The sequence below is a fragment of the Mesocricetus auratus genome, unplaced genomic scaffold, assembly GCF_017639785.1.
Source record: "Mesocricetus auratus isolate SY011 unplaced genomic scaffold, BCM_Maur_2.0 Super-Scaffold_100031, whole genome shotgun sequence".
NCBI classification, from domain to species: domain Eukaryota; kingdom Metazoa; phylum Chordata; class Mammalia; order Rodentia; family Cricetidae; genus Mesocricetus; species Mesocricetus auratus.
In genome coordinates, this window is record NW_024429212.1 from 15612292 (window position 1) to 15675196 (window position 62905).

The 62905-nt window shown below is 47.3% G+C and overlaps 1 protein-coding gene across 1 annotated transcript; it reads right to left on the bottom strand.

Moving 5' to 3' along the window:
• Nucleotides 1-48537: 48537 nt before the first annotated feature.
• Nucleotides 48538-54551, bottom strand: Barhl2 (BarH like homeobox 2). Its single transcript, XM_005077381.4, has 3 exons — nt 53276-54551; nt 51448-51673; nt 48538-49549 (listed from the first exon to the last, which is right to left on the bottom strand). Exons 1-3 carry the CDS (start codon nt 53901-53903, stop codon nt 49237-49239), a joined length of 1167 nt encoding a protein of 388 aa, XP_005077438.1. The 5' UTR covers nt 53904-54551; the 3' UTR covers nt 48538-49236.
• Nucleotides 54552-62905: the final 8354 nt, after the last annotated feature.

Below are 62905 nucleotides of genomic sequence, written 5' to 3' on the forward strand. Positions count from 1 at the left end.
TGAAGTCAGGGTGCCCTGAAGTTAAAAGATTATTGAAGAAGTTTTATTCCAAGAATTTGCCCAAGTTAACACATTGCTAATCTCCACGGTTGTAAAATTCAGTTCCTAGCACTTTTGTTTATTACCATTTTCCAAACAGATTTTTTTTAATTTAAAGGAAATTTCAGCATACCCTGAGACTTACATACAATTGTTTGCAAAGTGTTCCCTCTGGCTTTAGAAAAATCTTCACCCACCCCCCCCACAAATCTCAAGCCTGTGCGCTTAGTAAGATAGCCCATATCTCTGAATGACCCATCTCTCCAGCATGCCTGACTGATGTCAACCTAACCTGGTGCCTCCCTGGAGGTCATGCCCCAGTTGCCAGCGTGAAGATGTCTCATTTGCTCTTTGATTAAGAGGTGAGAAGGTGGGTGGGGTCTTGAAGGGCACATGGTCAAATGACTGGGACAACCCTCAAGGAACAGAGTGGAAAGCTGGTGAGAGCCTAGGAAACCGCAGTCCTCCATGCTGAGCTGCAGACAGCCGTCTCTGTAGGCAGATTACAGAAGGTAATGAATGTCTACCCTTCCCGTCCCACAGAGTTTGAACTAAAAATGAGTTGAGTATTCAAATACATACACGCAAGCATCAAAAATGATTTGCAGATCTGTGGGTGAAAGTCTAGGAAAATACACAATAGTGGGCATGGGCAAAGACGTGATGGAAAGCATCAAAGGCAACTTTGAAGCTTCTTGCTTCGGTGGCGGCGCAATGGCAATGGCATCACCGGAGATAAAAATCAAGAAGAGTGCAGGTCCATACAAGGAGATGATGGCTTCTGCTTGGTCTGTGGGGCTCCAAAGGTCTGCAAGACATCTCAGTGTAGACACCCAACAAGCAGTTGCACAGGACTACTTAGCATCCACAGATTTAACAGGAAACACAAAGCTATTTTTATCAATATAAATTACAGGGCTGGGAAGATATAGTTCAGCAGATATGGGAACTTGCTGCTCCTTCTGGAGGCCCTGAGCTTGGTTCTCAGCACCCACAGAGGGTGACTTAAAGCTGCCTGTAACTGCAGCCCCAGGGATCTGACGCCCTCCTCTGTCCTCCTCAAATACCCACACAACTCTCTCTCTCATCTCTCTCTCTCTCTCTCTCTCTCTCTCTCTCTCTCTCTCTCTCTCTCTCTCTGTCACACACACACACTACACACACACACACACACACACACACACACACGGGGAGATTAATAAAAAAAGGTGTTTTCCTCTTTACACCTGTTGGATGTCAGCGTTACGCTGGGTTTAAGGTGATCTAGTAGCCCAGGCACTGTGAGACTAGGACATACGACCAAGCTGCATGATGAGGTCAATTCTGGGAGCGCTGATCTACATTCACAATGTATTTAGGACACCTAGAATTTAAATGTAAATAACAGGAGAATGATATCGAGGAAAAACACCCACAATTTCTGCCGTGACTGGCAGTTTTTGAGTAATTGGGCTCTGATTCTGAGGGGAAAGGCAATTCCTTATTCTCTCTAGAGGCCCAGAAACCCACGGTCTACTTTCTTCATGCAGCAGAAGGAATTACAAATTATTTGCTCTTGAATATACACTCTCTCTCCTCTGTTTTTATTACATTTTAAATAAGACTTTAAAAATGCTAACTTATCAGAAATACACTAGAGAAAAAAAGCAGCAGTATGGCTGTAACCCCCACTAATGAGGCACTAATGCATAATTACCGTAATACACACACTTCTCTCCACAGACGAGTATTTATAAACACCGAAACAGTCAAGTCTGCAGTGAAGCCTTGTACATGGATTGTTTTTCTCTTGTGGTTTGTCCTTTTTTTTCTTATTGTGGTAATATTTAATGAATTTTACAGGCTCTGCTCTTTCTCTGGAAATACTGAATGAACAAGAAGTGTGTGTCTCGTTCCACGGATGTGCACAGTGGAGATTCAACACTACCACCACCAGTGAGAGAAGTCAGTCATCCCATAGTGAACCCTAAGACAGGCTGGAGATGAGGCTCAGGTTAAAGATAAATATTGATCTTGCAAATAACAGAATTTGGTCCTCAGCACCCACCCTGGGTGGCACAGGGCAGCCCTGTAACTCCAGCTCCAGAGACTCCAACCCCATCTTCTGCCCCCAAGTGTACAAAACCCACTGATAGCAAGCACACAACTACATCACTCAGATCTGACACTGGTACAATCGGAGGAAGTCCGATAAACAGCCCCCCTCCCTTTTTTTTCCATTATGAGCTCTGAACCACTCAAGAGCCAAACAAAAGATGAAGATTAAGCTATATCCTGGCCTGGGTTGGAGGCCGTGGGTTAGGTGTGTATATCAGCAATGCTTAGGACTAAGGTCCGCTTCATCCATGCAGGACAAAAACACCCAACCCTTGGGTGTATCACATGTTAAAGGAAGGTGTTCTCCCAAGATAACATTTCATATGACATAAATATGACATTATTCATTAGGTTCCTGATGAGAAATTTTATCTGAAGACATTGATGATTCGAATTGTGTGCTGCCTGTGAGCAGTGGTACATACATATGCATGCATGTACACACACACACACACAGATGCATGCACACACACATACAGATGCTCACACACACACACATGCATATGCACACACACAGATGCACACACACATACAGATATACACACACATACAGATGCACATACACATACAGATGCACATACACACAAATGCACATACACATACAGATGTGCACACAGATACAGATGTGCACACACACAGATGTACACACACACACAGATGCACATACACATACAGACACATGCGCACATACAGATACACACACAGATGCGCATGCACACAGAGATACACAAACACACACAGATGCATGCACACACACACAGATGCACACACACAAGTTGTGTGCTCACCTTGAGAACTGACTAGAATGAGATCCATTTCCAAACCCCTTCACATGTCAACAAAATATATTGCAGTTTGCTTATTCAACACCAGCGACAGCTCTCCTCCACCCATTACCTCATCTCTAGCCTTAGACCCCTCCCATAGTGCCCACCTGATTAATGCAAGGGAGCCCAGGATCACCTGTTTTTGTTCTAACTAAAACTATTTCTATAAAATCTTGTCAGTTTTGTAAAATCTCTTGGCTAGAAACAAATCATAGGTTCTGCCTTCATTCATGAATGGACCATAGTGTATAGTGTTCCAAGAAAACTAGAAGAAAGTCAGCAAGAACAAAAAAACAGGAGACAAAAAATGGTTGGAACCAGACCAAGCAAACAAGTAGCCCCTGAACATAGCATACACAAAGACGTTCAGTCTCCTTTATACTAAAAGAAAAAAATCCATAAAAAATACAACTATGTTAGCTGTAATCTAGAATTCCAGGATCATCTTGGGAGCTAACCGTATTCCTCACTCACTGTTGATAAAAGTGCAAATTTGTTTAGTTCTTATGAAAAACAATTAGTGTTATCTACAAAAATCACGTGTCCTTCCACCTGGAAATGCCACTTTGGGAAGCTGATCAGAGTGTATGTGAGATGAAAGGGAGCTCAGCCGCACATGTCAGAGCAGAAGACTGGCAACGACTCAGGTGCCAGTGTCCGGTAGAGGTGTGCACAGCAACTACTCTGCGTTCACAAACTGTCGTGTGAGTTGCTGAAAACAAGAATGAGAAAGCATTACAAATATCAACTTGGGCATAAATGAAATGTGTATAGCAATAAGTATAATAATTGGTTTGTAGAAAGAATAGAAAACTGAGGATACAATTTGTATGTTTGTAAACACTTAAAAATCTGGGGTGTGTGAACCTTAAACATCTCATAAACACAAATATACAACTGATACATGGCTGATTAGATAGGTGATAGACAGCTATAAAATATAATATTTTAAGGTACTGGAGTAGCCCAACCATATCTCTTATAGACACTAGGTATACTAGTGTATTATACTATATCTACAGAAGACAGATAGAAAGATAGGCAGGTGGATAGGCAGATAAGTGTAGTTGCTGTATATTGATTTTATCATGAGGTTAGAGTAGAAAGAGGATTCTCACCATTAACTCCTTGAACAGTCAACAATCAGTTGATTTTATTCTGTAGGGTTTTGCAGTTGTGAGTGTTTTTCAGGTGATCTGCAATCATCTAAGTTGACTTAAGAAAATAATGGCAAACTTGAACTGTGTAGTTACCTCTCTGCCTCTTATATATCAATACAGTGACAAAGGAGGAATCAAAAACTATAAGCTCGCCGGGCGGTGGTGGCGCCCACCTTTAATCCCAGCACTCAGGAGGCAGAGGCAGGCAGATCTCTGTGAGTTCGAGGCCGGGTTGGACCGACAGCCTCCAAAACAATACAGAGAAACCCTGTCTCGTAAAAAAAAAAAAAAAAAAAAAAAAAAAAACAACTATAAGCTCACAAGGGCAAAGGGGACAGACAAGCAGCCAAAACAATCGATGAGAAGAGCTTGCCATGTCAGTTGAACATGAACAAGTGTCCTTGATTTCACAACACGAAAAAGCCAGACGCCTGAGATTGAAGAGGAAAAAAGAAATTAACAAAAGACAACTTTGTTCATGACACAAGAAACTCAGGAGAGCAAGGGTGTTCATCAGAAACCTAGGAGAACAGGGTGTTCACCAGAAACCCAGGAGAACAAGGGTGTTCACCAGAAACCCAAGAGAACAGGGAGTTCACCAGACACCCAGGAGAGCAAGGAGTTCACCAGAAACCCAGGAGAACAAGGACATTCACCACACCAGGAGGTCAGGCTGACGGAGCTCTGCTGCTGAACCACAGCTGAAGAGATGGGAGAGGCTTAGTCCCAACAAGAGTGAACTGGAGGACTTGAGGTCAGTCTCCAACATTCCTCGCCTGTAATTCCGGTGCTGGGGAGGTGGAAACAGGAGGATTCCTGGGGCTTACTGGCCAGAGAGTGTAGCCAAGTCAGTGAGCTCCAGCTTAACTGAGAGAGGTAGAGAATGGTTGAGGAAGATGACTAACCTTGATTCCATGCCTTCACAAGAACATGCATGTGCGCGCGCGCGCACACACACACACACACACACACACACACACACACACACACAATAGCTGAGTAAGTGAACCCAAAGGATGAAAGGTTATTTGCGCTCATGGTTTCAGTCCCTGGTGTTGTGGGGAGCGTGACAGCACAGTACTCTTGTGGGAGCATGTGGGAGTGGAGGACTGTTCATTTGAAGGCATCTGGGAAACACAAGGAGAGGAAAAGGTCGGTATTCTGATTCCTTTGTAGACCAACCCTTAACGATGCAACCTCTTGGCATTAGATTCCATCTTCTAACTTGTTTCACAACTCCTGATAGTGCCACGAGCTGCCACAAGCTGGCAATCATGTGTTTAGTGCAGGGTCCTTTGAAGGCCACTGCAGATCAAAACTATAGGATCGGTTTGAGTTCTAATTTGAGTCACTCTTTCAAACCCAAAGTAAGTTTGTCCTTAAAAATAATAGACCTTGCTGGGCAGTAGCGGGACACATCTTTGATCCCAGCACAAGGGAGGCAGAGGCAGGTGGATCTCTGTGAGTTTTAGGCCACGCTGGTATACAGAGAGAGTTCCAGGACAGCCATGGCTGCACAAAGAAACCCTGTCTCAAATAATAACAATAATAAAAACAAAATAGAAATAATAATATAATAATAATTAGATCTTGTCCATATATCCTCTAATTTTAATCCTCATCAATACAGCTTGTGATCCTAGCTCTCATAGACACCTTTGACAATGATGTTTTTATATTGTGTTTTAAAAATTGTATCATTCTTATTACCTGGTGAGCCCCTCTCAGAAACAAGCGAAATGTGACAAATTTGACAGAGTGGAGATGGCTTAACTGAGAAAGTAACAGTTTCTGATCAGCTACAGTTTATAACAATAAATTACAAAGCAACACAGGCCAGCTGAGAGTCTGATACTTTCCCGGTCCTTAGAACTTGCAACAATGTGTCCCAATAAAACTGGCAACAATGTGTACCACTAAAGCTCTCAACAATTTGAGCTACTAAAACTAGCAACAATGTATACCATAGGAGAAAGTTCCAGTAACTCTGGAAAGGCTAGAGGCCAAGGTAAATATTTACTACAACAATGAACTCCAAAGAGGAAATTCAAGATAAGGAAGACGGCTCAGCAGGCTTGGTACACACTACTAAGGAATTTGAATCCCCAGCACTTACATGAATGCCCAGCAAGCATGGCAGAACACTTGTATCCCCAGAATGCAGGAACTAGACATGGAAAAGGCAAGCTGGCTAACTGGACTATCAGAATCAACAAGGTCTGGGTCACGTGAAAGACCCTGTCTCACTGAATAAGATGGAGGGTGACCAAAAAAGACACCTAATGCCAGCCTTTAGCCTCCATGTGCACACGCATGTGCGTGCATGCCTGCAAACACACATGCATATATGCACACATGGCATTCATACACGTGTGCCAAAAGGAGGCCTAGAAAGAGACAATTGAAGCTACATAGAGCCTTTGCTGAGTATAAAATGTTCAGCTCGTTTTCCCACTACCTACGAGTCCTGTCCTGCAGAAGCATTCTCGGTCACCTTGACAGTTTCTTTTATATATACTTTGTACTTACCTGAATTACTAATTCTTCTTTGTGCTGTATCTTAATTTTTTTCCTTTCTTTCACCTGTCATAAGTGTCTCCAATAAAATTTTAGGAGCTTGGTGGACAATGTATTTCTTTAGGAAACTGGATGGTGTCATCAGTGTGGGGGGGATTTTGTTGTTTTGGTTTGGTTTTTTGGTTTTTTGTTGTTGTTGTTTGTTTCTTGTGCTGCTAAGAGATTTCTCTGTTTTCCCAGATTTGAAAAAGTGAGCATGTCTTGTTTTCATAAACTGCCAGTCAACAAAACTTTAAACTGTATTGAATAGATAAAAGATGGGCTTTAAAGTATGGATTGCTTGTCAGATTTAAAAATAAACAAAAAAAAACATAATACATAGAGACTCCAGGGGCAAGCAATTCTCGATAAGAAATAAGTGCCTGCAGGACAAATTCCTTGGGCTGACAATAGTAAACAGCAATTAGAAATACTCATGAGACTATTATTTTGGTCATACAGACTAGATTTTGTTTTGTTTTGTTTTACTATCACCCTGTATAGAACACAATGGCTATGCCCCAAACCTTGTCTATTTATCTGGGTTCTGTTGAAGCAAACATTGTGAATAGAAATACTCAAATACTGGAAGTCAAGAATGATGACACCCAACTATAATCGAAACACTCTGGAGACCAACATGGGAAAGCTGTGAGGCCAAGACCAGCTGAGCTGCTTAGTGGGGAGAGGGCAAATCAGCCCTGGGTGACTTCCAAGACATCCAAAGCCCTATGTCTGATCCCAAATGCCATCAATGGTAGGGATTATAGGAAGACAAATTCCTCATTTTTAATCGAAAAAGGAAAGGTTAATCAACATTCTCAGACTTTTTTTAAAAATGCACTTTCAGGGAGCTGGAGAGACAGTTCAGCCATTCAGAGCACCGGCGACTCTTCTAGAGGACCTGGTTCAACGCCCAGCATCCACAAGGTAGTTAGTTCACAACCATCTGCAACTCCAATCCTCGGGGATCTGACACCCTCTTCTGGCCTCTGTAGGCACCAGGCACTCAAGTAGTGCAAAAACATACATGCAGATAAAACACCCATACACATAAAATAAAATCTTCAATACACTCAAGGGCTTTTTCTTTTGCGTTATTTTACATTAAACTAAACTGTAATTACTGAAGAGAGGAGCATCGCGGTCCGGGTTCCGGGAGAACAATGTCTCAGCAGCTCCCACTGAACTGACTGGGATGTTAAGAAAACCAAATGTGCAAACACCGTACAAGTTCATTGGGAAGAAAAAAAAACTTTTCCCGTCTTTGATTTCCTTCAGAAAGATAAAATGAAAGGGACAGTAATACATATTTTAAGCCCTGTGAATTCACAATGGGGCTTTAGAATAAAGAGGTAAAAAAACCTTTGAACTAACAAAGGTCCATCACCGTACACGTCTTCTCTCACAAGTATCTTGTAAAGGAAATGATGTGGGAGAGAGGGGCCAGCTGGCTCTGCCACACCTTCAGGAATAAACAGCCCGTTTCAGGCTGCATCAATCCGGCCAGAATGGACGCCACTGACTCCTCGTGGACTCCCCTCTCCCATATAGCTGTTTTCTGTCTGGTGCTCTGGGAGAAGATTGGTTCACTGCTCACATCTGAGTGTCTCTTTGTACTGTCCCAAAGCCTGAAGTCGACAAATCCCATTAAATTGATTAAAGTGGTCCAAGGAACTACCTAGGCTTTCACACGGGCCTTAGATGAAAGACTGGAAAGCCTCCTTCTGAGGGTGCTTCAGTCTGGGATGGGCAAGCCATTTTGGATGAGGTGTTGAGTTTTGTGGATTTTTTTGATGGATTGATTTTTATACTTTTCTGTAATTTTCAACAAAGGTCAACAAAGACACAAAAGCTCTTCTGTCAGAAAAAGGAGAAGTGGCTTTTATTACAAATGATCTCTAATTATTCCTTTGTTCTAAAAAGATAGCGGTGTCAGCTACCGGAGCCTAAGAAGCCAGCAATACGTCCTGATGAGGCCTTGGCCGGTGCTCTGGAAAAAGGAGTCTATGTAAGTATGCACCAGTAATGTCCCTCAATTGAACAGGATGGAAGTGACCCTCAGTCTGGCTGAAAAATCTAAAGGAAGAAGTGGAAGGACTGAAATAAAATCAAACATTGGACTTGCAAACTGATGATAGCCCAAAACAGAATCAAAGGAGATCAATGGAACGGCATGATCTGAGTGTTTATCTCCTCTCAGTGTGAGCATATAGGTGCAGTCTGTGTGGGTCCACACGGGTGCACATCTGTGGGGAGGTCTAAAGTCGACTTCCAGGGTCATCGTCAGTACCCACGCACTCCATGTTTTTAAGATTTTATTTCTTTTGCTTTTTATTATGTTTATGTGAGAGTGTGGGGTGCACGTGAGCTCAGGTGCCTGCAGACTGCAGAGGCCAGAGACATGAGATCTCTCCATTTGGGATTAGAAGTGAGCCTCCCAAAGTGGCTTCTGGGAAGTGAACTTAGATTCTCTGGAAGAGCATCTCTCCGGCCCCATCCCGCTGTATCTTTTGAGACAGGGTCTCTGAGCCTAGAGTTCGCTGATTTGGCTAGACTGACTGGTCTGTCTCTCTGTCTGCCTGTCTGCCTGCCTGTCTGTCTACCTCCCCAGTGCTGAGATTAAAAGCTTCCATGTGGCTTCTACTTAGGTGTTCTGTACTGAGCACAAGTCCTCATGAATTCACCAGCAAACATTTTATAGACTGAGTCATCTCCCCATCCTGCTGTCTGTTTCCTACAGTGGGTTGAGCTCCCTGGTTTTCTAAAATGGCTTCACAAATCATGGTGCCTAGAGAAAAGGACACAACTTAAAAAGTTCAGTTTTCTTATCCGTAAAAATGAGGAAGCGTGGTTAAGGCTGTAACTCACCTGTACTTGCCTAGCATGCAGTAGGACCTAAGGTTCAACCCTCAATACTAAGAGAAACAATAACAATTAGCTAATTACGTATCTACATCTTTGGACCACTAAAAAGGAAAAATGAAGTTAAGAGAAACTTAAGTATTTAGCATACACAACACTGGAATGCACCATAAACGTAGCTCACTTTAATAATAAGCATAATTCTATGTGAAATCTCCTCAGGTCCACAAAACAAGTTTAAAAATAGCATATGGTATTGGCAAAGTTTTACTCCAAAACACCCAGACTTCCATTCTGGTCCAATTATTTTCTTTCTGTGGAACTGTAAGTAACTTTCAGAATGTTAACATCTTCATCCATAGAAGGAGAGACGTCAGAGGGACTAGGGAGTTTGTGTCTTTCAGTAGCACCAATAGGAGTTACTGCAGTCCCAGCCCGCTCGACTCTGCCACAAAAATGACTTTCTTTTTCTCTCCTAGACTCATCGCTGAATTAAAAAACAAAAACAGCTCAGTTCTTCACCAGTTGTCAAAGACCAAGACTTCAGAACCATACTTAGTTCCTCCTTGTCATTTCAGTTTCCATAAGAATCCAAGGCCAAGACCTATTGTCACCTGTCCATAAATGGGTTCAAAATTTGACTGCTTTATGTGGTCACTTTTTTACCTGTAGTGGTTTTTTTTTGTAGGTAAGACTGTGCATAGCTGAGCTAGCATGTTCTAGTAGAAATGGCCACTTTATCATTTTACACAGCTAGAGCTTAGACCATGGCTGTGTTTAATCCTAATTTTTCCACTTCTGTTCGATTTAGTTACAAAGTCACTGAAAATTTGTAAAGACATTACTGTTTATGCTCTAGATGGTGACTATCCATTTATATGCACTCGTGATTTTCTTTCCCTTTACTTATTTTTATGTTTATCTGTTGTGTGCATTTAGGGTAGGGACATGACACAGTGTGTGTGTGTGTGTGTGTGTGTGTGTGTGTGTGTGTGTGTGTGTGTAGCTTGGAAGACAGACAGCCTGCTGGAGTGAATCCTCTCTTTCCATCATGTGGGTCCTAGGACTTAAACTCACGGTGCCAGGCTTGGAAACCCAATGAGCCATTTGGCCAGCCCAAGTCACTGAAGATTCAAGGGAAGTGTAGCATTAACTATATGCACAGTTCACAGCCTCCACTAACTTTCTTTTTTTTTTTTGTAATGTTTTTATTTAAATTAGAAACATGCTTGCTTCACATGTCAATCCCAGATCCCTCTCCCACCCCTCCTCCCTTGTCCCTTTACCAGTCCCCCCACCCCCCCCACCCAATCCCCACCTCATTCCCCAGGGAGGGTGAGGCCCTCATTAGGGGGATCTCTAAAGTCTGTTATTTCATCCAGGGCAGCACCTAGGCCCTTCCCCATGTGTCCAGGCTGAGAGAGCATCCCTCCATGTGGAATGGGCTCCCAAAGATCATTCATAAACCATGGTAAACACTGATCTACCCAAGGCCCCAGTGATTTCTGTGGCCTCCTCACTGAGACTACATTCATGGAGTCTGGATCAGTCCCCTGTTAGCCTCTCAGGCATCAGTCTGGGGTTCAAGAGTTCCCCCTTATCTGGTCAAGTGTCTTTGTGGGTTTCACCAGCACGGTCTTGACGCCTTTGCTCGTCACTCCTCCATCTCTGTCACTGGGTTCCAGGAGTTCAGTTCAGTGTTTAGCTGCCCCACTCACTTTCTATGAACCCCCTTCAGCCCAATGCCAGTCCCTGAGAAGCCAACCAAAACCAGTTCTAGGATTCTCTCTAAGCAAGATCAACAGGGAAAGACCTCTGCCCTAGAGTGATCTAGTTAGGAAAAAAAAAAGCCTGCTTGCAACAGTGTCTTAAGTGTGACTTAAGTTTGTGCAGTTTTACAGTTTGAGTTCATTAAGATCTCAGGCATAAAGATACATGAAGTTTCATCCTTAGGGGGGAAAATAGTGTTCCCACTGACCCCTGGCCTCTTTTCTCTGAAGATGAAAAAGAACTTCACAAAAGTAATGACCACATGGGGTCCCAGCAGCTCCCAGTCCCTGGAAAGAACAGTACTTCATCAACACAGGCTATTAGCAATCACTCACATAGGCCTGGAATTTTCTTCCCACCTCTATAGAAAGTATCAATTTGTTCTCCCTCTCTCTTCCTCTCTCTGCAAGCTCCTATCATTCCTCAAAACCAGTGCTCCCGTAAGTGGTGGCTGAGGAAGCCCCAGCATTGTGAGGTGTGTCTTTGGTGCCCAGACCTGGTCACTGCCATACATAGTTTTCATGGATCCCTTCACCCAAGTAGCACATAGTTTAATTTCATTTGGTTTGCCCAGATAAAACAGCATAGAAAAGAATTAGTCATCTCAAACACTGCACTAAATTGAAAGTTAATAATTAACTAGGGCCCTGGCAAAAATTATTTGAAGTAACCTCACTCTAAAACCAGAAGGCAAATTAAAAAAAAAAGTGCTGGGAACTGAAACTCTAGCTTTACGAAGCACACTCTTCCACTGCGCTAAACCTCCATCCATTAAGGTAATTTTCATAGAGGCATGGGGAAGTTTTTCTCCCAGATTTGTTTATTCTTGGCTCACTGTGATGACATCATCAAATAGTACTTCAGCAACAGTCCAAGCCATAACATTCAAGATAATTTAAGATTTATACGAACCCCACTTAATAATTGTATAATCTAAGATTTACACAAATCTCACTTAATGTTTGTTCATTAACCTGGTGGGTTGGTAACTCTTGCATGTCAGATGACTTCCGACGAGATACTCCGCCACACCCGGAAGTCTGTAATGACTGGTATAATAGTTAGGGTTCCTATTGCTGTGAAGAGACACCATGACCACAGCAACTCTTAGAAAGGAAAAACAGTTAATGGGGTGGCTTACATTTTCAGAGGTTTAGTCCATTGTCATGATGGTGTGCAGGCCAATACGGTGCTGGAGCTGAGAGTCCTTACTTCTTGACTCACAGGTAACAGGAAGTGGTCTGTGTCACTGGATGTGGCTTGAGCATACATGAGACCTGAAAGCCCGCCTACACACTTCCTCCAATAAGGTCACGCCTCCTAATAGAGCCACACCCTTTGAGGGCCATTTTCTTTAAATCCACCACAGCTGCTTACTTCTTACCTCTATAAGCAAAGTTGAGAGCATCTTTTTCCCCAGATTTTTGAGGGCATAGTGTCCAAATGAACGAGCACTGTTTCTTCTCACCTCTGGGACATGGCCTATAGTCCAGAAGTTTCTACTGGCGTCCGTCAAGCCAAATCCAATGCATAGATGAGTTTTATTTGACCTGTTGTAGGAGAGAATGGAATTTATTTCTAGGTGGAGATGTGTCTGCGTCTCCTCCCTTAATAGTTAATCTTGCTGGGCCCTGGTGGGGCACAGGCCTCTAATCCCAGCACTCAGGGGGCAGAGGCAGATGGATCTCTGAGTTCCAGGACAGTGAGGGCTACACAGAAAAACACTGCCTCAGGGAAAAAACAAAAAACAAAACAAAACAAACAAAAATCATCAATCCAGTGGGGCAGGTCAGGAACCTGGCCGGGGGTGGTGGGGCACCCAGGGGATAAGTTCACTTTGTGACTTTTCCATCCCAGAATTCCAGGTTCCGAGTTTAGGCCCTGCCAGCCCTCACCAGGTGCAGCTGTGTCTGCCCGACTTAGTCTTCACTAGTCCTGCGGTTTTCAGTTGCTGGCTAGGGCCTGAGAAGCTTCTAAAGTCCCTAGCGTTCTGGCTCTGGCCCACTCTACTCGTTGGTTGGTTCTCCAAGATTCCCCTCCTGCAGCCTCGAAGCTCACCTCCACGCTTGCTACCTCAAAAGGCATGGAGTCTTTTTTTCCTTCCCTTCCTCCTCCTCCTCCCAGCAGCTTGAGGTTTACAGTTTGCCTGCCCTGGGGGCTTTCCTTTGAACTCTGAATAAATTGTCCTTGTGTTTCCATCTGCTTCCATTCTTGAATTCTTTTACTAATGTAACCAAGAACCCCAAGGGGGGGGCTCCATTTTCCTAGGGTCATACAGTATCTCCACTGGCACGCCCCAAATTTTCCAGGAACACTTCTTTAAAACAAACCGGGTCTTGAACCCTAGGTGGCATCGTGCCCTCAAAGAGGTATTTTAGTCTGTTACCACCTAGCCTGGTGGTAAGAGAAGCACACGTTGGCCTCAAATTCTTGTTCCACCTGACTGAGCTTTACAAGTAACAAAGCCTAAAGGTGTGCACACACAGATCTCACACTGAGGATTCAGTTTTTGCCTCAGTTTGATCTTCTTTCTAAATGGCTTAAAAAGAAGCTGTTGTTACAAAGGGGGAAAAATACTAAGGCTTAAAACTAATGATAATTTGGATTCTGACAAATTTTTGAAACAATGTAACTCATTGGCAACATGGGAGGCGGGGGGGGGGGGATCAAGAAATCTCACTTTTATAATCCACATGCTCAGCTTCTCTACAAACAGATTATACAGCGGGAAGTACCACTCGCATCCAACCCACTCCCCTTAACCACGCGAGTCGGCTAGTTTGCCAAGCCAGATCTCTATCAGCTAAAGGGAAAGCGTGTCTTGTTCTGACCTGGACCCAATGCCTTGTGCGGTGTAGTGGTGTATACTGATGCCGCCCAGGCCTTGGGCACACAGACCGAAGTCACCTGTGCAATTCAGGCCAACCCGGTGAGTGTGTGTTTTTATGCACTCCCTACAACGCCGCCTTTGCCCTTTTTTCACTGTCTTATGAGACCTGCATATCTTCTCTGTGGACAGCTGAACTTAGGGAGGGTTTTGCGGGGCCGCGGGGCTCAACATCAAAAGGAAATCATGTGGTCGGGGAAGTGGTGCCTCACGCCTTTAATCCCAGCACTTAGCACTCCGGGAGGCAGAGGCAAGCAGATCTCTGTGAGTTCTAGGCCAGCCTGATCTACAGAGTGAGTTTCAGGAAAGGCTCCAAAGCTATAATAATAATAATAATAATAATAATAATAATAATAATAATAATAATAATAATAAAATAATCCTCGATAAAGTGTGTGAATTTTAACTCCCTCACTTCACAATCAGATGGGCCTGAGTAGCTGTCTCATTGAGAAAGCCGGCGTATCAGTTTGTCTCTACAGTTAGTGGTATAGACTAAATTAATGGCAGTAGCACAATGCTTGCTGAAAAACAGTAATGTCTAAATGTGTTCCCGAACCGACCAAGTCTCTCTGACTCAGAACTGTGGTCAGTTATTTCTGGGATCCTCAGTGTTTGCTCACATTTAGTAGAACGAGAGAGGCATGAAGGCAGAGCTGGGTCTATCTTTTATTTGACTCTGCTCAACCGTGGCATAGAGTAGTAGGGACTTTAAACAGTAGAATAATGAATGGATAAAACTGCTTTGTAGATTTCCCTAAGAACATGGAAAAGAGAGAAAAAAATTCCTTTTCTTTATCTAATGCAGGAGTTCACACACACACACACACACATACACACACACACACACATACACACACACACACAAATCTGAGAATGCCCTTAAAATGGAAATCTACACCAGGGACTTGGGGAAGATGCTTATGAGTGGCGTGAACACTATGGAGACTTTCCCTTAGGTTGGTACGGATGTCCTGGGCAATTAGGCTGCGGAATATCATAATGAATTGACTCCAGAAGCAGAGGGAGCAGAGTCACCCTCATCAGCAGGAGACATGTTAAAAGTCTGTGAGTAGAAAGCTTGGCTGAGGAGGTGTGTCTGGAACCTTTACACAAAAGAGCTGTGAGCTCACTTGGCAAGTGACCCCTGGGACGGGCAAATCACCGGAAGACTTACTTAGTTAAAGCCAGAAAGCTAGAGATGACTCCTCACAAATAATCAATGTAAGAATGAACTAATAACGGAAATTGGCAGTGTTCCAATATGATCTCCCCCCCAAAAAAAAAGAAAAAGAAAAAGAGAAGGGAAAACTATGTGGAAAACAGGAGGTTTTGGCGGCAGGGGAGAAGCTAGGGATGGGAATGGAGGGCTGTGACCAGAGAGCATTATGTATGTTTATATAATGCATAAGTAAATTTCTCATACTTACAAAATTGAAAAAAAATAGATTTTGAAAAACAATAATTAAACACCTATCATATCCAACTTACTTGAGTCTTCATGATGTTTTCTCGAAGAGGGAAATGAGTCAGAAACAGCAGTTATCAAGAAATTACATTTTTGATTACTTAGGAGACCCCCTGGTAGCCACCTCGAATCTAAGATACAAAGGTGTAAGAACGGTTGTTTGCATCAGGCTCGTTCACCCTCTCAGTAAAGGCCCTCTGAAATATTCAGGGCTGGTACAGTGATGGACGCGTCTCATTTTTATATTAGGACAACTGGGGATGGGGGGTGGCGTGCTACCTCTTTCTGTGTAATGTGGCGTGGCTGCGTGCTCGCTGAGGCATACAACCGGAATGTGTCAGTTTGGAGATGAAAACAATTCTCCTGTCTCTGCAAGATATTTTTACACAAAAACTACAGCTATGTCCAATGTATGGCCCGCTTGTATACCCAAGGGAAGTAGCTTCATGTCATAATAAATACATTATTGCTCAGGTCCGGTTTGATCTATCCACCTTAATGATCTTTTCCATTTTCAGCTGTTGAAAATTTAGGATTTTCGTGATCAGATATCCCCTAATAGGGGGAGCTCTGGACGCTTCACTTTAATCAAACTGATGCTATGCTGCTATGCTATTGAAAGAAATGAATCAGATTCTGAGACTTCGATAAACAGAAACACTGTTTTTAAATTTAAAAAGGAAGAGAGAGGCTTCCTATTTGCTGCCATTTGCAGTTGACTCCCAGTTACTTGAGCAGGCGCCTGTAAAGGGCCAGGTGGTGTTTATGCAGATGAATGATCGCGTTGCAATGTGTTCTTCCTTTTGGATAAAACATTAGTGTATCAGATGTGACAAATCAGACGTTCATCTTCCGCACTCCTGCATTATTTTACATTGAGAATTAGATGGTGTGCTGGCTTAGCTTTTTGACTCTGTTTTTTTTTTTTCCTGGAAATTAAGTTTATAAATAAAGTTCCCTCTACACTCTGCATAATCGTAGTCTCACAGACTACTGGCTAGGCGACATGATAATTATAGCTATACCTGTCTTGCATTGTATATGAGAGAGAGAGAGAAAAAAAAAGAAAAACAAGTGTTCTGGGGTAATGGAAGTCACACCATTCATGCGCTGTAACAACACGGCACATACCATCCATTCCTCCCATCCATCCCTCCGATGGGTGTCAAGGGAAAGCACCAATGCCCGGTAAACATCTTCAGATGAGGCACCTCAGGATCCGGTGTCCAACCAGGGAATCAGCCTTTGCCAAACTCTGAAATGCAAAGCTCAAAGAAAATTATTTCTCCAAACCCAATGTATGTAAAAATGCTACAGATCAAACTTTAAAAGATTCCCCCCAGATAATTTTAAGTGCCCACATCACATTCCCCACCCCATTCCAGTCAGCATGACCACACGCCCAGCCTACTCAGACTCCCACCATCTCCTCTCCACAGCCCTGGGATTCCAGTCCAAGGGAAGACAGAGGCTCCCAGGTTTACAGCAAGAACTACTGAAAACTGAGTTCCGTGGATGGCATCTTCACAGCATGCGTACAGAATTGGGTTTGTCACCATTGACACACCAATAGAGGAGAGCATGTGACGAGCTGCGGGGCTTCAGGGAGTTTTTATCAATATCTTAAGTCAACAAATCCATTTGCGCACCTAGTTTCCTTCCTCTGCAGACCAACGTTGGAGGAGATGTTTGAACGGCTGCGAAAGGACTGTAAACATTCTGGATAAAGTTTTGGAGCACAGACAGAGTGAGGGAAGGTGAGACGGTTGCTGGACCCTGGGGGACAGGCATGGTCGAGGATGTAAGGAGGAGATGGAGAACCAATGAACAAGGAGGAAGGGTGGTGAGTCGGCCATCCGAGGTGGTGCCATAGTTTGAAAGAAAATGGCCCCTAAAGGGAGCAGCACTACTAGGAGGTGTGGCCTTGTTGGAGGAAGTGCGTCACTGTGGGGGTGGGCTTTGAGATCTCTCTTGCTCCAGATTCCCTCAGTGTGGCAGTCAGTCGACTTCCTGTTGCCTCCACGATACAATGCTCTCAGCCCCAGGACCACATCTGCCCGCAAGCCTCCACGCTCCCCGCCGTGATGATAGTGGACTGAACCTCTGAAACTGTGAGCCAGTCACCCCAGTTAAATGTTTTCTTTATAAAGAGCTGCTGTGGTCACGGTGTCTCCTCACAGCAACAGAAAACCCTAAGGTAGGTGATGACACACAGGATGGCTAATCTTGATTGTCAACTTGTCTGGCTCTGAAAACAACCACGGGGCAGGCCACCAGACACTCCTGCGGAGGATTTTCTTGATCAGAGCATTGAAAGTGGGAAGACCCACTCTAACAGTGGGCAGAACCTCCCGGTGTCAGCCCAGACAAAGCTGCCTCTGCTTGTATCTGACGGTCAAGTCCCTCAACTCTGTTGTTACCACTGCTGACTCCCTTGCTGATAGGAGAGCCCAGGTTCAAAGAGCCCTCAGGCCTTCAGAACCTGACTGGCCCTGCTGAGACATCCCAACTCTCAGACTGAGTAGCTTCTGGGTCCTTGTCCTCTGTAAGGCAGCTGCTGTCTTGTAAGACTGTGTCTTGTAAGCTGATCTAATAAATCCCCTTTTAATATACACTTTCATTCTCTCTGCTCTGTTCCTCCAGAGAACCTTAAGGAATACACATTAGTTCTAAATAGGGCCACTAATTTAATAACAGCATATTGTGTGACCAAACTTTCCTTGAGGAGACAGGACACCAGCTTCTACTCGACCCGCATAGGGAACCCAGGACAGGTCAAAGTGTGAATGTCCTCCATAGGCCCACATATTTGAAGGCTTAGGGGGTAGCATTTAAAGATGTGGACTTGTTGGAGTGTGGCCTTATTGGAGGAAGTATGTCACTGGATGTCTTAGTTAGAATTTCTATTGCTGTGAAGAAACACGATGACCACGACAAGTCCTATAAAGGAAAACATTTGATTGGGGCTAGCTTACAGTTTCAGAGGTTTAGTCCATTATAGTCATGGCAGGGAGCATGGCAGCCTGCAGGCAGACATGGTGAAGAGAAGGAGCTGAGAATTCTATATTCTGACCGGTAGGAAGCAGGAAGTGAATGTCACCGTAGACCTGGCTTGAGCCTTTGAGAACTCAAAACCTGCCCCCTAGTGATGCAGTTCCTTCAACAAAGCCACACCTACTCCAACAAGGCCACACCTCCTAATAGTGCTACTCCCTATTAGCATACTGTAACGTGCATTCTTCCCCCCAGCCTCCTAGGTCCCATTACTGCTTTAGCCTCCAAATACACAAGAAACTATATTAATGATGAAGCTGTTGGCAGTTTGCTATGGTTTCTAATCGGGCAAGCTCTGACTTAATTATCGGCCCATAATCACTAATATATATTTTTATAAGGACTTATCTTTCCAAGGACGCCCTCCTGACTCGTCCTTTCCTTCTGGGTGATCACACGGCGATGACCCTCTTCACTACAGCATATGGAGGCCATTATTATTCAAACCACCACACTGGGGGTGGGGTTTGTGGTTTCAGAATTTCAAGCCAGGCTCAGAGACTCTTTCTTTCTGCTGATCCAGATGTAGAACTCTCAGCTCCTTCTCCGGCACCACGCCTGCCCGTGTGCTGCCACGATCATTAAGGACTGAACCTCTGAACCTGTACACCAGCTCCAGTTAAATTTTCTCCTTTATATGAGTTGTTGTGGTCATGGTGCCTCTTTGCAGAAATAGGAACCCTAACTAAGACACCACCAAAGTCCAGCTTGGGGAACCGATAAGTTTTATTGGTTATTTGCAGGAGCATAGGTGAGAGGTCACCTACAGGAGCAGAAACAACTCAAAGACAGCTGCGTCACCAAGGCTTGCCCCAGCATAAGTGACAGCTCACCAAAGCTGGTAACTCGGAGCACACTGCACAGGTTGCAGGCAGCTCAACAGGCTGGAGAGAGTCCTTAGCAGGTACCTCAGCTGGTCTAAATCTCTTCCAGGCAGCCTGGCTGGCTTCTGCTTCTTCCAGGCAGCTGGTCCAGTCTCGGGAGTCTTCTTTGTAGCTTGCCTTGTCTGAGGGTGACTCCCAGCCATCTTCATTGCTTACTCTGATAGGGAGAGGCCTAGTGAGTCTGGTCAGTTTCGGGGGACTTCCCGAAACTGTTATGAGTTGTTGCAAAGTGCTTGCGGCATGAGCGTGAGGATCTGAGTTCAGTACCCAGAACCCAGGTTTAAGAAAGGCCAGACGTAGGCGCGTGTGCTCCCATCTCTGTGAAGGCAGATAAAAGAGACCCTGGGGCCTTCTAGTCAGCAAAATGAGCACTGCTAAGGTTTGTGAGAGACCCTGCCTCAGAAAACGAGATGAAGAAAGACAGAGGGGATGGCCACCGCTGACCTCTGGCTTTTACACGCACCATCGTGCACATATGCACACCCACAAATATGGCATAGAAGAGGAGGAGGGAAAAGGATTCTGACCACAAAACCCATGTTGAAGTTTTCAGGGCCCTCATTCAAGCATTTGTTCATATCCTTCCGGGTTCCTGGAACGCGTTTGAGAAAAAGATCCTGTGTACTATCTGATTGGCTTTTCATGGGGAATGTTAATGTGCTAGTACTTGAGTTTAGAGGACTCATACAGCCTTGGTTGTCCATGATGCATGTTTGTTTAGGCATCCGGAGTTGGGTAGTTTATAGTGGGTTTTGGTATGGATAGCTGTCTCATCTTTGTTGAGTGGGTGCTTGGATCTTTGAAGTTACCCCAACTTGTCAGGTTTTGAACCAAGTGATTGATACTTGGGCTATCTTAGGGTCACTCTGTGTTGATATGTGAACAGAGTATCAGAAGTGGTCCTGGTTTGTCTATGACTAGGTCTGGCTTCTGGACACAGGAAAAAACCTTCTATAGAGTTAGCAGGCTCTTGCTAAAGACCCTCAGGAGTCTGTAGAAACCTCACATCATCCTGTTGGTAGTCCTTAGATGGCGGGAGCCAGAGTGGCAGAGAGAACGGGTATTGCTACCTGGGAGAGGTACACAGAGCTCCACGTGGTCCTCAGGCAGTAGGGCTGGGGTCAGTAGGGCTGGGGCCAGAGTCCATACTTCTAATGACTGTGCTTTAGACTACAAGAGTAAAAGTTATAAGAACAGATGAGATAACAGATGACTAAGCCATAGTGTCTATTTCTCTCCCTACATCTCTAACCGATCACATAGCCATCCTTAAAGCCCTGCCTCTCCTCCTTCCTTCCAGAACAATCTGACAAAGCTGCTGCAAACTAAAGACAGCTATCTGCCCTTTCTGGAGCAGGTAAGAAAGGAAGACAGGACAGATTAGATGTGTAACAAGCCCCACTTTCCACCTCATTCTTATTACCAGTAGTTACAGGATGGCAATCATTTGTGGGACACACTGTAACTCATTAACTCCTGTTCATAGTTTAAGTTGCAAGGTGTGTAAAAGAAATCCATAAATGAACCAGGTGTGGTAGCGCGCACCTTTAATCTCAGTACTCAGGAGGCAGAGGCAGGCGGATCTCTGTGAGTTCAAAGCCAGCCTGCTCTATAAAGTGAGTTCAAGGACAGTCAAGTCTACACAAAGAAACCCTGTCTCAAAAACAAAACAAATCAAACAAAAGAGAATTCATAAGTTAAGCTGAGTGAAAATGACACAATCTGCTAGGAATCAGGCAGGAAATAAGGCCAGGAGCCAAGCCCCCAGCTCTTCTCAGTTCCCACTGTCTCCCCAAATAGCAGCTCCGACAAGGGACCAAATGCTCAACACAAAAGCCTGCAAGGAGCATTTCATATTTGAACCACAACAGCAGGCAAGGTCTATCCACTTCCTCTGCTCAGCAGATTTCACATGGCTGACGCAAGCCAGGCGCCAAGCATGCTGTCTGCATTTCTAGAGCGAGGGAAAAAGAAGCCAGGATGAATGCTGAGATGCAGCAAGGTTCCTGCGAGGGTGACATGCCCCGCTCCTTCTAGGATTCTCAGCAGCCTGTGAAACATCTGAGAGGTATCTATATCTGGGTTAAGGAGGCTGGAGTGTGACCCTTCTGTGCCTCTCACCCACTGGTACCAGGGTTGCCCTAAGAGGATATCGATGCCCACACTCTTTAAGCATCTACAGGAAAGTGGGGCACCCGTGCCCCGCCCCCAGTTGGCTAGTAAAGCAGCGTGGGGGCCTAGATTGTGGCGAGCTAGCAAAAGAGGCGTTGAGTATGAATGCGTGTTATTAACACGGAGGACCCCGAGGCCTTAGACTCCTGAGAGGGGCAAAGTCTTCCCTCAGTCAAGCTGAGGGAATGACAAAGCTTTCTTCAAGTCCGAGTACCGGTGTTGCTGGATTAGGGACCAGTGCATGCAAAAAGTGGCAGCTGCAGCTTTCTCCTACCCCGTGACCGCAAAGACCTCTGTCGAGGCCGGCTAGCCTCTCTCCACCCTGCCATTGCGTTGTCCCACTGTGGATGCCCTCCGTCAGAGAGATCGTGGCGCCCCTCCAAAGAGACGGGCTTGACAACCTGAGTCTAAGCCCCAGATCTCACGAGGTGACCGAAAGGAGAGAGCCAACTCCTTCCCAAGGCAAGACAAAAACGAATAAACTGAGACGTAGGAGCTGGAGGTGGCCCCCGCGGTGGAGAGGGTTTGCTGCTGCTCTTAAACGCAGGTGATGGTTGGGCGGACACACGTGCAGGCAAAGCGCGCGTGCGCATAAGCAAACAAATCTAAAACATTTCGAGGAGGTAAAATACGAAAGGAGATGTTGGGGACATAGCTCAGTAGTAGTGACTGCCTCGTGTACGGGAAGCCTCAGGTTCAAGTCCTAGCATAAAAAAGGGAAAAGAAAAGAAAATGAACACCCACAGGCGAACAATATGGAGGGACACTCACAGAGCAAGCCGGCTCTCGCGCACTGGTGATGGAGACGGATAAGAGGGGCTGGGGAGACGGCACGGCGCGTAAGGCCCTTGCTGCACAAGCACGGTGATCCACGCGTAAGGCCCTTGCTGCACAAGCACGGTGATCCACGCTTGTTGGGTCGTAGTCACAGCGCACCCACATCAAAAGCCAGCCACGGCAAGCTGGCGCCTTTAGCCTCAGCACCGGAGACATGGGCAGGCAGATCCTCAAAGCTCTCTGACCAGCCTTCTGTCAAATAGATGAGCTCAGGGTCGCTGAGGGACCCTCCCTCAAGAAAATAAGGACAATGATTGAGGACATCAGACATTGCCTTCTGGCACCCATGGCTGTGATTTCATGTACAGATACCACGTGTACACCAAAGGAGAGAAAAAGAGGAAGAGGGAGGGAGGGAGGGAGGGAGGGAGGGAGGGAGGGAGGGAGGGAGGGAGGGAGAGAGGGAGGGAGGGAGGGAGGGAGGGAAGGAAATATGGAATGGCCACTCTGGAAAAGTTGGCTTTCTTTCTTTATTTTTTTTTTTTTGAGACAGGGTCTCTCTATGCACCCATAGTTGTCCTGGAACTGTCTATGTCGACCAGGCTGGCCTCACAGAGATCTGCCTGCTTCTGCCTCCTGAGTGCTGGTACCAAAGGCATGTGTCACCAAGCAATTTCTTACTAAATGAAAGCCATGTTGACCCTAGGGCCCAGCTGTCCCGTGTACAGGTGATCATCCTGGAGAAAAGAAAATGCGCGTTCACTGAAAAATCTGCACACAAATGCTTACAAAGTCTGACTGTTAACCATGGGACTCAGTATAAGAAGGCTGTCTTGCCCAAGGTTATACACCGGCTTCCTGGAGAAAGCCCATATCCAGTGACTGACCAGGGAATCCAAGGTCTTGGTCTCTGCTCCAGACATAAACAATTTGATGTGAACACTTCCGCACACCCCTGGACCAGTTACATCCATCATCTGTTATAGCTGGAGCTCAGCTCCACTCTCCAGGGCCAGACCCTACTCCTGGGTTCCTGCTTGGGGAGACAGTGTTCTCCCTGATTCTGATGAGCTTGTGTGACCTCTCACACAAGCTGATGCAAGTTCATGAGCCTGTGGCCCAGCGGGTCCACTGAAGGTAGAGGATCCCCAAAAAAGCTGTATAGAAAAATTGTCAAAACATAAAAATTATGCCCCACCAAAGCCTAAACATCCAGGAGTGAGGCAGAGTAAGGGTCAGATGAGCAAAACATCTGTGCTTTCAGAACAGGTTAAACATCAAAATGTGCCGGGCGTTGGTGGCGCACGCCTTTAGTCCCAGCACTTGGGAGGTAGAGGCGGGTGGATCTCTGTGAGTTCGAGTCCAGCCTGGTCTACAAGAGCTAGTTCCAGGACAGCTTCCAAAACAATACAGAGAAACCCTGTCTCAAAAAACAAAACAAAACAAAAAACAACAACAAACAAACAAGAAAACATCAAAATGCATACAAGGGACCCAAAAAAATTTTCTCTTCTTAAAACTTTTTTTGTTCAGTTCTTATTTTCAATGCTTTCCCACTAAGAATAAAACATGAAGCCAAGGAGGCCGGTCTCGACGCAGAGAAAGAGCGTTAAAGAGCACGAGAAAGAGAACTGAAGAGATGGGCAGTGGACGGAGATTGAGGTGCTTTAGTGGATTGCTTTTCTGGAGAGTGGCGTATGGAAGCCCGAGGGGAACAGTGAGAAGTCTTGGGTAAGGGCTGAGGCTGCAGGGAAGACTTGGGCTAGAGAAGAGGGATGGTTCCTCAGAGTCAGCCAGAGGCTGTTCCCGGAGCTGCCATCTGCTCCTAGGAACCCGCTTAATGTTCAAAACACTAGGTGACATCACCCGACGAGGTCTGGATTAAACAACAACAACAACAACAGAAACATCTGGGTCTACCTACCGAAACGGGTTAACCGGCTGCAGTCGGAGCATGCTCACACCTGCGTGTCTTACAGGGGGAAGCAAATGAAAAGGCAAAAGCCTACCACCCTTGCTTCCTGTATGTTTCCTGTCCTGTGTACAAAAACAAGCAAACAAACAAATAAATCTACAGCAGAAAACAGATGATTTTTTAAATGATGGATTGGTACCCTGTCCTGTGTGCAAAAACAAACAAATAAATAAATCTACAGGAGAAAAAGAGAAGATTTTTAAATGATAGATTGGTGCCCTCTCCCAACCCGTTAGCCACTGATAAATGCACAGTGCTTAAGGGGAAAAAGCAAAGTTGGGATGGGGTGATTCCAGGCAGAATACGGCCAGGATGACGTAAAGAACGGTAGGTAAATGTCGCCTAAAAGAAGCGTGTTTTGCATGTTAAATCTGAAAGCGGTGGGTGCCGTGATTCTGAAGGAAGGAATGTGAAGATGTACCAGACAAAAAGCACTGCCCTCTGTAGAGGTCTAAGGAAGACTTCGGAAGACTGCTTGACTGAAACATTGCTAAGATGCCAACCCCTCAAAGCATGCAGTTAGAAGGCTGGGCATGGGCTGGAGAGAAGGCTCAGCAGGCAAGAACGCTGACTGCTCCTGGAGAGGACCAGAGTTCCAGAGTGTCAGACACCCAAGCGGTGCAAAGGCAGGCAAAACGCCCATACGCATAAAATGACTAGTTTCTTTTACATCTGGAGTGATGGCACATATTTTTAACTCCAGCTCTGAGGAGTCCTGGGGTCTGCTGGCCAGACATCCTTACCTAAACCCTGAGCTTCAGGCCAATGAAAAAAAAATCCTGCCTCCAAAGCAAGGTGATGGCCAGCTATGGTAGCACAGGCCTTTAATGTCAGCACTCCGGAAGCCTGAGACAGGCAGACCTATGTGAGTTTGAGACAAGTCGGCATGGTATGTGAGATGGACCATAAGAACACTTGCTGCTCTTGTACACTGTCTGGGTTCAGCTCCCAGCACCCACAGAGGGAAGCTCACCACCATTTGTAACTCCAGTTCCAAGGGATCTGATGCCCTCTTCCGGCTTCTGTGTCCATGGCATCGCGCACAGTATACACACACACACACACACACACACACACACACGCACACACACGCACACACGCACGCACGCACGCACGCAGGCACAGAAATGAAAGTAAACAATTGTAATAATAAATAAATCATAATAAACAAATAGAAGTAGCTGCCCCTGAGAACCGATAGCTGAGGTTAGCCTCTTCCCTTGGCAGAGGATACACAAGTACCACACACCTACACGGAAAGTGCTTGTGCGCACAAACTTAATAACTTGCAAGCTTAATAAATTTCGATGGAGTTAACAAGCAGTCACGTTAACTGAAAGTGGGTGTGATTACCCAATCGAAGGAGAATGGCTACAACTGCTGTCAGGAACTATGAAAAGTCAAGCCGTCCCGGCTTTTAGCCTTGACTTGCAAGCCGGCTTGCCCACAAATGTTCCCAGATTCCCCCATCAGAGACAAAAGTCCCATCACTGTCACAGAGCAAGCCAGGGCGGCAGCATCACTGCTTCCGAGACTCTTACCCTCCAAGCAGAAGGGCCCGGGTGGATCTCACACCTGCAGTAGGTTTGTGTCACAGCAGAGGGACATGCCACACAGTCCACGTCCTTTATAATGGGCACCAGCAGACGGGAGGGGGAGCGGGTGACCGCTGCTCCATAGGAAGACACAGTGTGACTCCTCCCCCCCCTCCCCCCGTCCTTAAAAGAGTACCCAGAACAAGCAAGAGTCGGCTGAAGCAGGGTCTCCCAAAAAGTGGAGGGTATTTATAACAGAGAGGAGCTAAGGGAGACCAAAGGGAGGCGAGGAACGGTATAGCTTTTCTACAGGAAAAAAGGCTGCAAAAACGCATCACGACCTGAGGTCTGAACACTTGAAATGGGGGCTGAAAAGAAACCATGCAGGTAGAAGACAAAAGGGGGGTAAATACCAGCAGGCGTCTGGTTTGGGAAATTTTGTAGATCATGGAGGTGACCGAGTGGTCTCAGATTGCCCAGGACCTTCTCTGTTGTTTGTAGCGAATGACCAGCATCTTGGGCAGCTCCCTGTCCTGGGCAATCTGTCCCTTTGAGCACTGTAGGATACGAAGAAGAGTCATTTATTCAGGGGTGCGGGGGAGGAAACATGCCTGCTGTGGGAATGAACTCCAGTCCGAGACGGCCGAATTCAAGACAAGTGTGGGAGCTGCGAGAGAAATTGCTTTTGAGCCTGACTTGAGAGGCCACACCCGGGTGTGGAGCGCCAGGGTCACCCAAATGAGAGCGGGTGTTCTGGAGGTGGTGACCATCTCCAAGGGAGCCTATTCAGGCTCCAAAGCAAAGAGGTTGATAATCAAACCAAGGGGGGAAAAAGACAATAACCAAAAAGCGGGGAGAACACACACAGAGAAGAAGGGGAGTCCATCAGGAGAGAAGGAGCAAACATCCGGAAAAGGGGGAGAAATAAATAATGGTTGCCCCAGAAGACAAAGAAAGGACATTTTCAGAAGTCCAGAAGAAAGGTGATAAATGTCAAATACCTCCAAGAGGGATCCAGAAATTGGGTCTATTTCCCGTGGCGATGGCAAACGGGCAGTTTTAGAAATAAGCGCTGTGGCTGTAGAGGAAGCTGGGGGCCCGGTCACAGTTAAGAGAGAAGCTCATGGCTGGCAGACACCTGCCCGCCTGACCCTGTGAGCTCAGGCAGAAGGACAGTGAATCATCATGTCCAATCTAGCCTTGACTCGCAGGCACCCAAGACTATTCAACCTTCACTGACGGCTTCATTTCTAAAAGCAACTAGCATTATTTTCAAGAAAAGTGTGTGCCAAGGAGCTTACACACTTGCTCCCATGTAATCGACACTCTAGCCTAAGAGAGAGCCTTTGCAAAGATACCCTCTTATTCCCCCTTCAATGTCTCTCGTTTCTAAAAAAAAATGTATAATGACAAAGCCAGTGTTTGTCAAGACATTCTATTCCTTTATTTTCCTGGCCTGTGAGGTAGTTCAGTGTCTTTAGATCATTAGTCTCTACTGCCTGCTTTGGTCCCCAGAAGTCAAATGAGGGTGCCTTAAATTATATTATTCATTCCTGGGGCATAATAACCCCCCAACAACTCCATACCAGCTTCCCAGCTAAGGAAATGGACACTCCATTCTTTCTATTCTTCGGATATCTGTAGCTCTGGGATGTCTTCCTTACAGTCTCCACAAGGCAACTGTCTGATCATTTTTTTTGGAGGGTGCGGTAACTTCTGTCTGCCTACTAAGTGACAGGTCTGCCTACTAAGTGACAGGCCCAGGACGCCAGAAAGCAAGGTCACATTCTTCCCCCCCCCATCCCCCGTAGCTCATAACAGACCGAGGACACCAGAGGAGTTTGTTACTGTTTAATGACTGGCCCCTTGTACTCAGAAATGACACAATGAGCTGAGTATGCATGTGCCCTCTCCATAACGGTCCCCATCGTGTTCCTGGCTGGAATACCACCACCCCCAGCGTTCCTCCCAGAGTCTCTCTCCAAACAGTCTCATCGCCCACAGGATTAACTTATACACTGGAGGAATATGGGCGGGCACAAAAGCAATAGTGAACAAATGCCCCAAACCGAACTGATGTCACCAGAAGAAACTTATTATTTAAAAAAAGGTTATAAACTATGTTTTCACAGTTACGTAAGCTTCCCTATTCCTTGTCCCTGTGAGATTGATAGGAACGGTTCATGCTATATCCCAACTCAGACTCTGGGATATGGTACACAAATGAGCCACTAAGGAAACAATCAGGGTTTCTGTCTCTATCCCTCTCTCTCTCTCTCTCTCTCTCTCTCTCTCTCTCTCTCTCTCTCTCTCTCTCTCTCTCTCTCTCTCTCTTGCTCTCTCTCACTTGCTCTCTCTTTCTCTCTCTCTCTACCTCTCTCTCTCTACCTCTCTCTCTCTACCTCTCTCTCTCTCTCTCTCTCTCTCTCTCTCTGAATTACTCATATGGAAAACAAAATCCAGAGTTATCAATTCTCCTGCAAGACATGCAGGTCTAGGCTTGCATAGCTATGATTTCTGCTAACTGGCCGTCACCTAGTATTTTCACACCTTTCTTTGTACTAAATGGTTAGAACCAGTCACTCCACCAGAAGCCATCAGTCAGATATCTTCATTTAAAACTCACAATTAAGACATGTAGCAATACAATTAAAATTTCAAACATTATTTTCCTTCCATGCATTTTGGTAAACTCTTACAGATGCCTTCCATCTGCCCTGTGTACAATTACACACGTACAAAGGCCTGTTAAGATCACTGAATTTTTTTTCCATCTGTCATATGTAACCGGCACACTTCCGGTCTGGACAACTCTTGGATAATTAACTAGATATTTGGTAAGTATTTTAGACTGCTCATCTAACTTGGCAAAAGCCGTTTGCTGAAGAAAACTTTGGGGCGGGGGAGAAAAAAAACACAAGGCTTCGCTAATAAATAGTTCTCAGAAATACCAGCTCCCAATTTGCTGCTTGTACACAATGGGCCAGTTAGAACTTGTATGGTGATCCAATTTGCCACAGCTCTTGTTTGCAGTCTTTGTGGAACCGCGGTGTGAGCACAGTAGGGGCCGCTCCAGCGTGTCCCCTGAGTCAATCAGTGGGCTTTTGTTTCCTGCTGGTCAAAAATATCAGGTGGCTTCAAGAGTCTAATTATCAATGAAAAATTAAATTCAATACAGAGATATAGCCACAAGCACCCATCACCTCACCTACCTGTGTCCTTACCACCCCAGGCATGTGATGGAGCGTCAGCTTATTCTTCGGGATTTCAAAGAGACAGCAAGAAAAAAAAGATACTGACCTAGGGAAGTGAACAGAAGAACCAATTTTTGCTTACATACCTTTCTCTTTTCTTAGTGGAGGAACACAGTAATTGCCATGAATGTTCTGGAAATTAGCAAACAGTAGGAGTTTCCTCTAAGAATTGTGAGGCCAGCATTGCTTCAGGCAAAATCCTGGCCACGGTGTCCGTTTCAACTCAATAGACAAAGAGGTAAAAGGACTTGCGTGGGACTGCCAATCATTTCAGTATGACTGGTAACATAAACACCCCCCTTTCCTAGTGCAGGGAGAGCGTTCTCGCTGATCATGGGTGTGGCTTCTGGGTTGATGGATTTAGTCCAGGCAGTAGAGACAACCTAAGGTTGGGAACTTAGTTCAAGCTCTCAGAGTACATGCAGGCTCCCTGCTGCATATTCTAAGTCACAAAATAGAATTTCATCTCAGTTTTGTTGTCCCTATCACAGCAGCCAGTTCCCGTGCATGTCTTCTGCCAACCCTTGTCATCTAAAAGATGAATAGCAAACAAGCAAACAAACAAACAAAAACCTCCATGCTTCATTAATAGACAACTAAATTTATGTTGGGAGCAAAGATCTACTGTCTCAGAGTAATTCACTCTTAGCAACCTTTCCTATGAGACACCCACCCTTCAAAAAAAAATGTCAAAGGGGGAAAAATATGAAGGAAAGCTTCCCCAGGTGTTCAAATCCTACAGATACGGTTCCATCAAACATTAAGGTGTTGTTTGTTTCCTTGACATATTTATTTGTGGAGGAGAGCTCTCATACCATAGCACGCATGTGAGGTGAGGATTATTGTGACGGTCCCTTCTCTCCTTCTATGATGTGAGTCCCGAGACAGTACTCAGGTTCGTGGCGAGCGCCCTTACCCACTGATCCATCTCATCAGTGTAGTTCTATTTTCTCGTCGGGACCGCCAGCCCACAAATAATAACACAGAGACTTATTACTGATTATGAAAGCTTGGCCATTAGCTTAGGCTTGTCCCACTGGCTCTTATAACTTAAATTAACCTACTTTTATCAATCTACATTCTTCCACGTTACCTCTACTCTGTACCATTTGTCCGATCTCTTCAGTGTCTCCTTGGCATAATCGGGACACCTAGACTCCTCCTTCCTCCTTCTCCCCGGAAGTCCCACCTATCCCCTCCTGCCTCGCCACTGGCCACTTAGTTCTTTATTACACAAATACCCCCGCAACACACCAACCCCACACACTTCGCTTTAAATTTCATTGTAAGTAATACAGTCAAATACCACTGCAGAGCAACATGTCCTTCCAAAGGAGAGAGTCAACATGTGGTATCAGGCTTGGGTTAAATATCCATGCACTTTAAATTTCTTTCTGTAGGTTCAGAGGTATAAAACTGTGGATGTGGCTCAGCAGTTGACAGCACTTGTGGCTCTACCGGAAGACCAGAGTTCAGTGCCAGCACCCATGTGATGACTAACAACCATCCCGGAACCTTCAGTTTCCAGGAGTTCTGGCATTTTCTGTTCTCTGGTGGCACTAGGCATGCCATGGCACACCTATGCACGTGAGTCAAAACATTTACAGAATAAACAAATAGAAACTCAGGTCAGGCATAGCGGCTCATGCCTTTACTCCCAGCACTTGGGAGGCAGAGGCAGGTGGACCCATGAGATGGAGGACAGCCTGGTCTACGTAGTAAGTTCCAGGGCAGTCAGGCTATGTATCAAGACCATGCCTGAAAAACACCAACAAATAAATAATGAATAAATACTCTTGAACATATATTAGATAGGGAAACAATAAAATAGCGCTTGTTCCTGTTTTTAAAAAAACCACAAAGACTCAATAACCAAAATTTAAACACAAAGGCACTTAGGAAATTCAACAGAAAAGAAATGCAATGGTTAAACAAAACAAAACAAAAAAGGTAATTTTATACTGTTAGAATATGTGCATTTCCTTTTTAAATTTTAAATGAAATGTTCTATCTTTCCAGATATAGGTATCCAAAGCACAAATCTAATTCATTCATGAAATTTTGAAAATAAAAACACTGTGTCTATGATACATTATTAATACTAATTTTTAGAATATTATTTTGACAATTATATATTAGACAGCTAAGGATTTGGCAATCTTTGAACACAGCATTTCTAGGAGAGATGAGCATCTGTGGGTGCCTTTGATTTTACAATCTTATGGAAAATTTACTAATTTCTTTAGTATGCATGGTGGCATCAAAGTCAGAGGTGGTAATTCAATGGTCAGTCCTTACAAATGGACCTAAGGTCAACCTTCAACAGGTTAAAAAAAAATGATATCACTCAAGCAAATGGCAATGTCCATAGGCAGATGAATGGCCATTTCCTCCGTGTCGATATATCTCCGTTGGAACTGGCCTAACTGAGCACAAGTGAGTTTTTCTAATCTAATTCTTTATCTTACATGTTCTCAAATAAAATGATCTGCTCTACTGTTAAAAGGTACTGGACAGTAATGGGGGTGAACACCTTTAATCCCAGCACATTCCTATGTGCAGTCAAAATAAAATAAGGAAAAGCTTGAGCCAGTGTTGTTGGTGGCACACGCCTTTAATCCCAGGGCTCGGGAGGCAGAGGCAGGCAGATGTCTGTGAGTTCAAGCCCAGCCTGGTCTATAGAGCGAGTTCCAGGACAGCCAGGGCTGTCCAGAGAGAAAACCTGTCTTAAAAAAAAAAGCAAAAAGAAAAACAAAACAAAAAAAGAAAAGAAAAAGCTACACAGACACACACACACATTGAAATGTCAGCAACAGAGCTTTTCAGGTGAAACATGGAGACAAACGTGTTATACAAATGAGCTCAGGTTTTTTTGTTTTGCTTTTTGGTTTTTTTTTTTTGCTCTTCCGGACACCTACACACCCAGGGTTTTCTGGAAAAGGAGCTGGACACGCTACGTAAAACTGCATCTCGCATTTTATACTGTAAATTATTGAAGGACTTAATGCACAATGCAATGGAAAGAGAGCAGGCAAATTACAGAATAATTTAACGCTGCAAAGAAACAAAGTAACTTGCAGGACATTAAACACTCCATTCTGACGCAGAATGCCTGAAGCTAAAGCAATTAAAGCTGCAAAATATTGCCGGCTGCCGTGATGCATATGCAAATTTGTCACTCACTGGCAGAGATTTGTCCCAATCACCAGGAACGCTCACAGTCCAGCAATCCACGCAGTGAAGTCCTATAACACGGCTCTTACCTATCACCTGGGTGTTTGATAATTACCCAGAGCCAGTGGTTTGGTTTTAATGAGAATCCTCTGTGGAATGGATTTAAGATGGAGGGTTCGGTTTTGGTTTTGTTTTTTGTTTTGTTTTTTTTTTTACATGAATATGTGTGTTTTATGAATATGTGTGTTTGGTTCTTATACATTAAAGTATCGTTCTCAACTAGCTGCAAAGGAAAAAGACGTGTTAAAGCTTGTAATTATGTCCCGTTCGGGTTAGGGTTCCTGTAGGGCCCCTCAGATGGCCACCACCTTTGCTTTATAGTATCCACTCTCCAGAGTTAGAGTGTAACGGCGCCTTGCTGAATTCATCCAGTGACCTGATTTATCCCAGCTTAGAAAGAGTGGTGTTCTCCCACAGGAGGTGGGGGGGACACAGTAATCCCCCAATGCACCGTTGCTATGGAAGAGGAGACACCTGCTGAGACTTAAAGTCACAAAATATTCGGGTGGTTGGGAAAACGGCTAGACCCTCCCTCTACTGCCAACTCCTAAAGGCTCTCCTTGCCAGGACCCCAGGGTTAATTCACCCTTGCCAAGAAAACGCTGGACGGAACCTTAGGAAGGAAGCAAGGCGCCCTTTAATATCCGCCATCAAAGCCCTTCCGTTATCCTTTCAGATCAGATGAGCCAACCAGGTAAACTAGGTCAGAGAGGGCATTCCAAAGGTGTCAAACATTATTTTATTGTAGGGTGAGTAATCAAAATGGTTTGTTGGATGTTAATTCCTGTATTTAAGGCATCGCGCCAATAAGGTTAACTTTCCCAGAGCATCTCGCTCTAGCTCTCTTGTTTTGTCTGTGTTGGGGTTTTTGTTTTTGCTTGCTTGCTTGTTTTTAGGGTTTGGGCTCTGGCTCATGAGACTTCACAGTTGCATAGCTCTGGTTTTCCTTGCAAAGACGGTGTGTTTGGTTTTCTCTGTCTGCTTCAAAATACAAAGACAAAAACACGGGCTTAGTATCCGGCCTTGTGTCTGAGAGAAAGTTGTGGCTAATCACAGAATGCACCACGTGGTAATTAAAGGCAGGAAGTTCCTGGCTCACCATAGGCTTCGTGTTGATAACCCAACCCAGTCACCCTACACAAAACTGCGTGGAGTCCGACGCATTGGACACTCACTGTAAGTTGTATGCGCAGGAACCCATAGCGGGAAAAGCAAAGCCCTGCTCTAGCGGTCAGCCCTGATAGCTTTCTGCACAGCCAGCGCTGTATGGCCTCTGTAGAACATTTGTTTGGCACCTCTGCAGGGCATCATGGGAACCTTTAAATGATTTTTGTTTGTTTTTGTTTTTGTAAGTCCTCAAGAGGAGAAAAACAGACAAGCAATCGAAGGCAGCATACAGAGAAATCCTACATGTACTAAGTAGAGGTTGGAGAGATGAAGAAGGAGAACAGGACCAGGACCAGAGGAGAGAAGGGGGAGCAGCCCAAGGGCGTGGTAGAGGGCGTGGTAGAGGGCATGGTAGAGAGACTGGGAAGTGGTCTACCTTGTCCTAATTTGCTCAACACCACCAGGTGTATTTGTGCTGTCTGCCTGTCTATCTGTCTGCCTGCCTGTCTGCCTGTTTGCCTGTCTGCCTGCCTGTCTGCCTGTCTATCTGTCTGCCTGCCTGTCTGTCTGTCTGTCTGCCTGCCTGCCTGCCTGCCTGCCTGCCTGTCTGTCTGCCTGCCTGTCTGCCTGTCTGCCTGTCTGCCTGTCTGCCTGCCTGCCTGTCTGTCTGCCTGCCTGCCTGTCTGCCTGTCTGCCTGCCTGTCTGTCTGTCTGTCTGTCTGTCTGCCTACCTGCCTGCCTGCCTACCTGCCTACCCTTTCTTGCTGCCAACCATTGTCAGTTTCATGACTTTGGAAAGCTACGACTCTGAGGGCACTAGGAAAGGGAATTCACACAAACGTGTTAGGATACACTTCGGTACTGGAGTCACGACGACAGTTTAGAAACAGGACAGACGACCTTAATGCTTATGTGCCAGCAAACACTACCTAAGTTGAAAAATGTAGTCGTTGCACATTCCAACGTTTCAAAAACAATAAACGTGAATCCTAGCCATACTTAACATGAACAGATCCCGGTGGCCTGTGAGAAGAGCTAAAATAATTCTAAAATTATCTCAATCTTTGAACAAATTATTATCTTTAATCTTTGTGTGTGTGTGTGTGTGTGTGTGTGTGTGTGTGTGTGTGTGTGTGTGTGTGTGTGTGTTCCGGAAGTTTAAAAATACTCAGATGCCCTTTCCCCTATACCTTAATGTAGCAGAGAGCTGAGGTGTGGCTTATTCACTATGGGCATATTGTATCTGCAAAGCACGTTATTAATCCCTTTTGTACCATAAAAAGTACAAGTCACTCGAGTCTCGTTCCCCTGTGAGTTATGAACCACGAAGATACTCTGGAGAGAGTCAGTGTGACTCTGAGATTCCTGCTTTGTTTGTTTTCAAATTTTCCCTCAAATATCTTGATGCATAAACTATTTAGGAAATTTGAAGTCCCCTGTAAAATATCTTAATATCATTTTTCAAAAGCATTCTAGACACTTTTCATAGCCATAAATTACATAGCATTAAAAAAACTAGATTCATCATGTAAAATTTTATTAACTCTATTTTGTCCCCTAGAAGGAGAGTCTACTTATTACAGTCAGATCCCTTTGGCGAGTGGCTAAAATATCCAATTAATAGGTTTTAAGCCATCAGACAGAATTTGTTAGAGAATAATGAAAATGTGTTGTCATTACATTCCTAGTCTCCCTATGTGTGTTTCGGGTGCAACTCATTATAACTTATTTTAGCTGTTCTGTTTTCTAATTCTTCATGTTTTCACATCTCTTCAACAAAATAATAATACATAAATAATATCTGATGAGACGGTTCAGTTTTTCCTCTGTTGGTATGCTTCCCTTCTCCAAGAACCTCAAAGCACGGGTGTTGTAAAACACAAAGAGAATCTGAACACGTGAGTTCTACATCAGTTCCTCTCTTCCACTGCAAACGCCACAGATTCCAGATAACAATGCAGCAGGCAACACAGAACAGTGATACCAAGTACTTCCAGCAAAAAAAAGCGGCTGCCAAATGAAGCTTCATTTTGAAAGTCATTGCTTTTTATTAGCAGTGTCTTCCAACAAGTTTGTCCGATAATGCCATTAACCGTGAAGTCTCGACACGTCTGTTTACTCTCTGAATTGTACCTATTAAGTTACTAACTCAGTTTCTTTCCCTGGCTGTCATTAGCCTGCTAGGAATATCCTTAATAAGCTGACGGACTTGCTGTTCCTTTTCTAGGCTGATACAGCTGCCTGAAGTTACTCACCGATGTAATTCAGACTACAGTCTTCCACGGAAAACAGAATGGGTGCTTGACATCAGCTCTCTCTTTACCGAGGGTTAGTTTTAGAAAGAAAAAAAAAAGAACTTGGGCGAATGTTATCCGTGAGTTCCTCTACATACTACACATCAATAACAGCAACAAAGTCAGACAAACCGTGGCAGCAGACCAACGGGGAAAGACAGGCAGGCGCCTGACTCAGGAGTGAGCTCAAGGCGTAACGCTAGTGTGGGCTTAGCAGCCTCTCTTCCCGCTGAAATCTACTACACAAAACCCGCTGAAACTTAAAATCTAACTTCTAAAGCTTTTACCCTGTCGTCACCATGATTAATGCTAGTGATAAATATACGTTGGGTCCCTAGGATTCTCAGGTCAGGTGATTGAAACACAATGGAATATCGCCCATGATCCCTCCCATCAAGGCATGCGTATCACATACAAACGTCGTCTGCATGTGTTATTTTTCATTCACCTGTGGTTTGTGTTCAATTATATTAACTTTTTTGAGTACCAACCTTTTTTGGATAACTGACCTAGACATCAGGGACAAAAGGAGATATGAATATAAAGTGTGTGTGTTTGTGTGTGCGCGTGTGTAAAATATACTTACAAACATTGTATAGTGAAGGTAATTTTAGATACTAATTCACTAATCATCATGCAAAGTGTGTGCAGAATAATGCAGCCCTGGATGTCCTGGAACTTGCTCTGTAGACCAGGCATGGTGGCGCACGCCTTTAATCCCAGCACTTAGGAGGCAGAGGCAGTCAGATCTCTGTGTGTTCGAGGCCAGCCTAGTCTGCAGAGTGAGATCTAGGACAGCCAGGGCTACACAGAAAAACCCTGTCTAACCAAAACAAATTTTAAAAAAACCCAAACACAAAATGAAACAAAATATCTAAACCAAAAACCAAGCCAAGACAAACCTGATCAGTGGTGTCGTTGCAGTCAACTGTGCTAGCATGCTCTTACCTCAGCATCCATGTTGTGAAGCCAGGTTTTTAAAAAATTAGAATTCATAGGTATTGAATCAAGTTCTCACACAATGTCAGGGTCAGACTCTCAGGTATACTCTCTTCCATATAGCTACAAAGGGGCTAATCTTCGTGAACCAGGAGCCGGTCACTGTACTGAAGGCTAGGAATGCGGGACAGGAGAGAAGTTTCTAAGCCCAGTTGCCAGTGTTTCCTGTGAACCACGTAAGCCGTTGTCGTGGCAGACACACAAGTAGTGAGAGTCCACAAATTCTATTCCTTCAAAAAGTATCCTTTCTGGCTGTGCGTGGGTGGCTCATGCCTTTAATCCCAGCACTCCAGAGGCGGAGGCAGGTGAATCTCTGTGAGTTTGAGGCCAGCCTGGTTTACAGAGCGAGTTCCAGGATAGCCAGGGCTGCACAAAGAAACCCTGTCTTGAAAAACCAAAAACGAAAAAAGAAAGAGAGAGGGGGGAAGGAAAGAAGGAAGAAAGAAAGAAAGAGAGAGAGAAAGAAAGAAAGAAAGAAAGAAAGAAAGAAAGAAAGAAAGAAAGAAAGAGAGAGAGAGAGAAAGAAAGAAAAGGAAAGTTTCCTTTCTATGTAGTACCCCATAATATTGTCTGTAGAACGATCTTGAAAGAAACTCCAATATTCACTTCACTGTTGAGAACCAGTCATGCCGAAAAGCTCCTAGTAAAAGATAACATTCATCAGCTTAAAAAAGAAAAAGAAAGAGGTGGTATGCTTGCTTCCATCTTCCAGTAAACACGTGCAAATGACTCTATCTTTTGGCCAACAAGGAACTGCATAGCTGTAGAATTCTATCTATGGAGCAAACTAAGCCAAGGGAAGGTAGAGACAAGACTAAACACCTCTATTTTAGACCAGTGGCCCCTGTTTCTGAGGAGTGACCCGTGTTGTTACAAAGAACGTTGTCTGACTCTGTCGATGTTCCAAATCATGAAATAAGAATTTTGATCCGGAAACAACTCTAGGACAATACAGAAAATGCAAACAAATCCAAATTAATCTTTTTTTTTTGGAAAATGTTAAGTTTTCAGTTTAAAGAGAAACCCATGTTAAAGACTTCTTTGGCTTTCAAACGTTGGCTGTTCATGTCTAGAGCCCAAAGCCCAACAAATGAAAAGGGTGACTACGAGTCTTATACACCGCAGAAAGCCAACCTATAGCTAATAGAATCTTCAAACTCCAAAACATGAGCTTTATAAAAAGCCACAAACCCTGCCATCCTAAAAGATATCTGGAGGCAAAAGCCGGAGTGTGGGAGCAGAGGAAGCATTTGTGTCATCTGGACATCACAGCGTAGTGTCTCCTAAGCTGGTTTATTCCTGCTCTTCAACTTGGGGAAGCAGTGAAAGATTTCCACTATGGGCTCATCACGAGATAACTTAAAGAGTCCAGCTTTATGCTATCAAGCTGAAAACCATGATTTGGTCTCCCGAATGCTAGACGCTGACTCATTCTGGATTTTTGCTGTTTTGCTCCAGTCACCACGGTGAGGAACTGATCTTTCAAAATCATCCAACAGAATCTTCGCATCAGAATCTCCTGAGGAAATCAAACTCGAGCACTGTAACATTTTTTAAAGCATCTAAAGGGCTGTGGAAGCTTCTTGGCCATTGAAAAACCTTTCTATTCATCGGGGCCTTGTATGATATTTGTGTAGGATAATAAGGGTAAGAGCAGACACACAAATCAGTACAAACTTGTCTATATGGAAGGAGTGCCTCTGTTTGCATATGGATATTCGTGAAAATTAGGGGAAGGAGTCAAAACTAAATAAATATTTAATATTTCAGCACCTGTCATATAGGGTTTTTTGTATGTGTATGCATTACTAATATTGACTAGCAGCGTCACCGCCACTCTAACCAACTTCATTAAAGAATAAAGGAAAAGTAATAAGTCATTTCACACTCTGTCTGACCACTATACAATAATAGCAAGATTTCATGCAAGGGGACAACATTATGCCCATCTGCAATCGCAGTCTCTTTGCAAAAATCTCAATTCACACTTCACATGCAGCTAACCTTGTTACCGTCCCTTCCTAAACCCATCAGCGTTGCAGCTGCGCGTCTTCACAGCCCGACATCTTAAAATTCATCATTTTGGCACCTTAGCATCACTATAGGTCAAGACAAAGAATCCTGGCCAGGAATAATTAAAGGGCACCCAGATGTTTCGTTTACTTATCCAAAGCCTCTCCTTTAGCATATTTGATCTGCAGTGTGTACTATTTCTTTCATATTTTAAGATATGTGCAATGTGATTATTTTACAGGCATGGGACCTGGAACAATACATCTTAGACTTTTTTTTTTTACAAGTGTAGTTCTTTGTAGTTGAAATTTGAACAAGAGGCGTGATAATGAGTAGGTTGAGGGAAGGAAAGGTGTTATCTCATTAAGGTAATTACTAAGACATCCCCACCATTATATCGGTTTGAAAATGTGGCAATTAAAGTACCCTACATGGGCTCCTGGAGACAAGGGAACAAGACAGTTCGCCTGGAACTTCTACGGTACGGTTAATGTGTGTCAAGTAAATGAAAGACTAGACTGCTGCTGTTTAATTCTTTTACTCGATGCCCCCCACACACTCAAATTTCTTTGTAGGTTATGGTTCTTTATTTTTTTCTCTCCTTAACCTGAATTTAGTTCGTACCAAGTGTGTCAGGTAAAAAAAAAAAGCCCTGGAAGATAAAGCATCTACTTAGCCATAGAAAAGTCAGAAAATGCACTGTGAGCATTCACATGCACACTAACACACACGCATGCACATGCACACACACGCATGCGCACACGGGCATATTCACAGGCACACACATTCACATACACATACGCATGCACATGCTCACTAACACATAGGCACATACACACACACGCACAGGCAGAGTAACACATGCACACTAACACACATGCACATTCACACGTGCACACACGCATGAACATGATCACTAACACACAGGCACACACGCATGCACACACACATTCACATACACACATGCACACTAACACTCACAGGCACATTCACACGTGCACACACGCATGCACATGCTCACTAACACATAGGCACACACACACACATGCATGCACATGCTGACTAACACACAGGCACATGCACACTAACACAGGTGCATGAGCACATACACTAAACCACACTGGGCAGCAAAGCGCTCCCTTTGTTGGGAGGCAGCTGACCACCTCTCCCTCTCTGTAGATGCCTGTTCTGCTGCGGGGGAGGCTAAAAAAAATGTAAGACCAAAGTTGGGAAGGTTTAAAATTTATGTTTGGAGAAAAAAAGCTGTCTCAAGAAAACAAAAAGAGCCGGTTGTGGTGGCACACGCTGGTAGGATTTGCTAAAGAAGGCAGAGGCAGGAGGATCACGAGTTAGAGGCCAGCCTGGGCTACACATTAAAACATTTTAAAAAAAGAAAAGAAAAGAAGGTAGGAAAGGAGGGAGGGAGGAAAGAAGGAAGGGAGGGAGAGAAAGGAAGTAGCAAGCATGCCCCCCCCCCATTGCTCAAGCCTGCCCTGGCTGCCTTGGAGGCTCCCTAACCAAGCAGTCTAAATTTGCATTTACTCAGAACAGCCTCTTCCCTTTCAGTTTCTCAACTCCCTCTGGGGCTGCTCCTCTTCCTCTGCCCTAACTAAGACCATTAAAAAGGCTGTGCACCAGTTGAGACATAAAACCCAGACTCATAATGCTAGTTTTCAGGGCTAAGACTACATCAGCCATAAAGTGCCTGCCTAGCAAGCATGAGGTCCTGCGTTCAATCCCCAGCACCGCTTAAGAGCTAGGATATTATTTTTATGCTCACTAAATTACAATTTGCCTCTAATTAAGAGAAAACAAATCAGGACCAGGAAGAGGGTTCAGTCTTTGACTTGCGGTGAAATGATGACCAACCAACTCCAACAAGTTAACTTCTGACCTCTGCATATGTGCTTAGCACATGTATGCACACACAAAGATAGATAGATAGATAGATAGATAGATGGTAGATATATTGATAGATAGATAGATAGGTAGATGATAGATAGATAGATAGATAGATAGATGATAGACAATAGATAAAAATATTTTTAAATGATTTAAATGCCCAGCAATGAAGTTGGAGGTGTGGATCAGTGGTGGAGTACCTACTTAACATGTGCAAAACCCTAAACTGAACCCTCAATGCTATAACAAATTGAATAATGTCCATTAGTAGAAGAGTGGGTAGCATAATTCATGAGAAAGAATATTATATCCCAGATACCATATAAACACAGAGGGCTTTTTTGGTTTTTTTTTGTTTTGTTTGGTTTGGGGTTTTGTTTGTTTGTTTGTTTGTTTGGTTTTGGTTTTGGTTTTTCGAGACAGGGCTTCTCTTTTTTGTTTTGGAGGTTGTCCTGGAACTCACTATGTAGACAAGGCTGACCTTGAACTCATAGAGCTCCACCTGCTGCTGCGTCCCAAGTGCTGGGATTAAAGGCGTGCGCCACCAACGCCCGGCGAACACAGAGTTTTGAAGAATAAAGAATACATAGAAGTGCTTTAATATGGAAAAATAAAAGTTGAAATATGTTACAACTGTACATAATGCACAGTAAACAAAACCTAGCAGTAATAAACCAACTGCTGGAATTGGCTTTCTGGAGTGTCTTTTCCAGTGTCTCGAGCCCTCTTTTCCAGTATTCCAAGGATTTTTCCATAAAGAGCATGCATTGCTTTCGCAATATGGAGTGACTTTTAAGTTTGACTTCCTCTGTAGCAGATAGATGTGGGCCACATAGAGTTAACCTCGGGGAGGGGGGGTCATCTGCAGCTTCCTCGTTCATTTTTTTCCTCATCTATGCTCAGGGGCTCAGGTGGAGGAGAGGACAAGAGTTAAAGAGGGGGAAATGCTGGAGAAGTGCGCTGTAGAGAGACCTGGTGCCTCCAGTTAGTATTCCAACAGATAACTTGAGATCCTTTCCAGTTCTGAGAATAGGTCAAGATCAGTTCCGCTTACAAACCATCTGCTGGATATGTCCTTTTTCCAAATTTCTGAGCAGAACCAAGTGATAGCCATGAGTCCTAAGGGATGAGATGACTGACACCTGTAAGACATCTTGCCAAGCAAAGGGTTCCTTCCTGAGGTGCTGGGGGTGGGGGGTTGTGTCTTGAATAGCTGCTGCTTTTTCAAAACCTTGATCTAAAAATTAATTAGTAATAAGATCCAATAAACTTTTAAGCTTAGTTTTCTGTCTCTCCCTCTCCTCTCCCTTCTCTCCCTCCTCCTCTCTCTCTCCTCCCTCTGTCTCTCCTCTCCTCCTCTTCATCTCTCTGTCTCTCTCTGTCTTTCTGTCTCTCTGTGTGTGTCTGTCTCTCTGTCTCTCCACCTTTGTTCTCATGAAAACACCCCACAGATGTACAATAGCAAAGTTAAAATCAGGTCAGGACAAAATTCGAACAGGAAATTGGAGAGCAAAACAGACCCATTGGGTCTCAATTTCCAATTCATCTCGTGGCAGGCCTTTTTCCTGGGCACTCCAGTGTCTCCCATACCCGCTTCCAGTCCCAGAAACGAAAGCAGCCATTACTGATGTCTTAAATCTGGTGGGAAGGGCAATTCGACCCTAACAAGCGTCTTTGTGTGTGTTCTTTGGGTATGTGAAAATAACTGAGCATTTTACAGGGGTGATGAGGCCCAGAGAAGGCAGATGGCACATGCAACTTGCATACTCTGAGCAATGGAGGGGGCAAAGGATTTTAAAGAAAATAAGAAAGCGTGAGAGATAGGAAAACAGGGAGTGGAAGTTTGGGCCTAGTTTCTGTAGTCTTGAACATTTGGGCAGCCTCTTCCCCAGGACTCAAACAAACAGAAGCAAAAAGAAAGGAATCCTGCAACCGGCACGAACGAGGCTGTTGCTGCGCTCTGATTGGACGGGGCTAAGGTGGGCGGGACGAGCACAGCCACCCGCACAAGGGACTAGAGCAGGAGGAGATGGCAGAGCCTGCCTTTTGGTAGTTAGCTTCTGATGTAAACCTACAGAGTCCTAGGAACGGTGAAAATGTAGACTGCCAGAAATTTCAAAGGCAAAGAAAAAAAAATACAAAACTACTTGGGTTCGTCGATTTGTGTTGTGTGTGAGGTTTTGACCCAATCTATCACCTCACATCAAGGAAGGTGACACATTTGTGATGACACAGTGTGTCCACTCAAGGCCAGCGAGGACACGGACGTGCCTTGTAAACTTGGCAAGCTTCTACTAATTAATAAACTATTTGTGGAAAATAGGACAGATAGGGAAGCAACGTGCTCCCTTAACCAAGGGTCCTGATACGCCCTTCTTTCGGGGAAAACTACTCATACTGGGGAGCAAACCTTTCCCCTTACATCTGCAGATACCCAGCTTGCAGAAGGCAGATGTTAGCTCAAGAAGTTGAGAAATATGCCCAGTGGTTTCACCAAACATTATTTTTTATCTCATGAGTGATTCCAGGGGCAATTTTGAGTCAGGTTAGACATGTTATCAAGTCCATTTAAAACTAAATCATTAAAAAAAATCAGGTCTATATGAAAGAAACCTATCTCCCATATTTGAAAACTGCCCTGTGGTATTGTGGGAGGCACAGACTTCCAGGCCACTCCCTAACACCCAGACAATTGTGTTTAGGACAGCTTGCCTGCCACAGGAGCACTCTAGATTTGTGGCTTAGGAGCGCACCACCAGCCATATTATAAACTCCGATTGCTCTACAGAAAACATGCCCAGCCCTTTCCTGTAGACACTGTCTAACTGAGGCCTTTGAATACATCTTCCTCCAGGCCTCCCAGGCTCTGGGGAGATCCTGATCCCAACGATGCCTGAGTCCACAAAAGTGGATAATACACACTACTAAAAACCCAGACAACTACTAATTTCCATTAACATTTCTGCCCCTCCGACCCAGCCAGAAAGAAGAAGGGAGTCAGAAGGTTGAAGAAATTGACTCCAAAAACTGAAGAAAAATGTCCATCTCCGTGCGGTTATGAGCCCGCAGGAAAGCTGAGACAGGAGGTGGGTCTGGATGCAGAGAGACACAAAGCTTATCTCATTATCTTCAGAGAGATGGGAGACAGCTTTTTGAATTCCCTCCGCGACTCACAAAGCTGTGGGCTATCCCGACGACTGCCCCTGAAAAACGTCTGGAATTCTGGAATTCTGTTTGACCCAGGTCTGTCTATAGGCGCCCTTCCTAAACCATGCCTCCCTGAAACTTATCTGTCACAGGAGCTTACAGACCACCAGACGGCCCTAAGGCCAGGCAAGCACAGAGACCCCTGCGCCTAGCGGCTGGCATGTCCTGCATGGCCCACCAGGCGTGACATGAGGCCATACCCTCCTAGAAGCAGCACCGAGGGCCACAGCCGGGTTTCTGTAAATCAAGGTCAACCTCACTCTCGCGATGCTGTTTTCCTCTCAGGGGCTCCCATCCACGATCACGGGCCGCCAAGAGTAGAGAGCGAGCAGGGGAAGAGGGAGAAGAGCCCGGGGCCCCCCATAGCGCGACCTGCAGAGCAGCCTCCTTCGGGAGCGCTTGTCCTTGGCTGGCAGCCACCACCGAGGCCACGCATGCAGAAGCAGAAAGGGCCGCAGGGGCAGGATCCACGCAAGACCTCCCGGCAGCTGGGGCGCAGAAGCTTCGGAGCAGCAGACCGGCTCTTCCCAGGCCGCCTTCCATCAAGAACTTATTAAGTAGGGGGTGAGCGAGGGGGGATGGCCGGGGGGGTGGTTAAGTGTTGATCTGTCGCAGAGCAGTGCTACTTACCCCCAGATCTTTGGGGTTTGGAATCACTTTATTGATCTGAAGATTGTGTTCTTTGGCATTGTGACCCTGTTTGGACTTAGGGTTAATCAGGAAACGCTGCCGGGGAGGGCTCCTTGTAAGCACCGCGAGCGGCACACTTCCCCCAGGGTAGCCTGGGCTCGGGCCAGCCGGGAACCGCCTCCTGCGTAGGCCTCTGGCTCCCCGGCTGGACCTGGGAGCTGTCTGTGGTGCTAGGAGGTAGACGCTGGGAGGCCGGCCATGAGGAGGGACAGACGAGAAGTAAAGAGGACAAACAGAATGGCGCAACCCAGCACACTCAAATGACAGAGGCCTTCACATGCTGGCTACAAGGAAGCAAGGCGAAGGGCTTTCTGACTTTTCTCACCTCCCCAAGATAATGGGGCTGATTTTCTAATGCAAAGACCAGTGACGTCTCCCTTTCTCTCACACACAACTCTGGAGCCCACCCACTCACCATCACCCAACCCACACACTTACTCTCATCCAGTCGGGAGCACGTTGGTATAGAGGCGACATGCAGAGGCGCTGGGCACTGGGCCCCAACTCAAAAAAAAAGTGGCAGAGATCCCCGCCCCCAACCCCCGAAAGTAGGACTGGACAAAGACTTAGCGAGAGAGTGGAGATGTCTGAAGAAGTTGGCTCAGAGTCCATCAGGCCAGCCCTGGGGAAGGTCCCACTGGCCCGTAGGCCCATGTCTTTCAGTGGTCAGCAGCCAGAACACAGGGCAGGTCAGCTTTTCCCCAACAAGGGTTCCAAGCTTAGGGGGGGGGGGAAGCCAGCTTGATCAGCTCCTGGCCAGCCTGTGAGCGGTGAAAAGTCAGGGCTTGTTTTCCAAGCATGTTGACTTGGAGCCCTGCCTGGCTTTTTTCAGAGACCAAGCAGAGCCCCTTCCAGTGTGTTTGTGGTAATCTCGAGGACTAAAGTTCCCCTAGCCCTGAGAAGGGCTTTTCCCAGTATTTTTAGAAAGTTAAAAATATAGCAAACCAAGCTGCCATGTTTAAGGGGTAGGGACTGAGCAAACTCTCCTGAAGGGTTGCCTAGACAGGAGGCAGATTGTGGGTGGAAGGGGGGGGATAGACTTTGTCTAAGGGGAAGCTGTTTTTGCATCAACACAGGAAATTGGCTAATTTGCCTCTGTGTGGGCTTTCCTCTTTTTTGGGGGGGGGAGAAATAAATTGATACAGGGAGGTAAATCTATTTGCCGGGGTTGGAGCCAAGCGGCAAGTGTTACTTTGCAGTTTATTGAAAATGGCTTAGCTGGGCTGCAAAGGACTGGCTGCTGGCCAGAAACTTTCCCTTCTTCCCTAACAAGTGGACTTCCGATCTGTGGATGTGTGCTGTGTTTGCTCCCACTGCTATCATGGCCAGAAAGCCTTGGGGATATGGACCTCTGAGGGGTTTCAAACATCCCTCTGAAACAAGTTCGTTTCCCTATGTTCTGATGGGAGGCAAAGAAGGCCACCAGGAGTTTCTGTTTGTCTAGACTTCACTTAATCAGTCCAGAGAGCAGCCATAATTTGCCCTTCGGACAGTAGGGCAAGCAGGAGAATACAAAGGGGGCAGCTCCCAGTAGCAGCCACTCCAGGGAAGCCTTAGCCAGCTAAGTCTCCTGGAAGAAAGGCACATTAGCTGTCCCCTTGCTTGCCACCCATTAGCCATCACCCCACCCCAAACTTAACTTGGCCGGCACAGAAGCACAGAGGGACCCCATGGAGGGGGAAAGAAGCAGTTCTGTACTTGACTCTCAAGCAGTAGTTTAGGGGCTGCAAAGGTCGGAAAAGAACCTTCTTCCTGGATCAAGTCCTCTTGCAACAACACCCAATCTACCGCAGAGCATCAAGTAGCCAAAACCAAAGCGACAAATGTAGGAAAGAAGGAGGGACACTTTCAGGTCGGTGGTCTAGGAAATGCAAGAAAAAACGCGACTGTGAAGAGAAGGTGAGCTGGCAGGGACTTTGATGTATACAAAACGATCACTGACAGCAGCGAGAGCCTGGAGAGCGCTGCCCTGCCCTGCCCACACACGCAGTCCAAGTTCAGGCTGAAGCTGGGTACCGAGGCCTTGCCTAGGCGTATGGGCTGGCTCATACATCCCCATCCTGGGTGATCCCTTATGTGGATTCTTTGCACGCATGAAGGGTATGCTCTCCTAGGGCCTCTTCTTTGGCTGTGAGCTTACCAAGCTCAAGTCCAGCGCGGTCAGAAACTATTTCACATCCTAGCACTTTAGAAAATGCTTTTGTGGGCTTAGGCACATTTCCTCTAACCTGCTGAAACTCGATTTAAAAAAAAAAATCCAACCAAAGCTAAAATGGATGGAACAGGAGGGTCTGTCTGCATTGGGCCTTTCCGCTGGACAGAGTGATGTCCTATTTCCCACCAAGCCCAGCTGTCCCGGCTCAGCAGGAAAAAAAAAAATTGAAGGGCCAGCCCAGACTCTTGGTAGAATCATAAAAAGACCAGGATCATTTTGATTCAATTGATGAGCTGGAGGGAAATCTTCGAGCCACTCCCTAATTAGCCATGGTCTGATCAAGGTGCCTGGGGCAATTTACTCCTTGCTCTCACCTCTTGCCAGCCTCCTCTCTCCCTCCCATCCCTCTTCAGTTTACTTCCTGCATCACTACATCTTAAACACACACACACACACACACACACACACACACATTTTTTAAAGCAAAGCTTAACGCGCGTCAAGCAAAGTCTGGATGTGGATTAGCTTTGTGAGAGACCAAGGACAGAACTCAGGCTAGAGGCGTGGGGGGTGCTGGTAGGAGCAGTTCTCCTCGGTGCTGCGGAGGAAGGGACCTGCCACCAAACTGCTGCATAGCTGTGTCCAGTCTGCCTCTCGGCCTGCCGTGAAATCCTTAGTGCTGAGCTTGGGAAAGAGTTAGCTCTTGGCACCTGCAGCCTAAAATCAAGCTCTGTCCCTGGTGCGCGCGCGCGCGCGCGCGCGCGCGCGCACACACACACACACACACACACACACACTGAGAAAGCCCGAAAGGACCTCCTCCACACGCTGGGCAGGGTCTTTCATCTTGGGAGCCAGCCCTTCCAGAAGCACGCATAAAAATACTTGGCAAGCTTGTCTCTTACTAGAGTTTCACGTTGTATTCCCGCTCCGCAGATCCAAGCACAGAGAACTCATTAGGGCGAGCGACTAGGTGAGGGGCTGGGGGGCTGGAAGGTCGCCGTTGGGGACTAAGAAGGCAAGGATCAAAGCGGCGACAAGGGTTTGTTAGCGGGGGCACTCGGCGTCCCCCGGGGCGTCCTAATTGCTCGGCCTGCAGCCTCCCGCTCGCAGGCTGTCCGGCTGTGCGAGCGCCCAGCCGCGGGGCGGCTGAACAGCTGCAAGGCCGGCCTAGTGTCCGCCTGCCGCCCGCCCGGCTCCTGCTGGCTTCGCTGGCCGGTCCTCGGGACACTCACAGCCCCAGGAAGAGTGCGAGAAGAGGAGGGGGCAGACAGAAGAATCCCCACAAACCGCAAAGCCTTCAAGTCCAGGCGCGAACAGCAGCTAAAGCCAGCTGCCTACTTAGCTAGCCCTAACAGTCCACAAACAAGAATTCATTCTTTAAACCATTCGCATAAAAAGACAGGCACTACACGCAGTCTATGTAGCTCAGAAGAGGCAGGCAGCCCGAAGTCGACAGACTGTGCAGTACGACTGATGGGATATTTTCTGTGCCCGAGTCACGCGTCTCATCATTAGTGCGAGCTATTTTAAGTAAAATCAGCTCCCTGGGATTTCATCGCTTGTTAAAAAAAGATAAACTTTATTTTCGTAATTTTCAATCACAAAAAAATCTATACTTTTGTCTAAGCATTTATTTTACTGAATCAAAAAAGACATGAAAAGGAAAAAAATCATGTTTTTTTTACTGACGTATATAAGTGACTCTGTTTTGGACAACATATAATAAATATGATATATCACTTATCACTCAGTCTTTCAAATGTACACTTTTTTCATATTATGTAGCATGCCACTTTTCCAAAAGAAAAAAAAAAGCTCATGAGAAATCAGTGCAAAGTTCTCTGCCCCCCCTTCACTGCTCTGAGGCAGATCGGATGTCCAAGGACCACCTTCTGCCTGGGGGAGGAGGGGGGGTGAATTTCGGGCTGTCTGTCCAGCAACAATTCTCTCCGCTAGAAGGTTCCTCTCCAGGCCCTTCTCAGCCCTCCCCCCTCCCTCCCTTCCGTGTGTCCCTAAAGTCATTTTGTTTAAAAAAAAAAAAAAAGAACTCGAGGGTTTGTTTTTTGTGGGTGTTTTTTTCACTTACTGGTTGCACTGTCAGTGGGGTTCAGTATTTTTCGCCAGTCACACTGTTGGGGAGCTTTTGCATCCCTGCCTCTGAGGGGGTAGGCGGAGAGCAGAGGGCTGGCTGGTCCTTGGGGACCCCAGCCCACCGGTGAGCTCCCCCCTTTTACTCCTCTGCCTCTATTCCTGTTGACCTGGTGCGGGGAGAGCCGGGGGTGGGCGGGATGGGAATCTGAAGGGCTCCTTCCTCACCGAGGATGCGGGGTGCCTGGGATGGGATTGGACAAAGGGTTGAGGGCCGGCTGTCCCCCGGGCCCCAGGCCGTGGATGAGCACGCGGGGCACCAGAGGCCGCTGCAGCTGCGGGTGGGGTGCCGGAGGAGTCCGGTACATACTGCTGTACATGGCCGCGGCCGCCGCGGCCGCCGTGGTGCTGTCCATGCTGCCCAGCAGGCTTGGGTGGTAGAAATAAGGCGACGGAAACATCCTCTGCAGCGCGGAGTAGTTCCCGGCCTCGGCCAGCAGCTCCAGGCCCACGGCGGTCTGCCGCTTCCATTTGGTTCTGCAAGAAAAGCAGTGAGGAGCGGGCGGCTTAGGAGGACGGTCCCGGGGCACCGAGACCGCCGCTGCCCGCCCTCTCCTGCCCTCCCTCCCTACTCCAGGAAGGCCTTGGGGGAAGCTCCAGGAGCGGGGCTCCTGCCCCAGCCGCCCCGATTCGCTCGCAGGAGGACGGCCCAAACCCAAAATCAGTTCTTCTCGAAGGACGCCTTCTACGCGTGGAGGCGCTCGCCCATGGTGCCTTCCCGGGCCCCTGTGCTCCACTGCCCGGCCCACGGTTAAACTCTGCCCCGCAACTTTCCTCCTGGAGGCCAAATGAGACCACCATCTTTCCACCAGCTGCCTTCCGTTGGCTCTCCCCCCACCCCGCTCCCCCCACTCCTCATTCCCCTCCAATGTGCGCTGACCAGCAACCTAAAATGTTGGCTCTCGGCCCCTCCCCCATCCCATGGCACCCGAGAAAACCAAAACCAGAAACAAAGGGCAACGGGAGACTCGGGGGTTCGTACTCTCGCAGGGCTGTGGAGTACAACGCTTCCTTCCCGTCTTACCGGGTTCCGAGCTTAGCTAGCGCGCAGAAGGGCGACATGGTTTAAAAGTGGAATTGGTTTGAGAGCCAGCTCTCTCCCTGGGGAACGGCACCCCTGACCATTCTAGGTGGGAGGAAATGGGCCTCAAGACATTTCCTCCTCGAAGAGAAAGTAGTACTTAAAACCTGTTAGCCATTTTTTTTTTATCCCTGGGTCTGCTCCCTCCACCCCACCCACCCGGCCACGGGCACTAAGCTAGAAAGAGAGAAGATCTACTCTCAAATGCCCTAGGAGGCATGGCGAGCCTGGTGGGGCATCCATACCCGGCAGCTCCTGCCAAATTAATAAACATGTCGCCCGTTTTAAATTGGCTACAAATGACACTAATGTTTTCCGACAGAATTAGGGTGGCTGAAACCGTATGTAATGAGACAGAAAATTATGGTGAGAGGACAACTGGATAGGCATTTCCAACCCCACTTACGAGCGATTAGAACACAAACGACAGAGGGGCAGAGAATTGAGATGGGAGAGTCGAGTGCCAGGTGTGGAGACAGGACCTTAGCCTCAACTCCTATCGCCCAAGTTTGGCCTTAGCCACCAGGGTGAGGCCAGCCACTATCTTAACGTCTTTTTTTTTTTTTAGAGACTCGGTGGTGTGCCATGAGATCTGCCTCCTCTCCCCACCCTTTTCCCATATAAGATGGCAGAAGCAGCCTGCACAGGGAGGACACACACACACACACACACACACACACACACACACACACCTTCCCCCACATACAACCAGCTGCCCTACTCTCCAGGCCACGGCCTCCAGTCCAACTCTAACCCAGATGGGCTTCCCTAATCTTCCATGCTATGGCAACCAAAACTCAAGACTCGGACCTTGGATTTCCCAACTGCCCTGCGGTTAGGCCAAGGCTGGTAGGACAGCCAGCTGTGTGGGGACTCCCATAGTTAGGATGTGTTGCCCACTGCAGACATTTGGAGCCAAGCTGCGGCAGGTCTGAAGGTGCCCTGTGCTAGCTCGCTCGCTCGCTCGCTCACAGGCTCTTCCTGTCAGTTTGCACCGATGTTTCAATTTGAGAAGGTGGGGCTTGGTTGATTTGAAGACAAAAAAAAAAATGGGGAAGATTCTGGTAGCTCAAGATTCATAAGAGAAAGAACTGCCCTTTGAGACATTTAGAGACCCGGAATTATCCAAACTCCGGTGCCCCCGGGCTCGCTCGTGTGGAGGTGTGGCTAACCCTTGCCTTAAAGCACCCACTGCAGACCCTCTGAGTCTCGGTCCCTGGCCTCCCGAGAGCAAGGAGGGCAGACAACTCGGTGACAACGGCCCGGACAGCAGACACCCAGCCGCTCTCCTCACCTGCGGTTCTGGTACCAAGTCTTGACTTGGGTGTCAGTGAGGTTCAGGGCAGCTGCCAGGTCCATGCGGTCCTGGACACTCAGGTACTTCTGCCTCTCGAAGCTGCGCTCTAGCTGGTTGAGCTGATGGTCCGAGAAAGCAGTCCTGGCCTTTCGAGGTTTCTTGGCTCTCACGGGGGGACTCTCCCGGCTGCTGGTAATCTCACGGTCTCCCTCTTCCTTTGTTCCTAGGACAGAAACAGCAACACAGCCCTGTTAAGTCGGCCCACCAGGCACACACTTCCACATTCCCACATGGGGTGCTGATCTGGGGGGGGGTCTATATTCAGCACCCTTCACTAGGCCTTAGACAGAGTGGAGGCCTGAGCGAGTTCCCCAGGTATTTGATCCCCTGCTAACTATTTTTCTTTGATTTGAGAGGAGACGATGTGCCCTCTCTTTATGATTTTCAAAGGGACTTTCTTTCTGTGGTACTCCCCCAACATCTTTCTACTCTGTTTTTATGACAGGCAGACATCACAGTTGCTTTTAATTCCCCCTCCCGCCCCTGCTAACTGGAAGTTAGAAGCCTTTGTGGTTTTTGTTGTTGTTGTTGTTTGTTTTGTTTTGTTTTCCGGGTGCATTCTGCAGCCTCCTCTGTCCCAGATCTTCTTCCAGCTTCAGAGAGAATATGTCACCCAGACACTGAGCTGAGCTCAGAAAACACTTGAGTCCATCCAGGTGACAGTGCAGAAATTTCCCGATTCTATTTGTCAACTTCGGTTTTTTTTTTTTTCTTTCTGAAATGCTGGGAAATCGATACGTCAATCCCTCTCTGTTTGTACCGGTTTGTGCGGCACTCCTTGATCTTCCCGGCAGGAAGAACAATAATCTCTCTAATTGACCCACTGGGGAGGTTGGTGCACGAAAAATCGCCAGACCAGACTGTACATCTGTTTGGGGCACTATTATGCTAATGCTATAAACAGTAAAATGAAGACCCCATCTCCTACCTTCCAGACAGCAATCTTTACAGAGAATCAAGCATTAATGATAATAATATAGTAATAAATAATAATAATAGCAATAAAAACTTATCAGTAAAGGGTGGAAAAATATCCTCCCTGGTGTGTTAAAACTCTTGCAGTGCAAAGACCAGAACGGTTACTTACGAAATTGCCCAAGAAGAAAACAAGTGTCAAAGGATAATTTTCATTGCTGTCTTGATTTTACAAGAGCAAATTCAATTCTCATAAAATTTATTTTTCATAACTGTTTCGTTATCGCAAAGGGACAGAGTTGATTAGGTCACAGACATTTTGTTGGGGGGTACTGATGAAAAGGGGTGTTTTTTAAATGGATTATTTTTTTCCTGTGTTAATCACCAGCTGGTAAATATAAATTGCTCCCGCACTAATGTTGAAAATTTGTCTAACACTAAATCAGACAGTCTCTGTGATTATTTGGACAATACTGGGAGGGGATCATTTGCATTCAGGAATAAAGATCAACTTATGATTACAGACCCGGGGCAACCACAACTATCAGTTTCTCTCCACCCCCTCCGATTCCCATCCCCAAGGTCTCATCTTAAAAAAAAAAAATATGAAACAACCTCAAGTTCTCCCCTGTTTTCAAAGAAAAGTATCTACTCCCAGTAGCCATCCCTCTCCCGGCCCATTTACAATTAAGTAAAACAAAGAACGGAGCTGGGTGGCGGCGGTGAAGGTCGTGGGGTAGAACTATAACCAGCTGAGCTTGGGGTACACTTGCTCAATCAATCGCGCGCGCCTAGGCCCCTCTCTAGCTTCCAAGCCTCATCACCCGGGCAGCCCCCCGGAGCAACTCACCGTGGCATTTGATGTCGCTTTGGGAGTCCTCCCTCTTGTCCAGCTTGGCTTTGCTGTCCTCCTGCTCCAGCTTTGGCCTAAAGCTCTCGTGCGCCGCGTTGCCCTCCTGCTTCGGCGTGTGGTGCGGAGAGACGCTGGTGCTGTAGGGCGCGCAAGCCGCCAGAGGTTTGCTGTCCCCCAAGATGTCCTTAATTAGAAACGAAGAGGTAGAAGTCCTCGGGGCCGAGGCGGCCGAGCCCAGCTGTTGGGCTGCCGACTGTGGCTGCGGCGGCGGCGGCGGCGGCTGCTGCTGGGGCGGCGAAGGCTGCAAACTTTGCGCGGGGCCCGCGGCTTGTGGCGGCGGTGGCTGTTGGTTATGGAGGAGGTGGTGGTGATGCTGAGGCCCGTCCGTCACAAGATGCGGCTCCGGGGGCTCCAAGGTGACCGAGATCGGAGAAGAGGGCGCGGTTCCCACGGTATCAATCTCCGAACAGGGTGACGGGGTGGCCTGGCTCCTAAAATCCGTGGTCCTAGCTTCACCGAGAGGGCGGAAATCTCCGTTCATCATGCCGGGGCTGCCGGAACCGGCGCCGGACAGAATCGTGTCTATTCCAAAACTCGACCCGCTGGCCCCTTCCATTGCTGTCATTTCTACATGAGGTCCACGCCACTCCGCGGATCACCAACCGCCCGGGACCAAGCAAGAAAGGGGGAAACTATCGGTCTGTTTTAGACGCTAAAAATAAAAGCGCTGGTCCTGCTTTTAAAAAAATTTAAAAAGCGCGGAGGGGAAGGAAGATAGTGGCAATCTGTAGACACTTTCGACTCAACTTTTTCCCGTATGCGAACCGTGAAAGGAAAGAAAGACGCGAGAGGCGGAAAACCAAAGGGGAAAACAAAAAATGCCGCGAGCAGGAAGGTGCTCTCCGCTGGACCCCCGCGCACGTGGGCGGCGGCGGCGGTACCCAGGCTACGGCGCTGGCGGCCAGAGGGACCCCGCCGCCGCCACCGCCACTGCCACCGCCGCCGCCTGGGTCTGCCCACTGCCCGGTCCCGGGCGGCGGCGGCGGCGGCGGCGGAGGCCGAGGCAGGTGCAGCGACCACTAAGCCCCGGCGGCCCCCAGAGGTGACCGCCGCGCGCGCGGCCCGGCCGCTCCGGAGCCGAGTTTCTGAACTTTCTTGGGAAAGTTGCGGGAGCGGCCTCGGCCGCCGGCGCCCCGGGAGGAGGAGAGGGAGCGAAGGCAGGAGCAGGCGCGGGCGCAGGAGACCGCGGACAGGCGGCGCGCCCGGCGACTCCCGCCGCTGCCCCGCGCGTTGGCTTGTCATCCGCCGGCTCGCGGGCGGCGCCGACCCCCTCCCGTGACGTCACGGCCCCCGCCGCCGCTCCCCGCCCCGCGCCCCCCGCCGCCCGGGCCCCGCGCCCCATTGGCCACTCCGGCACCAGCGAGCGACGCCGACGTGCGGGGGAGCCAATGGGCGCGCGCCTGGCCAGCCCGTCAGCAGCGCGCCTCGAACCCCGCTGCTCTTTTGAGAACCCGGACCTCCGTGTGCCCGCAGCCCTGAGCCCGACGCCTACTCCGGGGGGTCCAAGTGGTACCCACCGTAACCAGTGACCGGCAAAGGGAGATGGGGGAAGGACAGAGGGGCCCAGGAGAAAGGGAGCCCGGGGGAGGGAAGCGAGGACTGGGTAACGATTCGTTAGACGTGCCCGTGGTGGAGGCAGCGGTGGAGGGTGAGTGGAGAGGCCGCGAGGGGCAAAAGGATCCCGCGGCTCCCCGTGGCCAGCTGCGCTGCCGCGCTCGCTCTCTCGCACGGTTCCCAAACACGCTCGAGTGATCCAGAAACACAAGGAACAGGGGAAGGAGGTGCTTGGGGGACCCCACGGGGAAGTGTGTGACACTCGGGGGAGCCGGAGCTCCTCGTGGGCCCCGCAGCCTCTGCGCTCTGATCTCCCCGCAGGAGCCCCGTGCGCTCTCGCTCGGCCCAGCAGGGTAGCAGGCCCTGGAGATCAATAGAACCAGGTCCCCCTCCTTGACCCCCTGTCGGGGAGATTCTGGCCTTTGGCTCAAAATCCGCTTTGTTTCCAATCGGTCTGTGCTGGAAGAAATGCCCGACTAAACACTTTCTCCCGAGCCGGGGAGTTGGGGGGAACCCTGCCCGAGGCTTTCTCTAGTGGCGAGCGCGGCCCTGGCTCCCTGAGGTGTCCACTCTGCCTGCCATGGGGCTGCAGGGCACTAGTACCCTGTGCCCCGCCCCGCCCGGCGCCCTGCGAGCCTCCCCCTCCGGTTCCTCCATCCCCACCGTCGCAGGCCGCATATTTGGAAAGGAAACAGTCACTGTGGATCCATTTGGGACGTCGCCACGTCGGAGGGTATCTTTTCTTCAGGACGCCTCCAACCTGTCTCTTGTTGAATGTCAGAGTAATGGGAAGCGCCAGTGACAAGGCGGCGTATTACTCCTGATTAAGTGCCGTGTCAACCTAATTAGCAGAGTAATTATAAGGTGCTAATGAATGATTCAAAGTTCTTTGAGTTACATTTTACTCCAAATTACCATTTTTAAGAACCTTATGGATCTGCATGGTTGGCATCGTATCCGTGACTCGGTGTAGAATGATGCCTGGGAAAGACAGGGTTTTTAGTTGCTGTTCTGTACGTGCTGCGCTCTCTCTCTCTCTCTCTCCCTCCCTCTCTCTCTCTCTCTCTCTCTCTCTCTCTCTCTCTCTCTCTCTCTCTCTCTCTCTCTCTCTCTCTCTCTCTCTCTCTCTCTCTTCTCCCTCCCTCTCTCTCTCCCTCCCCAGCCCTATTGAGGACCCTGGAGTTATCCCTAAGTTAATGACCTCCTGAACGAACGGCTTGATTCCATAGATTTTGGAAGTGTGAGTCCCAGGCCTAGAAGGAGGAGGTGGGTGGTGGCGATTCATCCTGGGGACGTCTAGGTCTTTAATCCGGAGTTTGGGGGATCCTGCCTTACTTCAGAGTCTGTTGAGCTGTTTGGTGCCACCCCGGTGTCATTCTTCCTTACTGTCTCTGAGCAGGGACGGGAGGCTACCAAGTCCAGGCAGTTCTCTCCTTTCTCAGAAGGCGAGCAGACTTTTTTTTTTATCAGAGGAACCAGGGTTGGTGAGTCAAAGGCAAGACGTGCTGTGGATGGACGCTGGTGGCCTGAGTGGTGGCCCGAGGGACCCCAGGACCCCTCTAAAGACGTGGGGCTAAGCCCCGTGGGTGGCGATGGGCCAGCCTAGGTTAGCCCCGTGTGGGCCAGGCTAAGTTGAAGCCCCAGAGAGCCTAGACGGAGGCCTTTGGAGGGAGATCTGGGTGCTGGCCTCGCAGACTCTCCCTGGGGCTTTCAGGTTAGACCATCAAGACTGAGTTCCCTGAAGCAACTCCGAGGCCCGGACAGTCTTGGCACCCTGAGCCTCTGGCACAGTTGACCCCTGCAGAAAGGGCGGGAAGGGTGCCTGGGCCGTGGCAGAATGCAGAGGAAAAAACACCGCTACTCTTCCTTCCCGCTTGGTTATCGATTAGGGTTCCCGTTCTGACATCACCCAAGAACATCCCCCCCCACCTCCACGAGGAAGTGTGCCTTCTTCCCGCACTGGGGAGGGGGCTCAATTCACAATGAGCTCGCTCGCGGGAAGTGGGGTAGGGGGGAAACATTTAAAAATCTCCCCCCCCCCGAAACTGACGGCCCTGCACAAATCAGTTATTCTCGACCTTGATAAATAATTCATTTAAGCCTGTTTTTGTTTTGTTCCAACGCCTCCAATGTCTCAAGAGCTCAAAGGCTGGTGGCACAGCTTGTGTGGGGCGGGTCGGCAGGGTGTTTTTCTTGGAATAATTCGCAACATTAGCAGGGGAGGCGGTGGGGATATGACCCTGGGGGAGGGGGGTGGAATCTGAAGAGAGAGGAAGAGAGGAAGACTTAAGGGTGTGTTTCATGAACTCCCAAAGCGCCCTGTGAATGTTTCCGATCATATTCTGTTTTTAAGAAAATGTCAATATCAGATTTTCTCGGGCTGCATAGCTTAGAGCTTAATCTTGGGGAAGAAATCATGGCGAAGAGAATATATGTCCCTGCTTCCGGTCCGAGGAAATGTTAGAAATGCCCTCAAAAATCAAAGCCAGGTCACAAACTTAATGAACAAATCTCCCAGAGCTAGGGTTTAACTTTCCTTATTTCTTCCCCGCTCCAGATACATTTCTCTTATGCTGTTTTTTTTTCTTGAGAGAATATATATGTGTGTGTGTGTGTGTGTGTGTGTGTGTGTGTGTACACATACATACATATATACATACATACATAAATACATACCCCAAAATGCATTTTCTGGCAAAAATAGCCCACTTTTCATCTTAAAAAAAAACACTCAGTGGGGTGTGGTGGCACACACCTTTAATCCCAGCACTCTGGAGACAGAGCCAGGCAGATCTCTGAGTTCTGGGCCAGCCTGGTCTACATAGTGAGTTCCAGGACAGCCAGGGCTCTGTAGAGAGACCTGTCTCAAAATAAATAAAATAAATAAAAAATTAGACAGGGTTAATTTTGAGATTCTTTTAAACTGGAGCTTCAGATTTTTTAACAGAGTCTAATTTTGATGAACTTGAAGTGCTGTTTCTTCTCTGCCTGGTGTCCATTTGAACATTTAAAGAGTCAGTTAACCGGAATGGGGTGCAAAGGCGCCTCTCTCCACTGGGCGGCGCCAAGAACACCAAACGGAGGTACCCTGCTATTGTTTCTGCCTGTAAAAGATGCAAGATACACAAATGGGTTCTCCACAATCTAAGGCTGATTCGGCAAACCATGGTGTGACCTTGGCACCTCATGGTTAGGCCCACAGCAGGAGGTTCCTGTCTCTTTTTACAGTCTGTTAATACATTTTCAACTGCTGTAGATATTGGTGCATATTTGCTCAGAGAAATAATCTATTAGAGAGAGAAAATATGAAAACAAGGAAACTGAGTCTCTTCTTCAGTCTGGTCCTTAAACTGAAACCGGAAGAGTAGAGTCTCGGAGCAGAGGGACAAATGTAAAACTGGGGGAGGGGGGCAGAGTAAAAAGCAACAAAGTTATTCTAACAGAAGAGTTTAAACGTGTACCTAGCAATTGTATGAGACCCCAAGTTTTGAGAGATGGTTCTGGCATCCTACAATTTGCAAAGGTTATCACTTTGCCAAAAACATTAATGGGATATAAACTAGTGAAATATGTTCCCAGAAGGTAGTTAGCTGTGTGGTGCTCAGGGCAAGTGGGGGAGGCACTAACACGGGTGGAGGGAAACTTGGAGAAATAAACGTGACTTATTTTGCCTGGCTTCAACCCTTCCTGGCAAGGTTTTTAACCTTCCCCATCACTAAGGAGCTAAGGGCAGTACCCACCATCCGTTTTGTTTTGTTTTGTTTTGTTTTATGTTTCTCCCTCATTCCAATCCTTCATGTATTAGCTAATAAAATTACTGAACGTGCATTTTTTTTTGGTGGCAGGTGCTTTCATGCTCTGGAAACTGTCAAAATGAGCTTGCTACAGTGGAGACTCAGCAGAAGGCGCCCTGGGGGGAGGCGTTTGAGACAGCAGGAAGGTTTTCTATAGGAGAGACAGGGACAGGCCAGACCCTGGGATGCATCCCAAGTCGTGGGCTACGGGAAGGTTTATATGATAGCCAAAGATAAGGTCGTGCAAAACCATCCACAAAGCGGTCAAGACTGATCTACAGTCCCTGGGTGTGTGCTGGCTCAAGGGATCTCCTAGGGTAGCCGGAAGAGGAGCTAGGCTGCCTGCACCCCCACACCTGCTGTTGGAATGCGTGGCAGTTTACACAGTTTTCAGTCTCATTGCAGGAGATAGTCCGGCACCTCCCACCCCCACCCCCAAAAGAAGAACACAGTTGCTCCCCTTATCTCCATCTCCACTCCACCTCACTTTCTAGATTACCACATTCTGAAAGACTAGATGATCTTAGCAGGCCTAGGGAAAGGTCTCTTTCTAATTCCAGGGTGAAGAAAGAAAGGATGACAATGTGAAAACAGTGGAGGAGAATCTGGAGTTCCGTGGGGAGAAATCTTAATGTTACTCTAAATTGAACCGTCGTCCACTGAAGACCAGCTCCTGGAGAAGTTCCAATAGCCGCCTTGTGACACACGAGTAAAAGGAACCGTGCCATCTATGCGATGATTCTGATATCAGTTCCTGGGGTTAAAGGGACTGGAGAGGCCTCAGCAAAGGAGCTCTGGAAAAAAAAATGCCAGTCAGGGAAGGGGAAATTCATTTACGATGTTAATTAACAAGCGGCTAATTAAAACGGCACTTTGAGCGCTAATCAATCGCCTTATTAAGTAAGAGCCATCACTGGAACAAATTGGAAGCTCCCCGCCCAGTCTCCAGCCTTGGTGCAGGCGGGGCTGGGTTCCCAGATCCCGCACTGCGGGTGGGAAATTCTGTCTGTTCTCCCACCAGACAGACAGAAAAGCTCTCCGGGTCTCGGGTTAACGCCTGTGGAACTGCCTGCTCCTGCCCCAGGATCCCAGGGACTGGACCAATGTCTGGAAGGCTGTCTGTAGTGCAATCGCTCCCACTTGGGAGCGAGGGATTGGTTGCAAAGAAAAGCTACGCTTTCAGCAGCTGCTAACACCAAGTGTGTCTGGGAAAGAGCTCCTCTCCCGCCTGGCCAGCAACACGCAGGGGCCGCCAGCAGCCGAACGAGGCAATTCAGCCTGAGAGGGGGCGCTCTCGGCCCAGGATCCCGCGGTCCCATTCCCTCAAGCGACCCACCACCCCAAGATGAACATTTCCAGGACCTTCCCTGGGTGTGGCCCAAAAATAGAAAAAAAAAAGGACCTATTTTAAGGACAAGACACAGCCACCTCCTAGATTCTGTCTCCAGGAGCTCCATAAGAAAGGGGTGAGTGTTCCGAGAGGGACGAGTGAGGGACACTGACTGGTCGGTCGGGGACTCACCTGACGCACCATGGTCAGGCCCTGCACAAGCAAGGAACATTTGGAACCCTTATTTTGAGGAGCCTTTCCCCCCTCCCCCCGTGTTTCCTAATTGTTTGCTGCCCGTTTTTCACCAAAATCCCAAGAGAAAACCTTTGGTAATAAGGGGGGGGACTGTGAATTAAATGTTAATTGAGTCCCCCACCCCCACCTGCCTGGCAGCTTGTGTTTAGATTGAACATTCAGCTCGCCCACAGTAACCTTCCAGAATTGCAAGAAGTGGGGGGGGGGCACAGCAGAAAGAGACCTGAGTGGACTTCAACCTAATTTGCTTCTTTTTAGCCAGAAAAAGAGAGAGAGAGAGAGAGAGAGAGAGAGAGAGAGAGAGAGAGAGAGAGAGAGAGAGAGAGAGAAGAGAGCATTGGGAAGAGGGCCTTCGGAGTGGTGGGCGGTGGGTGGCATGGCCCAAGGAGTGGCTTCCGTGCTTGAAACGACACATGAATGGCTGAGCTGGCCTCGGGTTCCTTTTCTCCCGGAGGTGCTGCGCCTGACCGCGTCTGCTGTTGGATCTGAGCTTGCTTGGGGTGTCCCGGGAGAACCGAAGGAACGGCTCCCCTGTGCAAAGTTCAAAAGCATTAATATTTTCATCGTATTACCACTATTCAATATAATAATATTTGCTCGGTTAGCGGCACTAATTAGGGCACATTAAAACCGTAGTGTCTCCCTAATGGTGCGTAATGTTGCCCACACTCACATTTTTCTCTCTGAGGATGGGAGGCTGGCGGACAGGGGAGGGGAGATCCGCAAGGAGCAAGCTAGATTAGGGTGTGAAGCCAACCCCCCCAACACACACACACACGCACACACACACACACACACACACACACACGGCTGGACGTCTGCCCGGTGGCACCACAGTCTCCACGCGGTCGATCGGACCCTCGCCGCGCGTCGGGCCCAGCGCCCAGCACCAGACAGCCTCCTCTCCCCCCACCCCAACCCGGCGCTTTGAACTCTCCTCATTGATTTTTGTTTCCCTTCCCCCGTGTGTGTGTATTTTCAATTGGTTGGGGTTTTAATGTTTGGGAGTGCCCGAGTGAAAGAATTAAAATACTTTTTTGCCGGGAGTTGGGGGTCCTGATCCTTCCCCTAAGTGATGAGATTCCCGCCCTCCCCCCTCCAATCCCCCGTTTTCGATAAAACCTTATTCTGAGATCCGATCCTGGGGATGTAAAGGAAGCTCCCACCGGGCAGGTTGGGTTTGGGTCTTTTTGCCTATTCTCGACAACTCTGGCGCCTTAGCAACCCTGGGCTAGTGGCTGTGAGGCTCGGAGCCATGCCCCTCCCGCTAGCGCCACGCGCACATCACTCTGAATATGTAACATATTTGTAACAAGCAAGCGCCGAGGTGTGATGCGTATGCCTGAACGGGGAGGTGGGGGGGGCGCGGAATCTGGATAAAGACGCGGGGAGCACAGAACTCACGTCGCTCTGCAATCTAACAATCTGAACATTCCTTTATTAAAAGCTGCCGCATGACATTTACACTGAGCCACCAGCCTCTCTGCCTCTAATCCAGGCGAAAACCGATGTACCAACGAGTTCTGGCTGCTGCGTGCCGGGCCGCTGCTGTCCCCTTCCGGGCTCGGGGACCACAACACAGCTCCGAGGCCCTTGCTGGCGGAAGGGCAGGCACATGCAGTCCTTCTGGGGCCCCAGAGTAACACTCCTCTGGCCTCTGGCTCCACAGGTCTACACCCTATTCTGGCTCAGCAAAGCCGAAGCCTCCCTGGAAGAAGTAAACTTTCTCCACCCCAACCCCCCTCCAATAATCTGATCATTTAGAGTTGCGGTTTTCCTTTGGTCAGATTCCCGCTCTGCTCCCCATTCGGTCTGAGTACACGATCAGAACTGCTCAGAGAACAGGAAGCACATTGATTTCAGCTTGTTCCGTCCACAGACAGGCCCTGACAAGGTTGTTAGAGCAGTCGGAGAGGTCTATACAATCACTTAATTACCAAAACTGTCAGTCAGGCGAGATGCGGTCTGCGTCCTGGGCTAAGCCAGGCATTCCAGCAATAGGCCGCGCGCGTGATTGATCGGTGCTGATAGCGTTGCAAAAATAATCAAGGCGAATTTTCTGATGTGTGATTTTTTGTCCCAAGTTCATGCTTTAGAGAGGTAATCGGAGGACGAGAAGGGTCAGTGCCGTTTCAGATTACCTGGAGTTCTCCAGAAAGGGGGCTGCGCTCCTCCGCTCCTCCGTGAAGAGGGGAGAGAAAGGGAGAAACAGGGAGAGGGAGAAAAAGAGGAGGAAAGAGAGCGAGTTATGAATTGCTGGAGGGACTGGAAACAATTCGTCAAACTGAAAGAGGTTTCCTTCAGAGCCAGCACATGGCAGATTGATTTTGTCCAACGTCTGTTTAGCCACATTTAAAATGATCCAGCGGTTATTACTGCGATTGGCTTAGGAACTGACAGGCAGTTGTGGGCACAAGGAGTGTAGATCCTGTTTACCGGAGACGTGTTCGTAACTGCTGTCAAATACAGTTAAGTAAATATCATTAGGAAAGAGCTCTGTTAAGAGAAATGCCTATCCGATAAATATGCTTTTCCTTCCCTCCCTCTGCAAGGGTGCCTGTACCTCCCACACATGGCTTCCTGCTCCTTTGTGGCTTCAGTCAAATGTCCAGGGCAGGCCGCAGACACCCGGAG

What these genes read in the sequence shown, in the direction of transcription:
- Barhl2 (XM_005077381.4), bottom strand. Translation starts at nt 53,903, where the DNA reads ATGACAGCAATGGAAGGGGCCAGCGGGTCGAGTTTTGGAATAGACACG. An exon ending in AAGCGACATCAAATGCCACG is followed by an intron (nt 51,674 to 53,275) that starts GTGAGTTGCTCC and finishes TTTCTGTCCTAG; the next exon opens with GAACAAAGGAAGAGGGAGAC. An exon ending in ACTTGGTACCAGAACCGCAG is followed by an intron (nt 49,550 to 51,447) that starts GTGAGGAGAGCG and finishes CTTTTCTTGCAG; the next exon opens with AACCAAATGGAAGCGGCAGA.